At 45.5% G+C, this 68,439-nt stretch overlaps 1 protein-coding gene across 1 annotated transcript; it reads left to right on the top strand.

Moving 5' to 3' along the window:
* The first annotated feature begins 8,211 nt into the window (after window positions 1–8,211).
* On the top strand, window positions 8,212–58,804 carry LOC137538454 (cathepsin D-like). Its single transcript, XM_068260669.1, has 9 exons — window positions 8,212–8,373; window positions 20,855–21,011; window positions 25,009–25,132; window positions 30,283–30,401; window positions 32,765–32,964; window positions 33,705–33,827; window positions 36,793–36,937; window positions 42,253–42,351; window positions 53,981–58,804. The coding sequence occupies exons 1-9, from the start codon at window positions 8,306–8,308 to the stop codon at window positions 54,140–54,142; spliced, it is 1,197 nt and encodes a 398-aa protein (XP_068116770.1). The 5' UTR covers window positions 8,212–8,305; the 3' UTR covers window positions 54,143–58,804.
* The last annotated feature ends 9,635 nt before the right edge of the window (window positions 58,805–68,439 follow it).

Below are 68,439 nucleotides of genomic sequence, written 5' to 3' on the forward strand. Positions count from 1 at the left end.
AAATCCTTAAAAATCTCCGGGCGCCGCTTGTTAAAACGTTAATCTCCGGCGCCTTTTTTTCCCTGTTCGGCGCCCGATAAACGATATTTATAATGGGAGTGAATGGGGCGCCCTTTTTGTCCACTTGTCTCATGCGCCCAAATCTCCTGCTTCCGGGGAGGCTACCTATCTAACCTATACTGGAGGAAGCTGCCTATCTGATCTATTCTGGGGGAAGCTACATATCTAACCTATACTGCGGGAAGCTGCCTATCTAATCTACACTGGGGGAAGCTGCCTATCTAATCTACACTGGGGAAGCTACCTATCTAACCTACACTGGGGGAAGCTACCTATCTAACCTACGCTGGGGGCAGCTACCTATCTTACCTACGCTGGGGGAAGCTACCTATCTAACCTATACCAGCCAGCCAAAGACAAAACAGAAGCCAGGTGAGGGGCCTATATATGTGAAATGCTTCTATTGAATATGTTACACCACTGCTATGTTCATGCACATTTGGCCCCACCTTTGACCACGCCCACTTTACGCTGCATGACCATGCCCATTTTTCACCGCAGCGCACTATGCGCGCTGCACACTCATTCCCTCTTGGTGCCCAGGGTGCCCCAGATCTCACAGGAACCTAGAAATGCCCCTGGTGCTTGGGGGGCCCCATTGTAAAACTTGCTTCGGGGCCCACAGCTCATTAGCTATGCCACTGACTGCAGTATATCTACGTCCTCTGTGACTTAATCTAAGCCACGAGTCAGTAAATATACGTCTTGTAGCAGAAGCAGTGCTGTGCAGGATTGGGCTTGCTCCTGTGCACATTTCTGGCACTATCTGGTGCAGCACTAATTGGTGAATGGGAATATATGTTTCCTGAGCTAATGAGATTGATTTTTATCATTAAAAATACTTTTATTTTCTCAGCTCATAGTGAAAAATACTCTGTAGCATTATTTCAGAATTAAATAGCTTCACCATAAATTGTGACAGGAACATAATCTAAATTTTGTGATAATGGTAAAAATAGCCAAACAAAATGTGTGTTTTTTATCTACAGTAGCACTTTTTATTTTTTAAACTGGAATGGGTAAAACTGAGAAATAATGTGTTTTTTTTCTATTTTTTTCCTTGTTTTTCCATTAAAATTTATAGAAAACAGAATTGTTCGAGGGAAAAAATGGCATACAATGAAAGCCTATATATTTCATTTCTGTGTCATAAGTAGGGATAAAGTTATTTCTGATTAAATAAGGACATAGCTAAACTGTCAAAACTGCTCTGGTCCATAAGTAGGAAACAAGGTCTGGATGCGAAGTGGTTACAGACAGCTTGGGGACAGCTTGGAGGCAGACGACGATGATCACTTTACAAGTCTGTGGCAGACTGCTTCCGTTGTGAGATCACTCAGTACGTTGTCACGTGTGTACAATTGTTGCTGGTGCGAATTGTCTCTCAAAACTGCATGCTGCAATTGTCTGTCTGTAGTTCCTGCCTCACAGCTAAAGACATTTGTATGCCATGTGTATGTAACCTAAAAGACAATTGAAGCGAGAGGGATATGGAGGCTGCCATATTTATTTCCTTTTAACCACTTCCCCTCCCCTGGGATGAGTAACTACATCCCTGCATTTCCCCATATCTTCTTTCAGGGGCGTAGCTACTACGTCCCTCCCTGCCGCACACTCCTGCTAACCCCCGCGCGTGCTCCCGCAATCGTTACTAGGGATGATTGGAAGAGGTGATTTCCGATATTGCGGTAATTCCGCCTACCGCAATAACGAAATTCTGCTATCGCTACATTCCGGCGGTTTCCCTCGGCATTCCACGGTATTCAGCATTCCGGCGGTACAATTTCCGCAATGTTAAAGGGAACCTAATGGATGTTTCCTTTTAAACAAATAACAGTTCCCTGCTGATAACTTTGGCTTTAGTGGTGGTAGCTGAATCACAATCCTGAAACAGCCATGCAGCTAATCCAGTCTGACTTCAGTCAGAGCATCTGATATGCATGCTTGTTGAGGGGGTGTGGCAAAAACTATTAGAGACACAGGATCAGCAGGGGAGTCAGGCAACTGGTATTTTAAAAGGAAAAATCCATATCCTTCTCAGTTTAGGTTCCCTTTAAAAGGATTTCTGTAAATTTCCGAGTTATTACTCACAGGCTCATTTGAAACATCGTTTTTGAAACAACATAGGCCATGGGACTTAGAGGTTGCTCCACGGCGGTCATCACAATTATTTTTTGTAGCAGTCGTTGGCCATGGGACCTAGAGGTAGTTCCACGGCAGTCATTACAATTTTTGTTTGGAGCAGGAGTTGTCGTAGGCCATGGGACCTAGAGGTGGTTCCACAGCAGTCATTACATTTTTTTTGGGAGCAGCAGGAGAAGTTGTAGGCCATGGGACATAGAGGTGGTTCCACGACAGTCATTACAATTTTTTTTGGGAGCAGCAGGAGTAGTCGTTGGCCAAAAGGATAGGGTTAGGATAGAATATAACGTTGGACAGCTGCAAAAGCTGCATTTTTATGATCTTAAAATGCAAAAATATGCAATGATAGTGATAGGCAGCAGAGTTTGAGAGGGAGACCATTTGAGGCTTGAAAATCAGCAACATTTTAATTTAGTTTGTCTAATCTTCATCATGAATCAGTGAGAGGGGCTTTGTAATTATCACTGATCCATGACTCGTTCATTTTTATGAACGTTAGTATGTCCACATTGTCTGTGGACAGACGGGTCAGTTGGTCGGTGACCACCCCACCTGCAGCACTAAATACTCACTCAGAAAGAACACTGGCGGCGGGGCATGCAAGAACCTCCAGTGCATACTGAGCGAGTTCAGGCCAGGTATCCAGTTGTTTTGTCCAATACTCCATGAGGTCATCATTACTCTCCATATTATCTGGAGCACTGTCCGACCCAAGTAATCATTCACCATACGGGCCAGCCGGTGGCGGTGACTACTTTGCCCGCTGGTGGTGCTGCTGCTACAAGGAGTATTGGAAGAATCTGGCATTGGCTGGTAAAATTCCTTCTACATATTCAGCAGGTTCACAGATTGGCTATTGGTGCTGCTGCTGCTGGGAGTGGGACCACCAGACCTTTGCTGAGTATGATGAGGCTTGGTAGCTTGGGCCCGGCATACAGGTGCAGGAAACGCATCTTCTACCCAACGAACAAGGGCATCCCAGATGTGGCTCATCCTGGCGTCTGCTTGGGAGAGGGGTATGAACTGCCACATTTTCCCCTTGCACCGGGGATCTAAGATGGTGGCCACCCACATGTCGAGCCTTGATTTTAAAGTTTTAATCTGGGGGTCCTTACAGAGGCCCTGGAGCATATGCGCACCCATAGGGAAGAGATGTCTGCCATTAATCACCTCTTCCTGGCTGTCAGAACATGCTTCAGCTCCACATTAGAATCTTCTTCCCACCCCCCGACAATGGGCTCTTCCACTTCCACAAGTTCTGCCTCCTCATCCAGGACTTGAGCATGCTCACTCACTCCCCCTCTTGACTAACCACTGTTCAGTAGGGCTTCCTTCCCCTGTCCGAGCACTATGTCAAGAGCCTTGTCCAACATGAAGACAAGAAGGAGCACTTCTGATATGCTGCAGTGCTCCTCACTGACCAATTTTGTTGCGTGCTCCAACGGCTCCAAGACTTTACACACCTGTCCAATCAGCTGCTACTGGTCCCCAGTAATGTAGTCCAGTGGCCCTGTTCTGGAGGAAGATGTCTGAGACAGGTATAGCCTGACCGCCATTCACTGCTCCCACAACCTCTCCAGCATGTGAGGGGTGGAGTTCCACCACGTCGGACAATCAGAAATAAGCCAGTGCTGCGGCAGGCTATGGCGGTGCTGCAGCAGTTTCAAGGCCGCGGTTGCGGAGCGACGGATGTGGGCTGACACTTTTCGTGCTGAGGCCACAGCGTCCTTAAACCCATCAAAAGTGCGTAAGAAATTCTGGACTACAAGGTTGAAGACGTGGGCCAAGCAAGGTAAGTGAGTGTAGCCACCTTCAGAAATAGCGGCCAGCATGTTGGCACCATTATTAGACACGACTACACCTGTTTCCAGTTTTCGGGGGGGCAGCCACTGCCAAATCTGATCCTGTAAGGCTGCAAGGATTACAGATCTGGTTTGCCTGTTCTCGTCCATGGATTCAAGTTTCAGCACTGCTTGGCATCGATGGTGCTGCAGTCCAGTCTAGGAGCGGGACCACTTGCTGGGAGGCTCAGCAACGACAGACTGGCCTTGGACAGAACAGGTAGCAGAGGGAAGTAGAACAGGCCTCCCCTTCAACCCACATGGTGGCACCACCAGCTGAGATCCCCCAGATCTTGCACCCTCCTCACCACCATGGAGGGCGACCCAATGGGCGGTAAAAGTTAGATACTTTCCCTGCCCATGCCTGCTGCTCTCCAGCCATCCATAGTGAAGTGCACCTTGCCACCGACAGCGTGATCCATAGACCAGCCGACACACTCCACAGTGTGCTGGTGAAGGGCAGGGATAGCATTCCTGGCAAAATAATGGTGGCTGGGGATCCACCATTGTGGAGCAACACTGTTCATCAGTCTGCGGAAGGGGGCACAGTCCACAAACTGGTAGGGCAGCAGCTGTTGGCCCAACAGCCTTGCCAGGAGCACATTATTTTTGATAAGAAACGGATCAGTTGCAGGGAGCATCCACTTCCTCTGCAACATTACTGGCACAGAGGCCTGACGCTGGAACACTGGTGATTCAGAGGAAACCAACAAGGGTGATGATGAGGTGCTTGCCAAGGTCTGGAGCCCTCTTCCAGCATGGCATGTAGAGGGATTTGAAGTAGAATGGGACTGAGCAGGTTGGATAGGGACAGGATGACTAGAAAAAGAAGAGGGGCCTGTTGCTGCTGCTTTTCCTCCACCCATCTTATTGTAATTCTTTACATATTCAAACTCCCGTCTGTGGTGGACGCGCAGATGGCTTATCAGCCCTGAAGTGCCGAACCCGCTGCCCGATTTGCCTCTGCTCACCGATTTACGGCACACAAAACAGACTGCCCTGGATGCATCCTCTGCAGGAACAATAAAATTATTCCATGCAGGGGACGTGCGTGCATGTGGAACAGTGGTGCGACCTGTTCTAGCACGTCGATGCTCAGCATTGGACTGGTGGGTACTGACAGACGGGAAAGCACCTGCAGGCTGCTGGCCAACCGTCTGCTCTGTTTCTCCATGCTGCTCACGCCTGCTAGTGCCTAACCCAAGAGATGCCGACCACGTTGGATCAGCCACCTCATCATCCAAAACATCATCCAGTTCAACCAAAGCTCTGGAACCCATAAGTGAATCTTCTGGACCCTCCTCCCGGCCACGAAACACCTCTGTAGTTGACTAGTGGTGATGTTGATTGGTGATGACACAAGCTCGCAGCTGTGATGGATTACTGGATGAAGAAAACACAGGGGCCATTTTTGTCACCACAGAACCCACCACTTCTTGGGAGCTTGGTCCCATGGTCTCCTCCAATGCCTCCTCCCAGTCTTTCTGCACATCTCTCTCATCGACATAGGTGTGCTTTAATTCTGGAGGAGAGTACTGGGAGGAAGCATCCTCGTCAAGAGAAGCAGCTGCGGTCGGGTTCTGGTCATGAGGAACCTTGCCACTACTGGTGCTGCTGCAACTAGCTTCAAGTTCCTCAGACTGGGTAGAGGATTCCTGATCGAAATAATCAACAACTCTGTTAGCCTGCTGCTCTGTCAAAATTTTCCTGTGTGCAAACATAGGCAAGACATCTCTGATCAGGGGGGAACGCTTCCTGCTGCTGCTGCCACCCTCGACCTGATCACGTATTTGTCGTGATCCACCAACACCACCATCACTCCATTTTCTTTTAGGAGTGGCAGGAAATTGCTGCTGCTCTCGCTCCATTGTTTCGGGGCAAAAAAAGTTTATTGGGGAAGGGGTATGAGCGACAGAACCAAAGTAAAATAACTCCACCTAACTTGAACTAAAAAACAGATAAGAAAATAAGGGGGTGAAATAAAGAAAATAAATCAAAAACAAAATAAAGAAAACAAAAACAAAAAAAACGAAAAAAATGAACTTGCACTACACTCAACTAATCACCTAACTCTCTCTCTGTCAAACACTAAGGGTGGCCACTAATGATCCAATCTTTTTCATCCAATCTTACCAAATCTATGTAGTAGAGGAGTAAACTGAGTGAATATATTAAATGAATACTATAGGCTTTCCCTTATATTACATAGAAATGGTAAGATTGGTTGAAAAAGATTGGATCATTAGTGGCCACCTTAAGCCTGCTGCTTGGCTGGCTTTCTTTAACCCTCTCCACACAGCAACTACTTGTACACTACACTACAATCTATCACTCAAACTAACAGTCTACTGCCACTCTCTCACGAATACACCTAGCTACTACTACTAATAGCTCACACTCAGTCCAATTCTCTCTCGCAGTCTTTAACCACTTGCCGACCGCACACTCATACCGTGCGGCGGCAAAGTGGTAGCTGGAGGACCAGTGACGGTCACGCACATCTGCGTCACCAGGTGCCTCCCTAATTAATCAGGAAAGGCCGCTCGCGCGAGCGGCCGTTTCCTGTTAGATCACGGAGCGGGTCTCCGTGAATAGCCTGCGAGCCGCTGATCACGGCTCGCAGACTAAATGTAAACGCCGGAGACGTTTGTCTCCTTTGTTTACATTGAACGGCTCTGCTGCTACAGCAGCGCAGTAAGGCAGATCGGCGATCCCCGGCCAATCAGCGGCCGGGGATCGCCGCCATGTGACAGAGGACAGCCTGTCACAGGCTGCACAGGACGGATAGCGTCCTGTGCAGCCCCGATCACCAGGGGGGAGAGGGAGGAGAGGGAGGGGGGAATTTTGCCGCGGAGGGGGGCTTTGAGGTGGCCCCCCCCCCGCAATACCCAGGCAGGCAGGAGCAATCAGACCCCCCCCCCTGCACATCATCCCCATAGGGGGGAAAAAAGGGGGGTGATCTGATTGCTCTGCCTGCAACCTGATCTGTGCTGGGGGCTGCAGAGCCCACCCAGCACAGATCATAAAAACAGCGCTGGTCCTTAAGGGGGGGGGGGGGGTAAAGGCTGGGTCCTCAAGTGGTTAAAAAGACTATTGTTTTCTGTTGAAACAACTAATATGGGATAGCTGATGATGGGTAGCTAGAAGCTAGTTGCTAAAGTAGGATTTGTTGGTTTTTGTTAAGACTCTAATTGGTGCTGAAATTCCGATTTTAATGCAGAAATCAGCTTCTGTGATGGGTCTATCCCCTCCGATCCTTCTGATTGGCTCAAAAATTCTGCCTAACAGTAAATGCAGCTTTTACACACTTCTGATTGGCTTTTAATTTCCGATGGCTCTGATTGGCCAAAAAATTCAGACGAAATTCCGCATAGAAATTCCGCTATTTACCGATTACCTCTATAGATGTTCCGTTCTGGCTCAGCGGAATTGCCAATTTCCGTCCGGAATCGCAGAAATCTCAATTCCGCAGAATCCGACAAACAACCCTAATCGTTACCACCACCGATCGTTAGCAGGGAGATCAATAAATGGAAACACAGTTCCCACTCATTGATCTAAGTCCCTGTGTACTGAATTTGTGTGCCAGGAATCAGACTGGGATTGCACAAGTGGAAACTGGACGGTTCTGGCCCCATGAGGACCAGAAATGTCCTTTACCTCTTTTAAAGAGTGATTACTGTGATTGACTCACAATAACTACTGGGTCAGGAGACAAGACCGGCGCACATAACTCAGGCAGAGCGTGCGGGCTGCAGGGACGAGGTAGCGGTGCAAACGGCAGGAGTGGCAGGGATAACAGCGGCCAAAACGGGGCGTAGATTTCAATCACTGAAGTCCAGAACCGCATAACTAATAGCTACCTCCACTTTCTATTTACCAAAAGATTACATTTGCCAACAACAGGCAGCAGGTTCCTGTCTTTCCTTTTTAACCTTTTAGGAACTGTGGTGTTTACCTTGTTGCTGTTGTTTACTGTTGTAGTGTGTTCTGCATGAATTTGCCAACAATAAACACCTGCCTATTTGCATATACAGAGCTCAATGTAATCCTACAGGGAAGTAACTGTACAGTGCTGTGCTGCAACAAACACAAGGGTACTTGGAGGATTAGTAGGTCTCATCCTCCCTCCTTGTCACATGACTGCTGGGTCAGCTGATGCTTCTCATGAGACTTCAGAGTGCTGGGTCATTGCTGACAACAGAAGGCATAGCGGACTCGCTTATATATACAGAACAAAGCTGCTTACACGCCCAGTCACTATGGATGTAGCATTGGTGGCTGTGCTGCTGCTCTGTGCTCTGGTCCTGCCAGGATCTGCAATAATCAGGTGATGGTGAATCATATGTAGTATGTGGACTGTTACACTGTAATTGCTCAGTGTCTAGTGGTATGCTTTTCTATGTGCTGTTTTTCTCTGCTTGATACAGGTTTCCCTATAAGTACAGTAGATCTGGGCTAACCAATATTTTTGCATGTAGATCATATTTTATTTGTAATAGGTACTGTATAATCATAGATGCTTTATATGTTATTGCATTATTGATATTAAGAAATGTGGACTGTAAAAGCCTTATATACAAGTGTTATGTGAGGTTATACTGGGACCCATTATACCGTGGTAAAATGCGATTTCATAGAAGACAAGAACATCAGGGAGGCGTATGTAAAATTACGCCAGTGGTGAGCTGGGCACAGGGTGAGCCAAATGCTGCCTCTCAAATTCCTGATGGAGTTAAATACTATTCCCCCTCCGAATCGTAGCAACTCGGAGGGAGAAGTAATTCCGGGCTTGGAGGTTGCCAGACCCAGGGGAGGACTGGGACCTTTTGGCCTGGGGGAAAACACAAACTAGAGGCACATTTTCACAGAAGCCCCAGCCCAAATGACATCACATATATGCTGGTAGTCACGTGGGAAATACAGCAAGGACACGCGAGGGACAGCGTGACAGGTAAAGTATAAATGCACTTGCATCAGGGGCACATTATACATTTTGAGTTACAACGGTCAGGGTTTTCATCTCTCACACAAGTCCTGCAAGCAGCCCTTCTGGAGTCTAAGGACTGTCTGCCAGCAGCCCTCCTGGAGTCTAGGGACTGTCTTGTAAGCAGCCCTTTTGGAGTCTAGGGACTGTAAAAAACTTTTAACCTAGACAATATCTTATGTAGCTGTGCACATGCAGTTAACAATGGTGAGAGACCAGACATATTTTTTTCCCATGGACCCTGTAGACAAGCCTCTGCTCTGCATCATGCTGTGTATATTTACCAGTTTTCCCACCCTCTAATTGCTCTGTAATTGGTCGTTTATTTCCCTCAGCCAGCCTAGTGGTTCACATTGCCTTATACAAAAACCTGAATGCCCCAGGCATTGTACCAGCCCTAAGTCATTAAATGAGAGGCAGCCTGGGGGGAAATCTCCCCCCTTCCCCCCTGGCCAGTCCTCCCCTGGCCAGACCCCCAATTACCTTTACCCGCCCCACACACTACAGCAATTTTCATGAAAAGTTTTTCAAAATATCAGCCGCTCTCGTTCGACTTACATCAATAAAAAAGTGAAATTCCATCAGATTTCTTGCTTGAATAAAAAAAAATACATTTTCTGTACAACTGATCATTTTTATCAAATTGTTGTAAAACTGAATCTTTTTATTGTATCGTGTGTGTGACCACCTTAAAATGTACTTCAGACAAGAAGCATTTCAGGTTCCATACTTACCTGGAGCTTTTTTAACCCCCTTAAGGCTGCCCATCCCTCGCTGTCTCCCCTGGGTGGCTCTGGTTCCCCGCAATTCAGCCCGAAAGCCTGACCGAGTCGTACTTCATCGTGCATGCGTGACCCAGCCAGGCGTGCTCCCCATTCCACTCCCGGCTGTGGGAGCTTTCTGCACCTGCGGAGTACTACTGCACAAGCACAGAACGCTCTCAGCCATGGGATCGCTCCGGGCCACACATGCTGACGAAGCGCGACCTGGCCAGGCTTTTGGGCTGAATTGCATGGGACCGGAGCCACCTGGGGAGACGGCGAGGGACGAACGGCCTTAAGGGGGCTTAAAGGGAATGGGAACCGCATTTAAAAAAACGAGACAGATACTAACCCAAGGAGAGGGAAGGCTCTGGGTCCTATAGAGCATTCCCACTCCTCTCCTGGTCCCCTCGTTCCAGTGCTGGCTTGCCCGGTAGCAGTATTTGACTAATTTAGTCAAATACTGCTTTACCCGGCCGAAGGAGGCTTCAGAAGTCTTCAGGGAGCCCGAGTGCTCCTGAAGAAGGGCGGTCCTGTACTGCGCCTGCGCAAGCACGCTCTCTTGCACGCTCGCCTGCTCGTCTTCGGGATGACACGGCTCCCGAAGACTTCCAAATACTCTTTCGGTGGGGGATTGAAACTGGGGGGGGGGGGGGGCAGCACAGGATAGAGGGCACCGAGAGAGGAGACAGAAGGCACTATATGACCCAGAGCCTTCCCTCTCCTCGTATTTGCTTCGTTTTTTTTTTTTAAATGCGTCTCCCATTCACTAGCCCCAGGTAAGTATGGAACCTGAGCCAATTCTCGTCTCAGGTACACTTTAAGGCCTCTTTTCCATTAACTGTTGATAGGCAGTGAAATGCCTCTCAAACTCTCACAACTGCTCACTGCTGCCTGGTAACTGCTTGTTGCTATATTAGAGGGGACAGGGGGGGGGGGAGGATTGTAAGAGACACCTACCAATTTGCCTTATATTCCATTTAGTTATTCAACCCAACCTCCACAATTGTCCTACAATAATTCCATCTGTGACTTGGTTGTCGTGAAAAAGGTATTGGTTTATTGGTTAACTCTGTGACATTGCAAAACATAAAAGTGTGCCCAGACACATCATTAAAAACAACAGCGCTGTTGTAGATAGCTGCATTACCCCGCCATTCCCGAACACATCACCCAGTCATCCGTCAACCATGCACACGGGCCCAGGAGCAATAGAGCAAATCTGTCATTCCCACTTGGTTCCGGGTCTATGGAGCAAGAGAGGCTAAACAGGCCACATCGTATTGTTGTCAGCAAGTCCAGCAAGGAACATATAGCCGTCTGCAAAGCACTATAGCACAGCAAAAAGCGGCAGGCAGTCCGAAAGCACTAAGAACTTGCAGCCATCCAGCCTATTAATACTCACGCCTCCCGGCTGTATCTACTTCACCAAGGACCAGACGAGTAGCTCTATTCAGGGGCCCCTTACGTAATTGTTGGTGCATGCACTTGGTCTCTCCCATCAGCAGCGTTCCCGATTACCCTGTCTTCCAGCCGTTAATGTTACCGCCGTGCGGTGAACCACCAATCACTTGTATTCCCATAGGCAGTGCATAGTGAGAAGGTCCGGCTCCGCCCTCGCCTTCTTGGGCTGTCACGAGCACATCTCACGGGGTCACAGTTGCAGCATTGGGATACACGGCATCATCAGCTGAGACAGCCTGCGGGCCATCGCTGGGGAGAGCTAGACTAGGCGACGGTCCGGGTCGGCAGAGCGGCACAGCGTGCGTAGCCGACTAGTTTCAACCAGAGCTTCCGGTCTTCATCAGGGCGTGGCTTCCCATCAGGGGGGCTGAGCCTTAATGGGCTTCCTTCAGCTCCTCCCTCTTCACGCTAGTTGGTCCAGTGCGACCGTCAGACTCTTCCGGATGGGAAGATATTCACAGACAAACTGTTCCCCCTCAGTTCACGGTTCCCTTGACAGTCAGAGCAATTCTCAGTGGATTAACTCCTTGCCTCTCGTTTCTCTCGTCAGTGATAATCTGTAAAAAGTGCTGATCAGTGCTGATCAAAGTGTATTCCGCTATTTTTATAGCAACCTAGGAGGGAGGGGAATTCTCAATCCTTTTTCCAGGACTTTATTATATAAGTAGAAAAATTAGGAGAAATGGGAGCTAAAAATAATAATAATAACTTTGGGACTTTATTTTATAAACAGGAAACAGGACAGTTAGGGGCAATGGGAGCTAAAGATGACATTCACATATGGTTGAAAGGTTCAAATTTCTTACACTCTCCGTTATTCATCATCCATCAGCTCACAGACCACAAGAAAAACAAAATAAACCTAAACTTACGCCCTTCTCTCCCACCAGACATGGCTACTCGTCACTATCTCCACCCTTTACCCTCTACATCAGAGAAGAAGAGAACCCCTCATAAATAACTTTTAAGGGAAAAATCCACATTCAAGCCATGCGGATGCCTCGACCTCAATCGGTACATCCACATGGCTTCCCGTTGCAACAACATTGCCTCAGTCCTCTCCGTTCGTGTCGGCATCTCTAAATTATCAATACACATCGCACGAAGTCCCACAATCGACCCGCCATGCACTTCTTTAAAGTGTTCCGCCACTGGCGTTCTTTCCCCACCAGCAATGTTCCCCAAGTGCTCCAAAAGCCTTGTTTTAAATGCTCGTGTCGTCATGCCTACGTAATATTTATTGCATGGACATATAATGAGGTAGATCACCCACTCTGAGTTGCAGTTAAAGAATTTCTTCACCCTATACTCCCTGGATTGATCCTGAGAGGCAAATCTATCTGTTGTCATTATAAAGGGACAGGCCTTACAGGATCCGCATCTATGCATTCCCATTGGGGGGGGGGGGGGGAATACGGTCAAGCCACGTTCCTCCCTCCCTTCTGGGTAGCTCTGATCTAACCAAGGTATCCCGCAGATTCCTAGCTCGACGAGCTGTCATCAGTGGTCTTGGCCCAACAATTTTACTAATTCTTGGGTCTAACTGCTTGTTGCTGCCTGGTAACTGCTCACTGCTGCCTGGTAGCTGCTTGCCAAACACACAGCTCAACAGTTCATGGAAAAGAGTCCTAAGGCTCTGTTCACATCTAAAATCGAAATCCCAAACACAAGCGTTTTGTGTTTTTTTTGCGCAATTTTTTTAGCCTGCACGCTGGGTTTTTTGTAAACCGCTTTTCTAATGCGGTTTTGCAGAGCGATCTTTTTAATTCACTCTCTGATGCAAGTCAGGAAGTGAACTCTTTGACCTGGAAAATAATAAATACAATGTATTTATTTTTAAAATCACAAACGCAATCGATTTTATGAGCGTTTAGCGCTCTTCCGATACCTTCCATGCTGAGCAAAGCGGACAAAACACGCGGATATGAACCTTCTCATAGAGAATCAAAGCATTTTGTGGGCCATTTTGAAAATCTCCTGTGCTTGAAAAAAGGCAAAAAACGCCCTTAGTGTGAACAAGCCCTCAGGGCCCTTTTCCGTGAGCAGTTGATAGGCAGTGAAAAGACTGTCGAACTCTCACAACTGCTTGCTGCTGCCTGGTAACTGCTCACTGCTGCTGCCTGGTAACTGCACACTGCTGCTGCCTGGTAACTGCACCTTGCTGCTGCTTGGTAACTGGTTGCTACTGCCTGGTATCTGCTCGCTGCTGCTTGATAACTGCTCACTGAGCACACAGTTCAGCCGTCTTTGGAAATGGGCAGCTGAAATGCGCGCTCAGTGAACAGTTACCAAGCAGCAAGCAGTTACCAGGCAGCAGCAAGGATTTACCAGGCAGCAGCAGTGAGCAGTTACCAGGCAGTAGCAAGCAGTTCCCAAGGAGCAGCAAGGATTTATCAGGCAGCAGCAAGGATTTACCAGGCAGCAGCAGTGAGCAGTTACCAGGCAGTAGCAAACAGTTCCCAAGGAGCAGCAAGGATTTACCAGGCAGCAGCAGTGAGCAGTTACCAGGCAGTAGCAAACAGTTCCCAAGGAGCAGCAAGGATTTATGTGAAAGGGCCCTTACAGAGATGTTCTTTTTAAGTCACAGGTTTGCTTTAATAAGACCATTCTAAACTGTCCAATTCTGTAAAACAGATGTGTTTTTCGAAAAGAGAAGGTAAACTACATTTATGACACATTGGGTTTCTCACAGGAAAATGTACAAATGTAAAATTCACACATTGCTAAAGTCTAGACTACTGTACATTTCCCTACAGTGTCGCTCTCCCAGCTTTCAGATTGCTGGTATCGGTAACATGTTGTCTAGCTGCAGTGTGTGTTGCTCTTGCTCACTGCTGTCCAACTTCATGAGCAGGGGGCGTGGCTAGCATCAGATTTGGAGCAGAGCACCAATGTCCCGCCTTCGGGGACACATTTATTTTAATTTGCGTGCGCTTTTTGCAAAATCGTTGTTTTTTACTCATGTATTGTATTTAAATAGCATCACATTTTCAATGATTTGGATACAACACAGAAGAAAAATTGCATGTGATTTTGAAGTTAATTACATACATTTCAAGTAAATGAACTTCACTGATATGCACAGAAAATCGCAATCTAACAAAGTCTCCTACAAACCAGCACAAAAACGCGCACAAAATGTCATCCAAATAATACCCAAATAATTGCAAACACAGATGGTACATGTGGGAAGCAAGGCAGAATTCGCATTGATGAGTGTGAACGGTCCCTAAATGTGTTAGGCCTGTCACCCAGAGGCTTCTTGGTAGACTGCAGTACTCCTCCCACAGGATTTTTTTCTTTTGGTGAATAGGACAAATCTGGAGCTCAAATTACATTACTTCCATTTCAAAATTGTTTGTAAAATCTGTTTATTGTGCTCTTACACCTTTAATCAGAAAAAAAGACGTTGTTAAATGTACTGGAATTCTTGTAAGGCCCAGTTCACATTAGCATTAAACAGCCGACCAGAAGCGGAGCAGATGCTGTATAAACGGAACGGATGCGAACGGATCCAATGGAACCGTTCACATCTGTCCGCTCAAACTGATCCGTTCCGCTTAATGGAACGCAACTTTGTTGTAGCACCTATTTTTCAGGACCGCTGAGCCCAGCATCGGGGAGCAGTGGGAGAACGGAATGTTTCTTCACACTATTGAAACGGACCATTTGGAGGGCTAATCCACTGGGGGTGGGGATGTGGGGATGCTCCATTGGGGGTGTTGGTCTGGGGGAAGCTCCACTGAGGGTGGGGGTCTACGGGGACACAAGTGTCAGAGCGGGCAGGTGAGGGAGGGTTTCTTACCAGGCTTCCGTCTGTTGGCGTCCCACATCACGTCATGTGACTACCAAACTTGCTCCTTCCGGGTTGAAGGAGGAAGTGTGGTAGTCATGTGGCGCCATGTGAGACAGAAGGAGGAAGACAGAAGCCTGGTAAGTTAACCCTCTCTCACCCGCCCACTCAGGTGCATGGATCGTAGTGTAAACAGATCTGATCGACTGGTGATCAGATCCGTTTTCACAGATCCTTTAGCCAGTGTGAACGAAGCCTTACAGATCCGGTGAAGTGGAAACCGGATCCGCATTACCGGTCCGTTTGGCTTTAAAAAGACTCTGAAGTCTCAAAAAAAACTATCTTTTTATTTAATAAAAGTGTTTAACATAATAACCCTACGTAAACCCCCGCATCCCCACCACTCTAATCTAACTAAATACCCCCAAACTCCCCGGGGGGCAATCCAGGCAGTGCTTCCGTGTGAGGCAGGGCTATGAGCCGCTGGTCTGCCACTCAGCGCGTCTGTCAGCCCGGATCGCCTCCTCTCCCCAGCCCCTCTCCATCTTCCTTCACTGGCGGAGATCCACCGCTGACAGACGCATGTGAGGCAGGGCTGCAGCTCGTAGCTCTGCCTCACACGGAAGCGCTTAGGGCAGCAAAATCCACGAGCAAGAAAGTCATGGATTTTTCAGGGGAGAGGGTGGGGGGAGTTAGGGGAGATTTAGATAGTTTACAGCGTAGGGAATGCGGTGGTTTAGTTAGGGCTATTATGTTAAACACTTTTATTAAATAAAAAGATGCTTTTTTTGACACTTCAGTGTCTCTTTAAAATCCAACGTGAACCAAACCTAAGCTGGGTTTACATGGAATCTGTTGCTGTCAACTATAACACAACAGACAAGTGGTGGGAAGGTATTTTCCGTGTGTTTGTCTATGAGTCCGCATAGATGTAAACTGACCCATAGTGAGATATGGAAGATTCCTTTTTATCAGTGGTCTGTTGCGTTATAGCTGACAGCAACTGATTCAGTGTAAACCGAGCCTAAAGGTGGCCACACACCATACGATTTTTTAAATATCTGTTCAATTCAAGAATAGCAATCAATTTTTCTGACTGATTGTAACAATTCAAAAATCTGACCAATGTACCACACACCTATGTTCAATTTTCCCCCAATCATGAATGTGACGACAGTGGAACGCACGCTGGAACGCGGAAGAGGTGAGTCATTCCCGTCTACTGCCTCTTACTAATAGCGGCGGCTGCTGCTGAACTTAAGCTAGAGGGGGAGCGCAGATGGGGGACCCAGGTGAGGGTGGGTCCGACCCCCATCCCCGCCGCTGTGCCCAATACCGCCTTCCTGCCCGCTACCCCCTCCAGCTCGACGGCAAGTGTAGGACCGCCCCTGGGGGCAGGGCGCTAATTCTTCTTCTTGCTTGGACCAGCCCTGGGGGCAGGGAGCTACTTCTGCTTCTTGCTTTAAGGTTGAGGCACTTAGCCTATTATATATATACAGGATCTTCTCAAAAAATTAGCATATTGTGATAAAGTTCATTATTTTCTGTAATGTACTGATAAACATTAGATTTTCATATATTTTAGATTCAAATACACACAACTGAAGTAGTTCAAGCCTTTTATTGTTTTAATATTGATGATTTTGGCATAAAGCTCATGAAAACACAAATTTCCTATCTCAAAAAATTAGCATATTTCATCCGACCAATAAAAGAAAGGTGTTTATAAAACAAAAAAAAGTCAACCTTCAAATAATTATGTTCAGTTATGCACTCAATACTTGGTCGGGAATCCTTTTGCAGAAATGACTGCTTCAAGGCGGCGTGGCATGGAGGCAATCAGCCTGTGGCACTGCTCAGGTGTTATGGAGGCCCATGATGCTTCGATAGTGGCCTTAAGCTCATCCAGAGTGTTGGGTCTTGCGTCTCTCAACTTTCTCTTCACAATATCCCACAGATTCTCTATGGGGTTCAGGTCAGGAGAGTTGGCAGGCCAATTGAGCACAGTAATACCATGGTCAGTAAACCATTTACCAGTGGTTTTGGCACTGTGAGCAGGTGCCAGGTCGTGCTGAAAAATGAAATCTTCATCTCCATAAAGCTTTTCAGCAGATGGAAGCATGAAGTGCTCCAAAATCTCCTGATAGCTAGCTGCATTGACCCTGCCCTTGATAAAACACAGTGGACCAACACCAGCAGCTGACATGGCACCCCAGACCATCACTGACTGTGGGTACTTGACACTGGACTTCAGGCATTTTGGCATTCCCTCTCCCCAGTCTTCCTCCAGACTCTGGCACCTTGATTTCCGAATGACATGCAAAAGTTGCTTTCATCCGAAAAAAGTACTTTGGACCACTGAGCAACAGTCCAGTGCTGCTTCTCTGTAGCCCAGGTCAGGCGCTTCTGCCGCTGTTTCTGGTTCAAAAGTGGGTTCATGCTTCAACCTGCTGAAAAGCTTTATGGAGATAAGGATTTCATTTTTCAGCATGACCTGGCACCTGCTCACAGTGCCAAAACCACTGGTAAATGGTTTACTGACCATGGTATTACTGTGCTCAATTGGCCTGCCAACTCTCCTGACCTGAACACCATAGAGAATCTGTGGGATATTGTGAAGAGAAAGTTAAGAGACACAAGACCCAACACTCTGGATGAGCTTAAGGCTGCTATTGAAGCATCCTGGGCCTCCATAACACCTGAGCAGTGCCACAGGCTGATTGCCTCCATGCCACGCCGCATTTAAGCAGTCATTTCTGCAAAAGGATTCCCGACCAAGTATTGAGTGCATAACTGAACATAATTATTTGAAGGTTGACTTTTTTTGTTTTAAAAACACTTTTCTTTTATTGGTCGGATGAAATATGCTAATTTTTTGAGATAGGACTTTTGGGTTTTCATGAGCTGTATGCCAAAATCATCAATATTAAAACAATAAAAGGCTTGAACTACTTCAGTTGTGTGTATTTGAATCTAAAATATATGAAAGTCTAATGTTTATCAGTACATTACAGAAAATGATGAACTTTATCACAATATGCTAATTTTTTGAGAAGATCCTGTATATAGATTATATATATATATATATATATATATATATATATATATATATATATATAGATAATGCAGCTTACCGCACTGCAATACTAATCTTATGGGCCATTCACAGTGCGAGGTAAAGTCGCGTGGAAAAATGTTGCGTTGTGGCTACTCACTGCTTGTAATACATGATGCATTAATGCAAATGCAGATGCATTGCGACTTTAACGTTGCAATAAAACGCAACGTCCCACCGTGAATATGCCCTCAAGTAAGTTGTTCCTGATTAACTTAATTTCAATATTACTTTTCTTACCTAAATTATATTATATTTTTGCTCTTTGGAAGCATAAAAGTGTAACAGAGAAGGAGAAAACAGAGGAAAAGAGGTGAAAAAGCTTTGGGAATCGTGCCCTATATCATTTGCTCTCAGTTGCTCAACTGACATGACAACTGATTTGCAAAGTAATGTCCATGTTTTCCTATGGCTCAGTTCTCACTATACCTACTTTAACTGAAAGCTTTTTCACTATGCACTGCTATGGAAAGTTAAAACGCATCCATTTTTCAGCGTATAGTGTAAAAAGAGGCATAAAAAAATGCAATACTGAATTTACCTGGGGCTTTCTCCAGCCCCACGTAATCCATGAGGTCCCTCTGTGTCCTCTGGGTCCCCTCCGTTCTCCCCCTGGTGGCTCTGTTAACCATGCGACCCGGCCGGGATGTCTCGATTGCATGCCCGTTACCATGAGCATTTTGCGCATGCGCGGTTCCCGAAAGAATGAACCGCGCATAGGCAGAACGCTTATGGTGGCGGGTGCTGGATTTGTTTCTGCTAAGAATTGTGTTCTAGCTGACGAGAATTCTCTGGTCCTTGCTGAATTCCAGAACATGTGAATGAAATTACCTCATGAAGCACAATATGAAGCGCATTGATCTGAGCTAGCCACTCCCATTGTGTATAATGTCACAGGAGAACAGTGTAGCACTTTTCAGCAATTCTCCAATCGCTAGCATTTTGAAAAGGTCTTGGATAATATCTTCCTATGTGTTGTTTTTACACAGGAGTGATTCAATTACAGCTCTGCATGTAGCATTTCTGAAAAAATTGGGAATCTGTAGGAAAGATAGGAAAGCAAAAGCGCTGTAAAAATCACTTTAAATCACTTGCTAAAAATCTGTATAAAGGGCCTCACTGCGACCACTTTTGCAGCACTTGACATTTCCCAACGATCGGCAAAGCGCTGCAACAATTAAACCCTATGACAGTGGTTCCACAGCAGCGCTGTATGCAGCATTTTCAGAGCTATCCCTTTCAGAGCAATTCCATCCTACAAGATTGCTCTGGAAATCACTCTGAAAATCGCAGTGCTCAATCGCAAATGATAGCGTCTTGGCGACTTCTGGAAAGCGTAGTAGTGGGCCCTGGGCTTAGGTTGGATTTTATACTTACTGTTTTTCTGTATATTTTCTGCATAGCAAAACTGAGAATCAGTGTTTATCAATGGGCTAGTTCACACTTGAATGCGTTTTCACATGCAGAAGAGCAACTGGCAGCAATACAGCACTGTCAGGAAAGCACACAGAAAACTGACGTGTGAATCCAGAATGCAGAAAACTGAAGTGTGAATCCAGCCTGGGGTTCAACCGTTGCAGTCCTTGGCTGATCACTGGCGATTGCAAGCACTTGTGGGCCCCAGCCCTAAACATTACCAACATCACTAGCGCTTTTGATGTGAAACAAAGAGTGTGCAAAAGCAGCAGGAAACAATTGCATTCTTTATAAGATCAAGTAGGATACTTAGTTTGGTGCTAGAAAGGGTTATGCCCGTTGTGCAAACATCACATGCCTCATTATAAATACTTCAACAATCCCTTATTAAGGGCATTGTATTCTAAGTTCATGAGAGTGGTTACACGGACCTTCTTAGTATAATTAATACAGATATTTTATTTCTTATCTGGACTGTAACCACCCTTTTAACTTATATTTCTTGAAGACTAAAGTGCAACTAAGCCCAAAATTAATTAAGCAAATTTATAGTCATTAGGAAGATAATTGAATATGGAAACAAAGTATTTAAGCGATGTGGTGGTCAGAAAATATTTTTTTCAATGGAGAAATGAGCCTAAAACTTCAATACAACTTGCTTACTGGCCTGTCTGGGTTTAGCTAATGGGAAGGTCAATCAAGACTGACCGCGTGACTACCAAACTGAGAAGAACAATACAGGCCAGACTACATGTCCTAGCATTACAGTATATCATATTCTAAGGCCTGATACACTCGATGCAACTTTCAGGCAGATCAATGGGTTGAGTCGATAATTCTTGACATGTCCGATCGGATCATTTCTGCGCAAAATCGATCTCGTTATTGATCAGGAGCAGATCGGACATATTGGAAATTATATTGTAAATTATCAGTTCAACTCGATCTGACAGGAAGTTGCATCTTGTGTACAAGCCTTTATGTCTGTACCTGATTCTAAGGCCAATTTGGGAAAACCAACCAGCTTATCACCACTTCCTAATCTCCTCCCCTCCTTCAAATCCAGTCACCCTCTACTCCTCCACAGCCTGACCCACAACATAGATAATCTTATATCATGTTCACCCATATGTTCAGTTCTTCCGAATTTAAAGCAGTTGTAAGGTGGAAAGTACCTCACAAAATACAAACCTGCACTAAAGACTACGATTCTTAGATGAAGCTATGATAATATTATTGTTTACTGAAAATGAATATTTCTTGATCTTTTCACAGGATACCACTAACAAAATTCACCTCTATTCGATGGACTTTTACTCACGCTAGTGAGAATCTGACAAAACTGATTGGAGATGAAGGATACAACAAATATTATCCTGGATTTCCACCAAATGGGGGCCCCACACCAGAGACCCTGAAGAATTATCTGGATGTAAGTTTGATATCACGCATTATTTAAAGAGAAACTCCGGCCAAGAATTTAACTTTATCCCAATCAGTAGCTGATACCCCCTTTTACATGAGAAATCTATTCCTTTTCACAAACAGACCATCAGGGGGTGCTGTATGAGTGATATTGTGGTGAAACCCCTCCCACAAGAAACAAGAAATGTACGTACTCTTGGCAGTTTCCTGTCTGTGAACCTTGCTGCATTGTGGGAAATAGCTGTTTACAGCTGTTTCCAACTGCCAAAAAAACATGCAGCAGCTACATCACCTGCCAACAGTAAAAATGTTCACTGGAGTTCCTCTTTAAGACCCTCCCTGCCGTTTTTGTTCTGATTATATTGCTGCCTGTGATTGCTCAGGAAGTGAGGATTCTGCCTTAATGAGGAGTTTTTCAGTCAGACCAGGAAATAGCTAGCAGGAAGTCTGTCTGGAGACAATAGAATGATTCTTTACAATGCATTTCTGCAGTACAAATAACTCACTGTTCAGTAATTTGACCTAATCTTTGTGTTCCGTTGGTATCATATTGCTATCTGAACAAATACACATTCTGAATGTGCACTGCTTTGCATCCTTCATTTAGCTACAAAGCTGAATTAAAGGGGCATTTTTCCTGAGGTTATGGTGTCTTCTGGTGCTGCAAAGTGGGATGCTGCCAAGCAGAGCAGGATCATCCACCAGCAGGGCCGGCCCGCTCATGAGGCGGGGTGAAACATTTGCCTCAGGCGGCAAATCTGGGGGGGGCGGCACCCGCCTCTCCATGGACGCTGGGGCCGCCCGCTGAGCTGGAGGGGTAGCGGGCAGAAAGGGGGTATTGGGCCTAGCGGCGGGGAGGGGGTCGGACCCCCCCCTCCAACGCCTGGGTCCCCCGATCTGCGCTCCTCCTCCAGCGTAAAGTACCAGCCAGCGTGCATATGGCGAAGAGGCAACGGGCGGGGGGAATCACTCACCTCTTCCGCGTTCCATCGCGTGCTCCACTGACGTCACTTCCGGCAACGCCGCCCACTGTATTGTAAGTGGACGGCCTTGCAGGAAGTGACGTCAGTGAAGCGCACGATGGAACACGGAAAAGGTGAGTGATTCCTCCGCCCTTTGCCTCTTCAACATATGCGCGCTGGCTGGTACTTTACGCTGGAGGAGGAGCGCAGATCGGGGGACCAAGGCGAGGGAGGGGGGGGGTCCGACCCCCCTTCCCGCCGCTAGGCCCAATACCCCCTATCTGCCAGCTACCCCTCCAGCTCGGCACCCCCCCACGGCGATTTTTTCTAATTTTGCCTCAGGCGGCAAAAAGTCTAGGGCCGGCCCTGTCCACCAGGCAACCTAGGCAGGTACCTGGGGCCTAGTGGTTGTCAAGAGGCACACCTATCCTTTTTCTGACCCCTCTGTACTTCAGTGTACTGAAAGCACCAAAAGGGCGCACCAAAGCTACTACCTTGCCTAGAGCCTCACTTCAACTTACCGTAATCCATCTCTGCTGCCAAGACATAAGAATGACACTTATTCATATACTGAATACCAAATAATTAATTATGCCCACAGTCTCAGGAAACATTCCTCCAAACCTTAAGGTTCCTACCACAGTCTAGAGCATAGCTGCCAACTGCTCCTCTTTTGGAGTGACAGTCCCTCTTTGGGAGCCCTCAGTAGTGTAGGATGAAGATGCCACCTTGCTAAAGCACAATGGAAAGAGGAATCCGCACCTGCTGTTGTAGTGCGGTATAATCTTTCATCTAAAAAAAACCCTTTGCACCTGTGCAGTAGAGCGGATACGATCGGGTTTGGCTATTTCCGCCTCACCCGAACAAAGAGCCCTAGTGCGCCTACGCAGGATCGCGGAGAGTTAAATATATCATTGCTTGTCAAGCTTGTTGGGGGAGGTTTCGGTGAGCCAGCTCTGTATTCCCCGCAGCTACAGGGGACGGGAACCCTCATTGGGACCCTGAGGCTTCGCCCTTCTGACGTAAGTATCCCCCAGAGGTCTTTTTTTTTTTTTACTACAGGTTCTCTTTTTTTTAAAAAAAACAGTGCATAACAGGCAGACAAATGCCCCACTAAAGAGGAACTATAGTGATAATACCCAAATACAATTGCGTGGTTTTGTTTTAATTATCTTTATTTTAAGTTCTTCCAAGATACAAACATCATACAAATGTAATTAATATAAAAGAGAGAATCACACATTTTTTTACCACATACAGTGTTACATCTGTGTCATATAATATAAATAGAAATACCCCCCCCTCCCCCCCCCCCAATCCCAGTAATATTTCTTCAGTGTACTATTCTCCACTGTTACCCCTTATATCACGTGTAATCACTTATGCCCTTGTATATCTACCCCGTGGATTCTCCCATATCCAAAATTTCCATACACCCCAACTCACACCTCCCAACTCACTTCATCCAACTACCATTTACTCCCCTCCCCTCCGGCTCAGTCCATTACATCTTTATTTTTGCTCTCCTTTACTCAACATCTCTTATCACTTGTCGCTTCAGGGGGCTCTCATTCTCCTATATTCATCCGAGGTTTTAAATTCTTGCCATTGCCTCCATCTCTCCTCATGTCTCCCCATATCTCTGTGTACAAAGCTAGTTAATTCCGCCATCTTCCAGACCCCTTCTATTTCTACAAACCACTCCCACGCTGCTGGGCTCTGAATCAATTTCCAGTGCCTTGCTATGAGGGCCCTGGCTGCATTAACCAGAAATCTTATCAGAGACCTCTCATATTTCTTCTGTGGCCACTCATTGCAATGCAGTAGAAATAAAGCAGGGTCCTCCGGGGGTTCTTCCCCTGTTATTTGGAGAATATTTTTTTTAACTGCCTCCCAAAACGCCTGTATTTCTTTACACCCCCAAAAATATGCAGGATATCTCCCTTTCCCTCTCCACACCTCCAGCACAACGCTGAAGTGCCTGGAAACATCCTACTCAGCCTCTCAGGTGTAAGGTGCCACCTCATGAATATTTTATATCCTGCTTCCTGCCCCCTTGTGGATATAGATGACTTACTTGCCAACTTAGTTATTTTCTTCCATTGTTCTACTGTAATTGCTTTTCCGAAGTCCTTTTCCCAACCGGCCCAAATAAAGGCAGCAGGATTTTCAGTATTATTCAATGAAGCATAAATCTTTGAGAGGGTCCCTCTTCGTCGGCCCTTCCCCCTACATATCTCTTCAAATGGGGTATTTTTTCTACTTAGGGCCTCCTTAGTGCCACAACTCTTCAAGAAGGATTTAAATTGAATGTGACTCCATTTATCTAAAGTTCCCCTCTCCTCCTTTCCCTCCAACTCCTGCAAGGGAACCCACTCCCCATCTATCACTAGATCTTGGGCTATCAATCCTTTCCCTCCTCTCCAATTAGGATAACTATTTGGGTACATGCCCAGAGGGAAATTTCTATTTCCTAATATCGGCATGAGGGGGGTTGGCCATGGGGATATCTCCTCCTTTTTCCTGCATTCTTCAAAGGTCCCTACCATATTAAAATTGTGTTTTTTACAATATATTTATTTATAAATTATTTAGTCAGTGCTTGCCCATTGTAAAATCTTTCCGTCCCCTGATTTACATTCTGAAATGTATCAATGGTGGTGAGTTCCGCCAGGTGATCTGTACGGAATATTCTATGCACAGAGGGAGATACTGGTTGCTTGGTAGTTGGAAACAGCTGTTATTTCCCACAATGCAACAAGGTTAATAAACAGTATGGCCCTGACATCACACTGTGGGAGGGGTTTCACCACAATAACAGCCATGCAGACGTCCCTGATGATCTGTTTGTGAAAAAGTAAAGATTTCTCGTGGTAGTTTTCTCTACTGATTACGATGGAGTCCATTCCTCCCTATAGCAACACGTTTCAGACCGCAAGGGTCTTTATTCATGCTCCATTTGTCTCTTTATCAGATTGTGATTATATCAGCATGTTTACCAATATTTCATTTGTATCGTCTTACTTTGGTCTTCCAATCCAGGCTCAGTACTATGGTGAAATTGGAATTGGGACCCCTCCTCAGACATTCACAGTAGTGTTTGATACCGGATCATCTAATCTGTGGGTGCCCTCTGTGCACTGCTCCTGGCTGGACATCGCCTGCTGTGAGTACCACTTGCTGTCCTTGGACTTGTATAATGCTTTTCACATTCTGCTGATATATTTTTTTCTGCTGAAAAAAATAAAAAAATAAATCTTTGAAAGCCAACTTTGGGTTTAATAACCATAAAAAAAAAATCCCGAACTCCTAGTAGAGATATCGAGTAAGATGCCAATCACATTAATGTTCTGTTGAATTTGGCCCAGTTTCAAGGTCAATACAGTTTGTGGACAAGAAGGCAGACAGGAGATTAGCACACACTGAGATTGTGATCCAATGACAAATTATCTGTTAAAATAATTACAAATATGTAAAATCATACTATAAACAACCTTTAAGTGCCGAGCATGAGTTATGCTGTAGGACAGAGGTGCCCACACTTTTTCGGCTTGTGAGCTACTTTAATCTAAAAAAATTAGCAAGTCAAAATGATCTACCCATGTACAATTTTAGGAGCACACTTGTATATACAGAATGGAAAATGTAGTGGGGTCAGGATCTACCATAAAGTCCTTCCCGATCTACCGGTAGATCGCGATTTACCTAATGGGCACCCCTGCTGTAGGAAATAACACAGTGCAGCGGAGCTGCCTCCAAGTATACTTAGAATCTGTGCGATCATGTGACTTTGGACTATATATCAACTAGTAGCAGAAGTCTTCTGCTCTCTCTCTCTTTCCTGCCTCCCTACACTGCCCTGCAATGGGAGATACACACTCCTACACTGCCCCCTAGTGAGGGATACACACTCCTACACTGCCTCTGAGCCATCTACGTAGTTGTGACGTAGTGCGCCTGTGCAGAGCGCTTTCCGCCGCGGGCGCACAAGCAAGTATGCAAGTCGCCAGGCAGCACCTGCGCTGTCTGCCGTGACCATCTCGACCATGCAGTAAGTTTGGGGGACCAGTGCACAGTAAAGGAGGAGAACGGGGGAACGGTGGGCATGAGGAGAGCCTGCCTGCTCCCCCAGTTTGTTTTGGGGTTTTTTGTGCTAAAGTATCCTTTTAAAGCGGTATTGTCACCATAAAAATGAAATTTCAACAGCAACTGGTCTGAGTGTATTAAGTGATAAAGATGCTTATTCTGCATTCAAAACTTTTTTCTGCTGTTATGGTTTGGAGTTATTACATACTATAGGAGCACTGGCCCTAGTGCCAAAAAGTTGAATGCTGGGAGTTCTTTTGAATGCTGGGAGTTCTTTTGAATGCTGGGAGTTCTTTTTATCTATAATATATTCCTCCTCTTCCATTTATTTCCCTGCCTAGCTGATCACTTGTGTTTACAAGCAAGGCTGAGATGACTCAGTGATTGGATGTGTAAATAAATAAAAAAAAAAGACTTTGGGAGGAGGGCAGCTAATGAATACACAATGAGCAAGAGAAGGGAGGGGGGAAACAAGAGTCAGGGAGGATATGTCAGCATTAGCTTGGCAAGATGGCCAATGCCTAGAAAAGGATTTTCTGCTTTTCCTTTGTAAAATTCACAGGAATCATTATGTGGATAGCACAATACATCTGTTATGTAAGTAGAGGTAGTATTTATCTACTTATATATGTGGTTTTTATTTCTAGGTTAGCATGGGTGTCGCTTGTTCTTTAACCCATTCGCGTTCCGTCGTTTTCACTTGAGAAACGTTCACCTTCCATTCATTAGCCTATAACTTTATCACTACTTATCACAATGAACTGATCTATATCTTGTTTTTTCTGCCACCAATTAGGCTTTCTTTGGGGGGTACATTTTGCTAAGAGCCACTTTACTGTAAATGCATTTTAACAGCAAGAATAAGAAAAAAAACGGAAAAAATCATTATTTCTCAGTTTTCAGCCATTATAGTTTTAAAATAATACATGCCTCCATAATTAAAACTCACGTATTGTATTTGCCCATATGTCCCGGTTATTACACCTTTAAAATTATGTCCCTATCACAATGTATGGCGACAATATTTTATTTGGAAATAAAGGTGCATTTTTTCCGTTTTGCATCTATCACTATTTACAAGTTTAAAATAAAAAAATATAGAAATATTTCATCTTTACATTGATATTTAAAAAGTTTAGACCCTTAGGTAAATATTTACATGTTTTTTTTTTATTGTAATTTTTTTTTTTTTTTATATTAAACATTTTATTTGGGTAGTTTTGGGAGGGTGGGATGTAAACAATAGGTTTATAATGTAAATGTGTGTTGATTTTTATTTTTTTTTACTTTTAGTTGTAGTATTACTTTTTGGCCACAAGATGGCGGCCATGAGTTTGTTTACATGACGTCACTCTAAGCGTAACATACGCTTAGAGAGACACATGGGGGAGGTAACAGCCAGAAAAGGCACAGCTTCCGAGAGAAGCTGTCGCTTTTTCAGCGGGGGAGAGGAATCAGTGTTTGGGCACCATAGCCCGATTCACTGATTGCCTGGCTAACAAACCGCGGGGTGGGAGCGCGCGTGCGCGATCGGCCGCGGGAGCGCGCATGGTTCCTGGACGTAGTTTCTACGTCCAGGAACTAAAATACATATGTCAGAGGTTGGCGCTCACAATGCCACCTACCCTCCCACCTCAACTCAATAAAAAGCGATGTTTCCCCTTTAAAACCAAACATATGCACAATGTCCACTAGGCAGTTATAAAACCGGCTACGATTAAAATCGATTCCAATTCCAACATCAACAATCTGTGTGTGTAAGGGAGTCCTATCACAGTCAGTATTCAATCAGGATCATTTCTTAAGTTGCTGGCAGATTCATGTATCCAAAAGACAATAGACCGTCACCACACCTCTGTGAGATACACTCACCAGATGCTTAGACTGCGGGCTCTCCCCCTGGGACCAGGACGCTATAGGAGGGCAAAGCTGACCGAACGCGCGGCGGTCGGAAGTCCACCAGAGGCGAAGGGAGACCCAAGCCAGCTGGCCACCTTGGCAGGGGAGAGCCCGCAGGATAAATTACTCTGTGCGAGATATCATTGTGGAAATTGTAAGTGCAACTGATTTTAAAATTTTAATTACAGTGACAGTATTACGCTATGTGGAGTATTTTTATTGAGGTACATTGAGGAGGATAGAGAACATATTGGATTTTCAGAAGCCGGTCGGATCTTGCCAGAAGGGGTGAGGGACGACCCTGTTACTGTCCCAAAGTGCCATCTGACCTATCAGCAGGTCTAAGCATCTGGTGAGTGTATCTCACAGAGGTGTGGTGACGGGCTATTGTCTTTTGGATACATGAATCTGCCAGCAACTTAAGAAGTGATCCTGATTGAATACTGACTGTGATAGGACTCCCTTACACACACAGATTGTTGATGTTGGAATTGGAATCGATTTTAATCGTAGCCGGTTTTATAACTGCCTAGTGGACATTGTGCATATGTTTGGTTTTAAAGGGGAAACATCGCTTTTTATTGAGTTGAGGTGGGAGGGTAGGTGGCATTGTGAGCGCCAACCTCTGACATATGTGTTAATTACTATTGCAAACAGAGGGGCGAACCAGTGCGGGTTGACTAATTGTGTTCCTAGTCAGCGCGAAGTGTGTAACTTTTTGTTTTATTAGGAACTAAAATAGGTTAATTGATGCAGTCCTTGTACTGTGGCTTGAGTCTGAACACCAAACTTAACATTTTTGTTTACTTTTTTATGTGATTTTGTATTTGCAGCAATATACTATACATGGGAGGACTGTCCAGGGGGGAAAGGGGGACAATTCCCCCCAGGTTGCCTCTCATTTAATGATTTAGGGCTGGTACAGTGCCTGGTGCTTTCATGTTTTTGTATAAGGCAATGTGAACCACTAGGCTGGCTGAGAAAAATAAACGCCCAATTTCAGAGCAATTAGAGGGCAGGCAAGCTGGTAAATATACACAGCATGATGCAGAGCAGAGGCTTGCCTGCAGGGTCCATGGGAAAAATCTGTCTAGTCTCTCACCACTGTTAAAATGACTGCATGTGCACAGCTACATAAGGTATTGTCTAGGTTGAAAAGTTTTTGACAGTCATTAGACTCCAGAAGGGCTGCTTGCAGACAATCCCTAGACTCCAGAAGGGTTGCTTGCAGACAGTCCTTAGACTCCAAAAGGGCTGCTTGCAGGTGAATTCTGATCATAAATTCTAAATGCGACGGAAACCCCAGCTGTTGTCCCTCAACTGTATTTCCCATGTGACTACTGGCATACAGCACGTGGGGCACGTGTATGATGTAATTTGGGCTTGGGCTGCGGTGAAAACGGGCCTCTAGTTTGTGTTTTCCCTCCAGGCCAAAAGGTCCCAGTCCTCCCCTAATACTATAGAATTAGCAACATGCACAATATGTAGGAAAAAGCAGAAAGTTGGGGGAGAGGGGGGGGGGTTGATGCAGAGGAAACATAAAAACGGAATTGCGAACAAACAGAAAACAAGATCCCAAATTGCAAACAGCCCATTATATGTGTGGCAATGCGCATTTCACACTATGCAGCAAAACGTGCAGGAGTTCATTCACTAGACTGCAATAAGTAGACTAATGTGCGTCAAGTCTTATGTCTGATGAGTAGAGCAGAATGCAATACATTGCATACATACAATGCATTACTTATCTTTTGTAAGACTTTACACATGCTATTCTGCTTAGCACAGTTTAGTGAATATCCCCCTTATTAGTAAGGAAATATCACAAATAAAATGTTCTAAAGGCCCGTACCCACTACATTATTTCTACAAGATTTTTGACTGGCGGGTTTTTTTGAGCTACGAGTGGGTACAGGCGTGTGATTGCGTGACCCACATTTGGTGCCGCGCAGCGATACCGATCATCGAGGCAGATTGGATCTTTAAGATCCCCGAAGACTCCGCGCAAAGTACCGCAATCCCTTGACTTCCCCTTTGCACCGTTGTGTGACGATGCATGTACCTGCCAGAAGGGAGATGGATCAGGGAACAATTGTCGTCGGGGGACGTAGCTGGGATCCATCTTTCTGCCTCGTCAAGGGAGTAGTCACCTTTAGATAAATCAGCCTGGAGCACTTGCAAGCCACTAATTAAATTGGCAGTTAAAAGGGTTTAGAACAATTCATTTCTTGTGATAATTTTTAATCAAATCAGATTATTTCAATGAATGGCAAAGCCTGTAAATTTGGGTTGATGATATGTGGCTACAATGTAGAATGTGTTCTATTTCAGTAACGCACCACAAATATGACTCCTCCAAGTCCTCCACCTACGTGAAGAATGGCACAGATTTCTCCATCCAATATGGCACTGGCAGTTTGTCTGGATACCTGAGTCAGGATACTGTGACGGTAAGTGTCATAAATAGACACGGCCTGAAACTGGCAAATGTCTGTTTAGTTGTCTTCATCTTTAGAGCGTCCTTGGCTCCAAACCATTGCTCTCCTGCCCTCTCAGGTTTGTTGATATCCTCTAACATCTCCTCAGTCAGTCACTGAAGTGACTGTGACATCTCAGGAAATACAGGACCACTATCGGGAAAAATTGTAACATTTATATATCATACCTATGACATTTGAGAATAAAATGCACTATAAATGTATTTTTTCCCATGTCGCTGTCACTTACAATCAGGACCGGGCCGAGGCAGAGGCGAGAGAGGCTCCAGCCTCAGGGCGCAGTGTAGGAGGGGACGCACAACTCACTCAGCTAAAACTTCGCCTATTGTGTTTGAAGCAGAGAGAAATAAGAAAAGGGGATACATGGCAGTGACTGCGAGCCAGATAACTAGAGAATAAGGTGTTGGGGCCCTGGGGCACCTCTTTGTCTAATAGCAATCAGTGTGTGACGGCTGGGGTGGGAGAGATGGAGGGGCGCACTTTGGTGTCTCAGCCTTGGGTGCTGGAGGACCTTGTCCCGGCTCTGCTTACAATAGGTAGTTAAAATCCAGGTTCTGGACTAGTCCATCTTCTCATAGGGGATTCTCAGTGTTTTCTTTATTTTCAAAAGCACTTACTGAATGGCAGTTGCTCTGTCCAACTGCCAAAACAGTGTGCAAACGGGTAGGGAGGGTGGCTGTTATCTTTGTATAGATCCTTTACAGGGAGTGCTTTTGTAAAGAAAATGCTGAGAACCATCCATGAGGAGATGGGCCAAAACCTGTCAGATTTTTACTACTGATACTTACTGTATGTGACATTTTACTCAGGGAGAAATATGCATCTTATATTATTATTATTATTATTTATTTATAAAGAGCCAACATATTCCGTGTACAAGGATGAAAACAAAGAAGGGGTACATAAAGATGCAGACAATGATATACATCAAATATGGACTGTGGTACAAAATATAGAACTGGTGACTACAATGACAGATGTAACATGATGAATAAAATGTATAACAGAGTGCAAGCTGTGAAATGAACAACAAAATCCAAGACACAAAGGGTGAGAGAGCCCTGCCCTTGCAAGCTTACAATCATATGCTAGGTACACACAATACAATTTTCTGGCAGATTTACCTGCCAGATCTATTATTTCCAACATGTCCGATCTGAATTTTGATAGATTTTGTCCGATTTTCCGATCTTTTTTTAATTGCTTTTTGTGCAGTTCTATGAAAACTGATTGGAATTCAGATCGGACATGTTTGAAAGAATGTACCTTGCAGGTCAATCTGCCAGAAAATTGTGTGGTGTGTACCTAGTATTATATGTGTGCGTTTACAATCTTACAATTTTTTGTGATAGTGGTCCTTTAATTATAATCTTGTTTGTGTGCAAATGTACAGGCATGTCTAATTGTAAATCATTTTATAAGCCTTTCCTAACAACCAATCAGCTTTTCACCTTATTTTACTAGTTGTTGTTGCAGCATGTAAGGGGAGTGCCGACTGGTTGCTAGGACGGAAGTAAAGTTATTCTCCAGACATTACATACATGACCCATGTGTTGGTGCTTAACCGCTTCCCGACCGCGTCATGCTGATGGGCGTGGCCATTGCGGCAGCCCCAGGACCGCCTAACGCCAATCAGCGTTAGGTCCTTGGGGTGGGTATTGCAGGGAATCATGCGTGCTGATGCGCGCGCAACTCTGCATGAATGACGGAGCAGAGCTCCGCCATCAGTCTCCCAGTGGCGATCGCTGCTGGGAGACTGTTAGACGGCGAAACCGCCTAATAAACCTGTACAGTACTGTGATCTAAGGCAGCGCTGTACTGGGGACAGCCATGTGACACGGCTGTCCCCTCCATTGGCTCAGGGGTGATCAGCTGTCATAGGCTGAAGCCTATGACAGCCGATCACAGTGATAGGATTGCAGGGGGAGGGAGGGGCCACTGCAAAAAACAAAACAAAACAAAAAACAAATATTTATTTAAAAATAAAACAAATATTTATTTAAAAAACAAACAAACATTGAGGGAGCGACCAGACCCCACCAACAGAGAGCTCTGTTGGTGGGTAGAAAAGGGGGGAAGGAATCACTTGTGTGCTGTTGTGCGGCCCTGCCTCGAGGCCTTAAAGCTGCAGTGGCCCTTTTTGTGAAAAATGGCCTGGTCTTTAGGGGGGTTTGACACTGCGGTCAAGTAGTGAATATGGGCAGTGTGAAAACTCCAGTTTCTCTGCACTTTTCATAATGAATGGGGCTTTTCGTATGTAAAATAAATGTGGACTGTATTTACACCTTCTCTCTGTCCCTTAAATGTTTTCTCAGATTGGCAATTTGGCAGTAAAAGGACAGCTTTTCGGAGAAGCAGTGAAGCAGCCTGGAATTGCCTTTATAGCAGCCAAATTTGACGGGATTTTGGGTATGGCGTACCCCAGGATTTCTGTTGATGGAGTTCCGCCTGTGTTTGACAGTATGATGGCACAGAAGCTACTAGAGAAAAACATATTCTCCTTCTACCTGAATAGGTGAGGAATGTCGTCTTTTTTGTTTGTCTTTAAAGTAGTAAGATAAGGTATACACTTGCTAGTATAACTCAGCTGAGGCAGATGCAGGCTGTAGCAGCTGCCTCAGCTGAGTTATGCTAGCGAGTGTATACCTTATCTTACTGTAGAATCTCTGGTGTGTGTACGCTGACTCTGCTGTACTCTCTCACCCTCTATCATGCGCTGCTGGTCGTCCCTCCGTCCTCTTCCATAGTAATAGAACACATCACTAGCGTGCAGGTGTCTGTACAGCATCGTAACCCGAACTGTCGTCCGAGGGATCCATTCCCAATCCATGTCAGGCAGCAGTAATTGCATGTGTGTACCTAGCATTTTCATACTTGAGATTGCATGTACTTAAAACGTTCTAAAATGGAGCCCTGACCAATAATGTAATGTGCATTCATTATTTATTTTACCCCCTTTTTAAGTACTAGTATAAGCTGTTACTTTGAGTCTATACTGATAGTAAACTAGCTGCAATGTGTGCTGATCTCTTTTGTTCTCACTGCTTTGTAAGTAGTCTCTTTGCATCCCTGGTTGTGAAGTATACTCTTTATTTATTTTGTTTAGGGGTAACATTTGATTCCTCTGTCCCACATCACTCTCTAACCACTTCCTGTCATCTCCATCCTGTATATCCATTATCCCATATTTGTTCTCTCTTGATTAAGGACCAGATTGGATTGTACTGCGTCTCATTTTCCATTTTCTACCTTTAGGAATCCAGAATCACAGCCAGGTGGTGAGCTTTTACTGGGTGGCACAGATCCCAAGTATTATACAGGAGATTTTAACTATGTGAATATCACTCGCAAGGCATACTGGGAAATCCATATGGACCAGTAAGTGGCAGAAGGGAAATTGGTAGCTGTGTTACCTTCCTCTGTATGATGATATACTCATGGTGTAGTCCTCTTATAAATCCGTCACTGACTTTGTGTTTCTCACAATAAGACTTCACTCAGAGTAGACCTTTCCTGGTTAAAATCACCACCCCAGTGGAAATGTATTATGTAGGTAAGTGTTACTTCCGTGAGGCCATCATGCCAGACTCGCTCAGATTAAGTAGCATCGGTACCATTCGATTTGCAGCAGGACTACCGTCACCTTGTAAGTGAGAGTACACAGCTTCCTAGGGTCATATACAGTATATATAGCCTTCTCTATATAGATCAAGTCCAAAGCTAACTCTTTACTCTTACCTCTGCTGAAATTGGCTTGTTGCAGGAGGCGTGCCCAGCCAGCCACGGAGAGTCTGACATCATGGCAATGAGTCAGGTGACTTTTATATATACACAAAACTAATTCCTATTGGCGGGCAATTTTAGCTGTGAAACTTCCACTTTGATTCACTTACAACTAGACCTTTCACTTACAGGTCAAGTTGCTCATATCAGTACTGCTCTCATCACATTTATTTAGCAATGGTGCTATTTTACAGAGAAGTAAAGTGTTTCATTACAAAGTGACAGCAAGAACAGCCATCTTCCTGCAAGTCTTGCTAACCCTTTAGCAGCCAATTTATTTAGAGGCTAGCAAGTGTTCAAGGCCAATTTATAAGGTCATTTTTTTTTGATTTGCTACATTTCCCTGCTTCTAATTAGTACTGCTGTAATGTGTATTTATGGCCACTTGTCACTAGGGGCAGTGTAAAACAATAACAGATGACTTCTGCTTTCAGTTTCTGTATTTTCTGCTAGCAGAGAGAGATCAAAGCATTACAAGAATTTGCAGCACAACAAGTTCTGCCGACTGAGGACAAAAGCAGTGTACTTATCTCAAACTAGATAACTCTATTGAAGGTGCTAATGGGTTAATTTCTTTGTTCCTGATGAGTATCCATAACATTGACTGATTTTATTTTCTTAGTTTTTTTAACCATACTGCTTCAGCTACTTTTCAAAGTGCTGAAATACATTTTTTCTAATGATAAGACGTAAATGTTTTCCTTAGATTAGCTCATTAGTACAGTAAGAAAACATGACTACTGCTTCCATTTCAATAGTTGAGGGTATTATAGAGACATAAAGCGATGAATGCATAAATTCAGGTGTCATCTTCCCTGTGACGTAGCTACAGATCCATGGATACTGATGCCCCTGCCAGCTCATCCTTACCTTGGGGCCCCGATCACTGGGCTTCATCTCCCAAAGGACCATTTTCCTAAGGAGAGGAATGGTGAGGGTTGCCTCAGGATACAGAATAACTTAAAGAGCAACTCAGGATTGACCTTCATCCCAATCTGTAGCCGATACCCCCTTTCCCAAGAGAAATCTTTACCTTTTCTCCAATAGATCATCAGGGGGTCTGAATGGCTGATATTGTGGTGAAACCCCTACCACTGTATGATGTCATGACCATGGTCCTGACAATTTCTGTCTGTGAAATAACAGCTTTTTCCAACCGCCAAACAAGCAATATCTCCCTCTGTGCATAGAACGCTCAGTAAACAAATATTATGTACAGATCACCTGGCAGAATTAAAGATGTCACCATCAGTGATACATATTAGAATGTAAATCAGAGAGAGGAAAGATTGTACAATGGGCAAAAACTGACTAAATCATTTATAAATGAATATTGTAAAAAATAATCAATTTTATTTATTATGTTATTTTCACTACAGTTCCTCTTTAATAACGACTATCACTATGTAAGGGGCACATAGCAGTAATCACACCATATTACCATTGAGGAGCCAGTTCAGTGATTAACCTATTTTGGTTCCTGGACGTAGTTTCTACGTCCAGGAACCATGCGCGCTATCGCGCGCTCCCGTGGCCGATCGCGCGCGTGCACGCGCACTCCCGGCCGTGGATTCGGTAGCAAGGGAATCAATGTATCGGGCTACGGTGCCCGATCATTGATTCCTCTCCCCCGCTGAAAAAGCAACAGCTTCTCTCAGAAGCTGCGCCTTTTCTGGCCATTCCCTGCCCAATGCGCCACTCTAAGCGTGTGTTACGCTTAGAGTGACGTCATGTAAACAAACTCATGGCCACCATCTTGTGGCCAAAAAGTAATACTACACCTGTAAAAAAAAATAATTTAAAATTAACACACATTTACATTATAAATCTATTGTTTACCTCCCACCCTCCCAAAACTACCCAAATAAAATGTTTACAATAAAAAAAAAAAAACATTACAATAAAAAAAACAAACAAACATGTAAATATTTACCTAAGGGTCTAAACTTTTTAAATATCAATGTAAAGATGAAATATTTCTAAAAATTTTTTATTTTAAACTTGTAAATAGTGATAGATGCAAAACGGAAAAAATGCACCTTTATTTCTAAATAAAATATTGTCGCCATACATTGTGATAGGGACATAATTTTAACAGTGTTATAACCGGGACATATGGGCAAATACAATACGTAAGTTTTAATTATGGAGGCATGTATTATTTTAAAACTATAATGGCTGAAAACTGAGAAATAATGAATTTTTTCCGTTTTTTCTTATTCTTCCTGTTAAAATGCATTTACAGTAAAGTGGCTCTTAGCAAAATGTACCCCCCAAAGAAAGCCTAATTGGTGGCGGAAAAAACAAGATATAGATCAGTGCATTGTGATAAGTAGTGATAAAGTTATAGGCTAATGAATGGGAGGTGAACATTTCTCACGTGAAAACGACGGAACCTGAATGGGTTAATGTAGGGCCCTGGGCAGGTCTTCAAGAATAAGTTACATCCTTAGCTACCCCTATTGCTAGGGCTCTGCATCAATCAAAATTCCACAAAGTATGTAGATTGTGGTGTCTAAACTACATCTTCTTATCAAGCATCTGTTTCTGCTGTTTATAGGCTGGGTGTTGGAGATCAGCTTATGCTTTGTAAAGGAGGCTGTGCAGCCATTGTGGACACCGGGACTTCATTAATCACCGGCCCACAGGATGAAGTGATTGCCCTGCAGAAAGCAATTGGAGCCACACCTCTTACTCAGGGACAGGTAAGTTTATTAGAATTAAATATTTCAGTCCAGGTCCTCAGTTTTAGGTATCAGTTACAGTGACCATATTTGTCCTGGAAATGCAGGTGTAATGATTCTAGTTAATTTGAGGTCAGGTCAGACCCTTTTAGCACTAAAGCCCAGGCTCAGCAGAGAGGGAAAGGAGGGTAAGGCATTGCAGCTCATTTAATTGGGCCCGATTGAAAAGCACACCAAGTCATGTTGGCGTTCTTTTCACTTTGTACCCAGAGATGGTTTAAGCGGCGTTAAACCAATATGGGGTTCCCTCCTCGTCAGCAAAGTCAGCCTCTGGGGCCCCTCAGCCAGCTGCTACCCCCCTTCCCCATGTGGTCTCCCCCTGACTGCTCCCATGGCCTCTGCACGATGTATGGCTGGCTGCAGTGTAATAATTCAGCCCACACAGATAGTTGCACGCACCACGTATGAACACATACTACTTGGCATGTCATTCAAAGGAGAGATCAGAAAAATAACTTTTTCAACTGTAGCAATCAGTGCACATAGCGGCCAGACATTTTTAAAGGGGCAATAGGAAAAGCTTAGGGGCCTCTACAGACTTCTTCTTTGCCTTAATTATAGTGCCGACCCTGCTTGTACCAGGCACGGACTGTAATAGTATATTTTTCCAGAATGTACGTGGCACAGCTTAACTGAATTATTCAGCTCTTCAGGGTCAGTTAAAAAAAAAGGAAAGAAAAATCATTTTTGGAGGTTTTTGAAAAGAAAGCAGATTTTTTTTCTTTGGACCTTCTATAAAGCTAAATGGAAACCGAAGCCTGAAAAAGACAGATTCTAATAACAATCCAACTAATAAGTGAACTGAAGTCATGTGATGGATAGCATACTGGTTGCATGGGTTAATTGTATGTGGCATCAGTGGCGGACATACGGCCGTGCAGGCCGTGCCGCCGCACGAGGGCCCCTGAAGTTCCGTTTTCTTCAGGGGCCCATTAAGTATTTTTTTTTTTTATTTTTTTTTTATTATTTTATTCCCCGGGGGGGCCCCCGATTCCTATCCTCCCTCCCTCCCTCACCTCGGGGGGGCCCCCCTCCCGATATGCGCGGCGGGAGAGCGAGCGAGCGAGCGGCAAATGCAGGAAGTCTTCAGGGCTCTCCAGGCATCCGCTAGAGGCCCAGCCGCTTAGTCTCCAATATGTCTCCAGTTGGAGACATATTGGAGACTCAGCGGCTGGGCCTTTAGCGGATGCCTGGAGAGCCCTGAAGACTTCCTGCATTTGCCGCTCGCTCTCCCGCCGCGCATATCGGGAGGGGGCCCCCCGAGGTGAGGAAGGGAGGGAGGGAGGATAGGAGTCGGGCCCCCCACCCGGATAGCTACCCACCCGGCTACCTAACCACCTACCCACCCGGCTACCTACCTACCCACCCACCAGGCTTCCTACCTACCCACCCGACTACCTAACCACCCACCAGGCTTCCTACCTACCTACCCACCCGGCTACCTACCCACCCACCAGGCTTCCTACCTAACCACCCACCCAACTACCTAACCACCCACCCGGCTACCTACCCACCCGGCTACCTACCCACCCACCAGGCTTCCTACCTAACCACCCACCCAACTACCTAACCACCCACCCGGCTACCTACCCACCCGGCTACCTACCCACCCGGCTACCTACCTACCTACCCACCCGGCTACCTACCTACCTAACCACCTACCCGGCTACCTACCTAACTACCCACCCGGCTACCTACCGGGCTAGTTACCAACCCACCCACCAGGCTACCTACCCACCCACCAGGCTACCTACCTACCCACCCACCCACCAGGCTACCTACCCACCCACCAGGCTTCCTACCTACCCACCCGGCTACCTACCTACCCACCCGGCTACCTACCCACCCACCAGGCTTCCTACCTACCCACCCGGCTACCTACCTAACCACCCACCCGGCTACCTACCTACCCACCCACCCGGCTACCCACCCACCAGGCTTCCTACCTACCTACCCACCCGGCTACCTACCTAACCACCCACCCGGCTACCTACCTAACCACCCACCCGGCTACCTACCGGGCTAGTTACCAACCCACCCACCAGGCTACCTACCCACCCACCAGGCTACCCACCCACCCGGCTACCCACCCACCAGGCTTCCTACCTACCTACCCACCCGGCTACCTACCTAACCACCCACCCGGCTACCTACCTAACCACCCACCCGGCTACCTACCGGGCTAGTTACCAACCCACCCACCAGGCTACCCACCCACCCACCAGGCTACCTACCTAACCACCCACCCGGCTACCTACCTAACCACCCACCCGGCTACCTACCGGGCTACCTACCTACCCACCCACCAGGCTACCTACCTACCCACCCACCAGGCTACCTACCTAACCACCCACCCGGCTACCTACCGGGCTAGTTACCAACCCACCCACCAGGCTACCTACCCACCCACCAGGCTACCCACCCACCCACCAGGCTACCTACCTAACCACCCACCCGGCTACCTACCTAACCACCCACCCGGCTACCTACCTAACCACCCACCCGGCTACCTACCGGGCTAGTTACCAACCCACCCACCAGGCTACCTACCTACCCACCCACCAGGCTACCTACCTAACCACCCACCCGGCTACCTACCGGGCTAGTTACCAACCCACCCACCAGGCTACCTACCTACCCACCCACCGGGCTACCTACCTACCTACCGGGCTAGTTACCCACCCACCCACCAGGCTACCTATCCACCCACCCACCCACTCACCCACCCACTAGGCTACCTATCCACCCAACCACCCATGGGAGCTGCGCGCCGGATGGAGGCTGGGACAGGAGGTCTGCTGCTGCAGGTGAGTAAATGTTTTTGTTTTATTTATATTAGCAGGTGTATGTTCTGGGCAGGTCTGCCACATGATTGCATGTATTTTCTGGGCATATCTGCCGACATGATTGCACGTATTTTCTGGGCATATCTGCCGACTTGTTTGCACGTATTTTCTGGGCATATCTGCCGACTTGATTGCATGTATTTTCTGGGCATATCTGCCGACTTGTTTGCACGTATTTTCTGGGCATATCTGCCGACTTGATTGCATGTATTTTCTGGGCATATCTGCCGACTTGATTGCACGTATTTTCTGGGCATATCTGCCGACATGATTGCACGTATTTTCTGGGCATATCTGCCGACATGATTGCACGTATTTTCTGGGCATATATGTGTATTTTCTTGAGAAAACCTGCACAATTATGTGAATTTTCTGGGGAAAGGGTCACCAAAACTTGGGCCCACTGTCTTTGCGTTGCACTTTTCAAGGGAACCTGAGGTGAGAATAATATTGAGGCTGACATATTTCTCTCCTTTTAAGCAATACCAGTTGCCTGGCTGCCGTGCTGGTCCCCTGCCTCTTATTCTTTCAACCATAGACCCTGAACAAGCATGCAGCAGGTCAGGGGTTTCTGACAATATTGTCAGAACTGAGAAGATTAGCTGCATGCTTGTTGCTGGTGTAATTCAGTTTATTACTGCAGCCAAATAGATCAGCAGGGCCGCCAGGCAACTAGTATTGTTTAAAAGGAAATAAACCCTCACCCCGGGTTTGCTTTAAGTTACAGTTAGCTCCGCCCTCATCCGGTCATTGCCACGCCCATTTTTTTGCCGCGGCGCTACGCGCCGCAGGCTCTATCCGCTATTTTTTGCCGCGGCGCGCTTCGCGCGCCGCAGGTTGTAGCCACGCCCATATTTTATGGGGGCCCACAATTACAATTTTGCACAGGGGCCCACTGCTGGCTGTGTCCGCCACTGTGTGGCATATCACATTACAGATCATTTCCTCTGCTTTCAGGATTCAGCAATTGGACAGGACAATCAGGTGTGACATCTAAATCATAAGAACAATAGATATCAGACCTGTAGTTCACAGGAAATAGGTAGTAAGAACTAAAAGGCTAGATTCACACTGTGTGGGTTGCATAATGCACGTTATAATGTGTGTGAACTGCAATGGACACTGCATTTGTTATAGCATAAACGCTCATTCAAGGCCTGCATGCAGGGAGTTAGAATAATGCAATCCGTTACAATGCAGAGATCTGAACAGGCCCATAGTACATGTAAAAAACCACAATTAAATTTGGGCGTGAAAATAGCGGAAAATCGTGTTGAATATTGGTTATTTTACCAATATTCTTTTACCCACTATAGTTGAATATCATGAATATCCATAATTTAACCAGTATTCTATTATCCACTATAGTAGAATATTGGTAATTTTACATCTGTGGCAAAGCGACATCCCCAATCACATCTAGTGTGTTCCCTGTCTAAGGACCCCTCCCCCCCCCCCCGGTGGTGCCTAACACTAAGGTCGTCGTCCCCCCCCCCCCCCCCCCGGGTGGTGGCTAACACTAAGGACCCCCCCCCCAGGTGGTGCCTAACACTAAGGACCCTTTCAGATGGTATCTAAAGCTAAGGATTGCCCCAGGTGGTGCCTAACATTAAGGACCCCCCCAGGTGGTGCCTAACACTAAGGACCTCCAAAGTGGTGCCTAACATTAAAACTCCCCTGGTAGGTGCCTAACCTTAACCCGTCCCCTTCCCACTCCTAACTGTAGGTGGGCTCCTAACCTTTCTATCCGTTAAAATTGAACTGCTGTAGCAGATCATTTTTACTATAGCCGAGTTCTTAAAGCGGTAAACTTACCATCATGATAGCGCTGTGCCCAAATTTACCAGTTGAACTGCTGTAGCAGATAATGAACTGCAGTAGCGGATATGTTTTACTATAGTGGATATTTTTTACTATAGAGTTCATGTAGTGGTAAAGGTAACTTTATCCTGACGTTGCGCCCAAATTTAACAGTCTGTGCCGTGAAAAACAGTCTGTGCCACAATGTTCTTCCTGTCCTTCTTGACAGGAAGTACGTCACCGGGATTCCCGTCAGTCCGTGCATGCGTGCTGCATCGCACCGTGCTCCGTCTTTTACCCTTACTGCGTCGCTGTAGACTTGCAATACTGCATAATGCGTGCGGTAGGCACAGATCATGTGGTAACGCATGGATGACTTTGTAGCGGGTACGCGGTGATCTAACTACTTCCTTTGCAGCGCATTGGCTATTGGCAACTATAGCTAGATATTTACAGTCAAGCTAGTGTTTAGGTAGAGGGAGTAGGATGAAAGTTGTTCTGGCTTACATTAGTCATGTTTTGAAAATCAGTTGATGCTTCGGTCAGTCTTGTATCATAGATGCTGTTATCAGTTATGTGGTGTTTCATACAGACATGACAGCATTTTATATACACTGTTGTCTTTTACAGTACATGGTCCATTGTGATGACGTCCCCTCTCTGCCTGTGATCTCATTGTTTCTTGGAGGGAAGCAATATACTCTGACAGGGGAACAGTATACACTGAAGGTGAGAAATCATTATATAAAAGAGTTTTGGTTACCCGGTATCAGTGTGTTTTCTAGCTGCTTGAGACTCTGTGTTAAAAATAGGCCTAGCTAGTATGGTACTATACCCCACTCAATATACAGTGGCTTGCAAAAGTATTCGACCCCCTTGCAGTTTTCCACATTTTGTCACATTACTGCCACAAACATGCATCAATTTTATGGAATTCCACATGAAAGACCAATACAAAGTGGTGTATATGTGAGAAGTGGATCGAAAATCATACATCATTCCAAACATTTTTTACAAATAAATAACTGCAAAGTGGGGTGTGCGTAATTATTCGGCCCCCTGAGTCAATACTTTGTAGAACCACCTTTTGCTGCAATTACAGCTGCCAGTCTTTTAGGGTATGTCTCTACCAGCTTTGCACATCTAGAGACTGAAATCCTTGCCCTTTCTTCTTTGCAAAACAGCTCCAGCTCAGTCAGATTAGATGGACAGCGTTTGTGAACAGCAGTTTTCAGATCTTGCCACAGATTCTCGATTGGATTTAGATCTGGACTTTGACTGGGCCATTCTAACACATAGATATGTTTTGTTTTAAACCATTCCATTGTTGCCCCGGCTTTATGTTTAGGGTCATTGTCCTGCTGGAAGGTGAACCTCCGCCCCAGTCCCAAGTCTTTTGCAGTCTCCAACAGGTTTTCTTCCAAGTTTGCCCTCTATTTGGCTCCATCCATCTTCCCATCAACTCTGACCAGCTTCCCTGTCCCTGCTGAAGAGATGCACCCCCCAAGCATGATGCTGCCACCACTATATTTGACAGTGGGGATGGTGTGTTCAGAGTGATGTGCAGTGTTAGTTTTCTGCCACACATAGCGTTTTACATTTTGGCCAAAAAGTTCCATTTTGGTCTCATCTGACCAGAGCACCTTCTTCCACATGGTTGCTGTGTCCCCCACATGGCTTGTGGCAAACTGCAAACGGGACTTCTTATGCTTTCTGTTAACAATGCCTTTCTTCTTGCCACTCTTCCATAAAGGCCAACTGTGTACAGTGCATGACTAATAGTTGTTCTATGGACAGAGTCTCCCACCTGAGCTGTAGATCTCTGCAGCTCGTCCAGAGTCACCATGGGCCTCTTGACTGCATTTCTGATCAGCGCTCTCCTTGTTCGGCCTGTGAGTTTAGGTGGATGGCCTTGTCTTGGTAGGTTTACAGTTGTGCCATACTCCTTCCATTTCTGAATGATCGCTTGAACAGTGCTCCTTGGGATGTTCAAGGCTTTGGAAATCTTTTTGTAGCCTAGGCCTGCTTTAAATTTCTCAATAACTTGATCCCTGACCTGTCTTGGACCTGTCTTGTGTGTTCTTTGGACTTCACGGTGTTGTTGCTCCCAATATTCTCTTAGACAACCTCTGAGGCCCTCACAGCGCAGCTGTATTTGTACTGACATTAGATTACACACAGGTGCACTCTATTTAGTCATTAGCACTTATCAGACAATGTCTATAGGAAACTGACTGCACTCAGATCAAAGGGGGCTGAATAATTATGTACACACCACTTTGCAGTTATTTATTTGTAAAACATGTTTGGAATCATGTATGATTTTCGTTCCACTTCTCATGTGTACACCACTTTGTTTTGGTCTTTCATGTGGAATTCCAATAAAATTGATTCATGTTTATGGCAGCAATATGACAAAATGTGGAAAACTTCAAGGGGGCCGAATACTTTTGCAACCCACTGTACATACCATGAACTCCGAATTGTTAAAATACAGTCATTTAAGCACAATAGCCCCACAGACAGCCTAAGTTGGCCTTCACCACTGTGAGTACTGCTGGTGATTTGTGTTGGTTGGTTGAGACTGCTGGTAAGTTGAGTTCCGGATATGCTGTATATATTTTTTTCACAGATTCTAAGAGAGTAAACAGAACAATGGTGGTGAGTCTGCAACACAATAACATGGTTGCCTTATATTTCTGAGATTTCTTCCAACCAAACCAAACCAAAATAATGGTGCATCTTAGTTTTTAAAACAAACTTAGTTAGTCCTAAGCAGCTGCTGCAACCTGTAAGTGACTTTGGGTGAGGATGGGAAGTAGCTACTGAGAAAATAAAGATCAACTCATGACAGACACTAAACTTTCTGGCAGGAAAACGACTGCCTCTAGGGCTGCAGCTAGAAATCATGAGGCCCCATAGTGAAATTTTGTGTCTCTCTATTACCCCCCCCCCTTCCCCCAAGAAATTATAAGCACACAGACACAAATCAGTTTTAGGTAGCCAGAGTGGCCTCAAGTATTAAATAGATAACTCAGTGTAGATAGTCAGATGTGACTCCCTGACTCCCAGTATTGGGTAGCCCCTAGTATATGAAGTCAGAGGGGCCCCCACTATTGGGTAGCCAGCCGTACAACTCAGGATTAGGTAACCCCCTAGTGCAGGTAGCCAAAGTGGCCCCCAATAATAGCTAGCATCCCTCAATATAGCAAGCCTGATGTGACCCCCCCATGTAGATTAGTGTGAGGGAAACACTTATCAGTGAGGGTTATTAGCCTAACCTAGTCCTGACCTGGACAGAAACTGTTACTTGCATACCTAATTTTTAACTTTTTCAGACATAGGAAAAAAAAAAAGAGCACAGCATAGTTATTTGTGTTTGGCACTGTCCCAACTTTTTGAGATAATAGAGAGGGATACTTAAGCCCTGCCTCTGCCACACCCCTAATCATGCCCCCGACACACCCCTAGTCACACATACCACAAAGATTTCATAAGAAAAATATGTTGTTTTGTAATTCAAACCTCACTGGTCCTTTCTATCCTGGTTCATTTTCCTTCATATTAACATTTGAAAATAAGAACTATATCAATTTAAAGCATGGAAATATAGTTTAGAGTCAAACACATTTTTCAGTAGATAAAATAAATATATTTACATAGATCTGTACATCAGTCTTGAAAGAGGGACAAATGAGGAAGAAAGAGGGACAGAGGGACATGGCTCCCAAAGAGGGACTATCCCTCTAAAAGAGTGACAGTTGGGCGCTATGTATATGTCCATCTCAGCATGTCACATGTCACCTCAGTTGTCCTTCAAAGTATATAAGTGAATCCAAAGGTACTGATTTCTTTTAGTAGAAAAGGCACTAAGGGCCCTTGTCCTGTGTAAATTTCACCTCTAAAGACCTGGTCTCTGTGGTTGAAATATTGCCATAGTCACTTGAAAGTGGCTTATTTAGAACTCAAGGGCCTGTGCGCCATGTCTGTGACTGACTTAGCTCTGACTTACTGGCTGCATGCTTATATCAGGTGTGTGACCCGGAAACTATTGAAATTAGAAGATCATTTTACACCCGGGTGTTGAGAAACATGGAGGCTTCCATCTTTATTTTCTTAAAGCGGATCCGAGATGAAAAACTAACTATAACAAGTAACTTGTCTATATATCTTATCTAAAGTTTGGTTTACACAGCAAATCTAGCTGTAAACAGCTTCAATAGAATATGATTATTTCTTCCTGTGCTACAATGACAACAGCCATGTTGTTTGTAAACATTACACACAGCAAGTTTATCTGCATCTTCAGCACTTAGCCTGTGAAAAAAACCTTATCCCCCTCCTCCCCTCTGCCTCTGAAATCTCTGGCTAATAATACCTCCCCCTCCTCCTGCCCAGACTGAGCTCCCATGAGCCCTTGCTACTGTCTGAAAATGCCAAGGCTCTCTGAAATTCTGTGGGCGAGGCTTGTTTAGTTTATAGGGAATTAGAGTATTTAAACAAAAACAAAAAAGTATTTGGCTTGAAGAATGCCCTATAAACATTAGGAAAGGAACACAATTGTGCAATGAGTAAAAGTTCATCTCGGATTGACTTTAACCACTTCCCGACCGCCGTATATACAATTGGCGGCCGGGAAGTGGACGCCGCAAGGACCGCCGTATTGACAATTGGCGGCGGTCCTTGTATTGGCATGGGCGGAGCGATCGCGTCATCCGTGACGCGAACCTCCGCCTGGCGCCGCTCACCCGCCGCAACATCCCGCCGGCCATACGGAAGCGCCGGCGGGATGTTAACCCGACGATCGCCGCATACAAAGTGTATAATACACTTTGTAATGTTTACAAAGTGTATTATACAGGCTGCCTCCTGCCCTGGTGGTCCCAATGTCCGAGGGACCACCAGGGCAGGCTGCAGCAGGGGAGGACTGGCCCAGGGGGACGGGGGGCAATTGCCCCCCGGGCCACCCAAATCTTAAGTAATTAGGGCCGGCCGCTGCTATACGCAGCGGCCGCAGACATACCACAGGTGACAGGTTCGCAGTGGGGATCGCAACCTCGCGCGATATTTCCCGGCAAGTTGAAGTATCCAATCAAAGAAGGGGCTGAGGCGGCCGGCCGTGGTGTGCCCTTGCCCCTTGTGCGTGGCTGCGCCTGCGGTGGATGTGAGCGGCACAAGGACACAAATAGCTAAGGTCCTCTCCGGCCCGGTGGGTTGACCCTGCTTGACTCCGGCCCTCGCCTGGAGGCATTGCCGCCCGCAACGTGCTGCTGTGCCTGCTGTGTCATCGGAGTGAGCTGTCTCACTCTTCAGCTTTCTGTGCTGGGGGGGCTGGTGGCCTGGAGCTGTGGCTACGAGTGGCTGGCTGGAGGAGTCGGACACAGTCCTCCCCGTGCTGCGGTGCCTGAGGTGTCGAAGTGAGCTGTCTCACTCTTCAGCTTTCTGTGCTGGGGGGGGCTGGGGGCCTGGAGCTGCGGCTACAAGTGGCTGGCTGGCTGGAGGAGTCAGACACTCTGGGGGCTGGGAGTCGGAGATGCCACCTATAGCTGCTTGCTGCTGTGGAGGAGGAGGTGTAGGACTGAGGAGACAGGAGGATAGAGGAGGTCTGGTCCAGGTTGCCAGAGGAGAAGGTGGTTTTTATAAATTTTGTTTCTGTACTTCTTCTCCCTTCTTGTCACTGAGTTACTCACACTTTGCTGCCTGCCTGCTACTGCTGTCAAATTCAATTCTCTGCCCAGGCCACTGCCCTCTGAGGTTTTTTTTTGTGTGATAATCATCCCCATTCTGACCCTGGCCTGAGGGGGAACGTTTTTTCTTCTTGTGGTGTGATTGGTGGCAGGGGAGGGGGGAGGCAGGCAGTTAGGCACTGTCAAACAGAGCCGGGACAAGGTTCTTCAGCACACAAGGCTGAGACAGCAAAGTGCGCCCCTCCATCCCTCCCACCCCAGCCGTCACACACTAATTGCTATTAGACTAAGAGGCACTCTAGGGCCCCCAAAATCCCCAACACCTTAATCTCAAGTTATCTGGCTTGCAGTCACTGCTATGTATGCCCTTTTCTTATTTCTTTGTGTTTTAAACACAATTGGGAATGACAGCAGAATGAATTGTGCGCCCCCTCCTACACTGCGCCCTGAGGCTGGAGCCTCTTCAGCCTCTGCCTCGGCCCGGCTCTGCTGTCAAACACGTAGTTGGAGGGGGGGGGGGGGGGGAGTAGGTGTCAGACAAGTAGTTTGTATGGTGGGTGGGCAGGAGTGGGGTTAGGCATCACCAGGTAGGTGTGTGTGTGGGGGGGGGGGGGTTGTTTAAAGGAGTTATCAGGCATTTTTAATGAAATAAGTGCTACTTACCCAGGGCTTCCTCCAGCCCCACGCTCCCAGCATGTCCCTCGCCGCAGCTCTGCAGTCAGCCATTCGCTGCCGCTGCCTCACAGTCCCTGGCGATGGCACCAGTCTGACCTGGATGTCGGCCTGTACTGCGCCTGTGTGAGCAGCACTGTCAATCACCGCCACGTGGACCGGAGTGTACTGCGCAGGCGCAGTAGTTCTGCGTTTGCACAGTACGCTCTGGTCCATGTGGCGGTGATTGACAGCACCGCTCGCACAGGCGCAGTCGGCCTGATGTCATCGCCGGGGGCTGGGAGGCAGCGGCAGCGAACAGCTGACTGCAGAGCTGCGGCAAGGGGCATGCTGGGAGCTTGGGGCTGGACGAGCCCTGGGTAATTTTCATAAAAAAATAAAAAGCCTTTTACTCCTTTACGGTTAGGCATCAGACACAGACAGGTAGATTGTGCAGAAAAATGGGGTTAGGCATCAGGTACATAGTGTGTGTGGCTGGGGCTGTTAGTCATCACAATTTGAAGATTTGCACACAAGAAAGATATGGCTTTGGGCTGGGGATGCCGTGAAACGGGCCTCTAGTTTGTGTTGTCCCCCCAGGCCAAAAGGTCCCAGTCCTCCCCTGGGCTGCAGCCACCCTAGTCTGCACCAAGCACACTGATTTCCCCCCCCCCCCTGCCCCAGATCGCCCACAGCACCCATCAGACCCCCCCTGCCCACCCCCCAGACCCCTGTTTGCACCCAATCACCCCCCTAATCACCCATCAATCACTCCCTGTCACTATCTGTCAACGCTATTTTTTTTTATCCCCCCCCCTGCCCCCCGCTCCCTCCTGATCACCCCCCCACCCCTCAGATTCTCCCCAGACCTCCCCCCCATGTACTGTATGCATCTATCCCCCCTGATCACCTGTCAATCACCTGTCCACCTGTCAATCACCCGTCAATCACCCGTCAATCACCCCCTGTCACTGCCACCCATCAATCAGCCCCTAACCTGCCCCTTGCGGGCAATCTGATCACCCCCCCCCCCCCACACCAATAGATCGCCCGCAGATCCGACATCAGATCACCTCCCAAATCCATTGTTTACATCTATTCTCTCCTCTAAACACCCACTAATTACCCATCAATCACCCATCAATCACCCCCTATCACCACCTGTCACTTTTACCTATCAGATCAGACCCTAATCTGCCCCTTGCGGGCACTTAATCACCCGCCCACACGCTCAGATTGCCCTCTGACCCCCCCTTATCAATTCACCAGTGCATTAATTACATCTGTTCTTCCCTGTACTAACCCACTGATCACCTGTCAATCACCTGCCAATCACCTATCACCCATCAATCACCCCCTGTCACCCCCTGTCACTGCCACCCATCAATCAGCCCCTAACCTGCCCCTTGCGGGCAATCTGATCACCCACCCACACCATTAGATCGCCTGCAAACCCGCCGTCAGATTACCTCCCAAATGTATTGTTTACATCTGTTATCTTCTCTAAACACCCACTAATTACCCATCAATCACCCATCAATCACCCCCTATCACCAACCGTCACTGTTACCTATCAGATCAGACCCTAATCTGCCCCTTGCGGGCACCCAATCACCCGCCCACACGCTCAGATTGCCCTCAGACCCCCCCCCCCCCCTTATAAATTCGCCAGTGCATTAATTACATCTGGCCTTCCCTGTAATAACCCACTGATCACCTGTCAATCACCTGCCAATCTCCTATCACCCATCAATCACCCTCTGTCACTGCCACCCAACAATCAGCCCCTAACCTGCCCCTTGCGGGCAAACTGATCACCCACCCACACCAATAGATCGCCCGCAGATCCGACATCAGATCACCACCCAAGCGCAGTGTTTCCATCTATTCTCTCCTCTAAACACCCACTAATTACCCATCAATCACCCATCAATCACCCCCTATCACCACCTGTCACTGTTACCCATCAGATCAGACCCTAATCTGCCCCTTGCGGGCACCCAATCGCCCGCCTACACGCTCAGATTGCCCTCAGACCCCCCCTTATCAATTCGCCAGTGCAATATTTACATCTGTTCTCCCCTGTAATAACCCACTGATTACCTGTCAATCACCTATCAATCACCCATCAATCACCCCCTGTCACTGCCACCCATCAATCACCCCCTGTCACTGCCGCCCATCAATCACCCGCTGTCACTGCCACCCATCAATCAGCCCCTAACCTGCCCCTTGCGGCCAATCTGATCACCCACCCACACCAATAGATCGCCCGCAGATCCGACGTCCGATCACCTCCCAAGTGCAGTGTTTACATCTGTTCTCTACCCTAAACACCCACTAATTACCCATCAATCACCCCCTGTCACTGCTACCTATCAAATTAGACCCCTATCTGCCCCTAGGGCACTCAATCACCCGCCCACACCCTCAGAATGCCCTCAGACCCCAGCCCTGATCACCTCGCCAGTGCATTGCTTGCATCTATTCCCCCCTCTAATCACACCTTGAGACACCCATCAATCACCTCCTGTCACCCCCTAGCACACCTACCCATCAGATCAGGCCCTAATTTGCCCCGTGTGGGCTCCTGATCACTCGGCCAAACCCTCAGATCCCCCTCAGATCCCCCTTCCGATCACCTCCCCAGTGCATTAATTGCATCTATTTTCCCCTCTAACCACCCCCTGAGACACCCATCAATCACCTCCTGTCACCCCCCTAGCACTCCTATCCATCAGATCAGGCCCAATACAACCTGTCATCTAAAAGGCCACCCTGCTTATGACCGGTTCCACAAAATTCGCCCCCTCATAGACCACCTGTCATCAAAATTTGCAGATGCTTATACCCCTGAACAGTCATTTTGAGACATTTGGTTTCCAGACTACTCACGGTTTTGGGCCTGTAAAATGCCAGGGCGGTATAGGAACCCCACAAGTGACCCCATTTTAGAAAAAAAGACACCCCAAGGTATTCTGTTAGGTGTATGACGAGTTCATAGAAGATTTTATTTTTTGTCAAAAGTTAGCGGAAATTGATTTTTATTGTTTTTTTTTTTCACAAAGTGTCATTTTTCACTAACTTGTGACAAAAAATAAAATATTCTATGAACTCGCCATACACCTAACGGAATACCTTGGGGTGTCTTCTTTCTAAAATGGGGTCACTTGTGGGGTTCCTATACTGCCCTTGCATTTTAGGGGCCCTAAACCGCGAGGAGTAGTCTAGAAAACAAATGCCTCAAAATGACCTGTGAATAGGACGTTGGGCCCCTTAGCGCACCTAGGCTGCAAAAAAGTGTCACACATGTGGTACCGCCGTACTCAGGAAAAGTAGTATAATGTGTTTTGGGGTGTATTTTTACACATACCCATGCTGGGTGGGAGAAATTTCTATGTAAATGGACAATTGTGTGTAAAAAAATCGAACAATTGTCATTTACAGAGATATTTCTCCCACTTAGCATGGGTATGTGTAAAAATACACCCCAAAACGCATTATACTACTTCTTCTGAGTACGGCGGTACCACATGTGTGGCACTTTTTTTTACACCCTAAGTACGCTAAGGGGCCCAAAGTCCAATGAGTACCTTTAGGATTTCGCAGGTCATTTTGCGACATTTGGTTTCAAGACTACTCCTCACGGTTTAGGGCCCCTAAAATGCCAGGGCAGTATAGGAACCCCACAAATGACCCCATTCTAGAAAGAAGACACCCAAAGGTATTCCGTGCGGAGTATGGTGAGTTCATAGAAGATTTTATTTTTTGTCACAAGTTAGCGGAAAATGACACTTTGTGAAAAAAAACAATTAAAATCAATTTCCGCTAACTTGTGACAAAAAAATAAAAACTTCTATGAACTCACCATACTCCTAATGGAATACCTTGGGGTGTCTTCTTTCTAAAATGGGGTCATTAGTGGGGTTCCTATACTGCCCTGGCATTTTAGGGGCCCTAAACCGTGAGGAGTAGTCTTGAAACAAAAATGACCTGTGAAATCCTAAAGGTACTCATTGGACTTTGGGCCCCTTAGTGCAGTTAGGGTGCAAAAAAGTGCCACACATGTGGTATCGCCGTACTCGGGAGAAGTAGTATAATGTGTTTTGGGGTGTATTTTTACACATACCCATGCTGGGTGGGAGAAATACTTCTGTAAATGACAATCTTTTGATTTTTTTACACACAATTGTCCATTTACAGAGGTATTTCTCCCCCCCAGCATGGGTATGTGTAAAAATACACCCCAAAACACATTGTACTACTTCTCCCGAGTATGGCGATACCACATGTGTGGCACTTTTTTGCACCCTAACTGCGCTAAAGGGCCCAAAGTCCAATGAGTACCTTTAGGATTTCACAGGTCATTTTGAGAAATTTCGTTTCAAGACTACTCCTCACGGTTTAGGGCCCCTAAAATGCCAGGGCAGTATAGGAACCCCACAAATGACCCCATTTTAGAAAGAAGACACCCCAAGGTATTCCGTTAGTAGTATGGCGAGTTCATAGAAGATTTTATTTTTTGTCACAAGTTAGCGGAAATTGATTTTAATTGTGTTTTTTCACAAAGTGTCATTTTCCGCTAACTTTTGACAAAAAATAAAATCTTCTATGAACTCACCATACTCCTAATGGAATACCTTGGGGTGTCTTCTTTCTAAAATGGGGTCATTTGTGGGGTTCCTATACTGCCCTGGCATTTTAGGGGCCCTAAACCGTGAGGAGTAGTCTTGAAACGAAATTTCTCAAAATGACCTGTGAAATCCTAAAGGTACTCATTGGACTTTGGGCCCTTTAGCGCAGTTAGGGTGCAAAAAAGTGCCACACATGTGGTATCGCCGTACTCGGGAAAGTAGTATAATGTGTTTTGTGGTGTATTTTTACACATACCCATGCTGAGTGGGAGAAAGATCTCTGTAAATGGACAATTGTGTGTAAAAAAAATTAACAAATTGTCATTTACAGAGATATTTCTCCCACCCAGCATGGGTATGTGTAAAAATACACCCCAAAACACATTATACTACTTCTCCTGAGTACGGCAATACCACATGTGTGGCACTTTTTTGCATCCTAACTGCGCTAAGGGGTCCAAAGTCCAATGAGCACCTTTAGGCTTTACAGGGGTGCTTACAATTTAGCACCCCCCAAAATGTCAGGACAGTAAACACACCCCACAAATGACCCCATTTTGGAAAGTAGACCCTTCAAGGTATTCAGAGAGGGGCATGGTGAGTCCGTGGCAGATTTCATTTTTTTTTTTTGTCGCAAGTTAGAAGAAATGGAAACTTTTTTTTTTTTTTTTTTCTCACAAAGTGTCATTTTCCGCTTACTTGTGACAAAAAATAATATCTTCTATGAACTCACTATGCCTCTTAGTGAATACTTTGGGATGTCTTCTTTCCAAAATGGGGTAATTTGGCGGGTATTTATACTATCCTGGAATTCTAGCCCCTCATGAAACATGACAGGGGGTCAGAAAAGTCATAGATGCTTGAAAATGAGAAAATTCACTTTTTGCACCATAGTTTGTAAACGCTATAACTTTTACCCAAACCAATAAATATACACTGAATGGGTTTTTTTTTTATCAAAAACATGTTTGTCCACATTTTTCGCGCTGCATGTATACAGAAATTTTACTTTATTTGAAAAATGTCAGCACAGAAAGTTAAAAACATTTTTTTGCCAAAATTCATGTCTTTTTTGATGAATATAATAAAAAGTAAAAATCGCAGGAGCAATCAAATAGCACCAAAAGAAAGCTTTATTAGTGACAAGAAAAGGAGCCAAAATTCATTTAGGTGGTAGGTTGTATGAGCGAGCAATAAACCGTGAAAGCTGCAGTGGTCTGAATGGAAAAAAAGTGGCCGGTCCTTAAGGGGTAGAAAGCCCTAGGTCCTCAAGTGGTTAACTTCAGGATTCCTTAAAATGTACAAGTGCACGATTTGTTATCTTTCTGCAGGTTTGATGTGTATATTGTGCATTCTCAGTGCTGATTTCTGTCATTCCTCCTGCAGGTAACACAGGGGAGCCAAACTATCTGTGTGAGTGGCTTCATGGGGCTGGATATCCCCCCTCCAGCTGGACCCCTCTGGATCCTGGGAGATGTCTTTATCGGCCAGTACTATACAGTGTTTGACCGGGAAAATGATTGTGTGGGTTTCGCCAAAGCCAAGTGATGAAGCCCCCTGTGCGATCACTGAAGCCTTCCCAGGAACTCCTTGCAACCAATAGGCTCCTGGCTAACTGCCGAACCCCATATAACTGCTGGGCACTTGGGGCCTGATTTACTAAAACCTCTCCAACCATCTACAGGACCCCCAACTGGAGTACCATAAGCAGACTGGCAAAACTGAAAATCATTTTACTTTTAATTATCTGCTGTTAGGAGGGAAGCGATTGTAAACGATTGCAGCCATCCCTTGTGTCATATCAGATCCTAGTGACTGAAAAGTTATTAAAATAACTATTATTACATTGCAATGTAATGCACGATACTACAGTGAGATTTTTTTTTTTTTTTTTTACAAATTTAGACTGCCTAATATTTGTTTAAAAAAAATCCTTGTGGATGCTGCATACAATTGTAATCACAAAGTGACTAATCCTCATACTGCTCAACAACTCTCACTAAGGGCTGGTGCACACCGAGCGGCTTTTTGGGCGTTTTCAGATCCGCTTGCGGCTGCGGATCTGCTTGGTCAATGTATCTCAATGGGGTGGTGCACACCAGAGCAGCAGGCGTTTTGCAGAAACGAAAAATGCCTGGGTGAGGCATTTTTTGGATTTCGGATGCGTTTCTGCCTCAATGTTAAGTATAGGAAAAACGCAAACTGCTCTGAAAAACGGCACTTCAGAGCGGTTTTGCAGGCGTTTTTGTTACAGAAGCTGTTCAGTAACAGCTTTACTGTAACAATATATGAAATCTACTATACTGAAAACCGCAGCAGCAATCCGCAAAACGCTAGCAAAACGCCTCATAAAAATAAAAAAAAGCGTTTAAAAATCTGCTAGCATTTTGCGGATCTGCTAGCGGGTTTTGGTGTGCACCAGCCCTGAGATCTGATATAACCCAGGTGAACGTGACAAACTTTAACAGTAGGACATTTTTAATTAATCCAATCCAGGTTTGCCGGGTTACTTATGGTGTTCCCTCTGTAGATGCCTTAGTAAATCTAGAACTTAGTGGACCAGTGGTATCAAAGCAGGACTGATGTCTAAAATGGATAACTTTCAAATTCTTCAGACTTTTTTTTTTTTCTTAAGGACTAAATTAGGATTGATTGATGTCCTGCTGCATGAGGCATTAGTATATATTGAACAATAATGGTATAATACATTTATGCTGGTAAACGGAGGTGATTAAATCCTGGGCAGCACAAGCAACACTTGAGAACAAGAAATGTCGCAACTGTCAGCATTTCCTAAACGCTGGTGTGTGTGTGCTCCGTGTATAATATGCTCTAAAAATGTATGTAAGTAGTTCGAAGCAAACACTGGCAATCCAGTGCAGGAGACTTGGGCGCAGCCGGCGCCACCATAGACCGTAATAGGAATTACACCTATAGCAGCGCACAGGGAGTAACTTCAGCGCCGTCAGAAGATGGAGCTGAAGTTACTTTTAAAACACTGTAATTAGGCCACCAGCAATAGCTGGAAGCCGAATTACATCATTCCCCACCATCCACATTGACCTAGAGGGGGAATAGTAATTGATGTTGCCGGGAACTTGTGCAGCAGCAGGATAAGCAATACACCAGCTGTATCCTGCGCCCAAGTCTACCGGTGGCGAATCCTCTTGTACGCGTTGGAAGTATCGTCAATGGAGGCTTCACTACTCAACCTTTGAATATGTCCAAAAATAAATATATATATATACGTGGGTGCTGGGCAATATACAAGAAAACGTGTCCCATATATTGCTGAAATGTAGCCAGAGCTGGATAATCCTCAAGGCAACTAATGTCGTTGCCTAGGTACTGGAGAGAGACTAAGGACCCAGTTGATGCTAGTTAATACCATATCTTCCTAGGGCTCCATTTCACCTTGATTCACCTCTGAATGTAGCCGATTCACAGATACAATATACAGATGTTATCATTTACAAAGCACTGTGGTTCCCCGTGTTTGTAAATTGTAGCTGCAAATGAGCTGCGTTTCAGCCATAAATGGAATAAGTACCGTACTCCTGTGTACAGTTAATGAAGCTCAATGTTGCATGCATTTGCTTATACAATACACTGATTTTAAATTAGAAGGTGGTCAATAAGAATTGCAAGTCCATTGCAAATATTTTTTTTTTTAACTATACCCTTCTTTCCACCCAAATAAACTAATTGTGAACCCCTCTCCAACCTCACACTCCCATCCATTGACTTGCTGGACATCACAGGGAGTCCCGGCCAGTTATCTGTTTTGCATTGACCTGAGGAAGCGGGCTGAGGCCTTGAAACGCGTTGTCTACAGTATAACCGTTTTTATAACAAAAACTCCCCGTTGTTTCACCTCTGTGAGTCTTCATTAGAGGTAAGATACCTCTTTTTATTCGTATAGAGGAGATAATTTTTTATCACTATTGCACAGATTGGGCGCCACCCCAACAACTCCTATCCAATTACCCTCACACTCCCATGCTTTCCTCCAAAGGTCAATTTTAAGGGTCAGGTGACATCCAAAGAACCTGAAGCACTCCTAGATGCTGCAGCTCTAATAAGCACTGTCTCCCCCCCCCCCCCCCCCCTCCGCAGCACAAGTTCTCCAGTCACATCATGAAAACCACACGACTTGACAATCAGTATACTGGGAAGAGATAAAAGCCACGCCTCTCATCCAAACAGTGGTGAAGGGAGGAGGCTAGAGGCATGAGCACCACCCCTCCTCCTAGATGCCACTATGAAAGGCTCCACCTCTGTTACACCTCTGATATAACACATTAAAGTTTGGCCCCCTGCAACTTCTGGAAATGTGGACGCCGCTGTAGCCAATACACTCCCGCACAATTTGTTTTCCGGCCACCGAAAGTGAGTGCTAGAGATCCTCACTTCCTGCTTGGCTTTTAGCCAGATGGGGGATTACCGTGCATTGACGCGGAAATCCCAGAAGGCTGTTTTTGGATTTGCAATGCAATAATCACCTGCAACATTTAGCTAACACTGCCGTGTGAAACAGGCCTTATGTACGCCCAAAAGGAACCTGGGCAGAAGCGTGACATCATTGCTGGAAGTTCAGGCGTCTCATAAGTATAAGACGGTGGGCAGTCTGGCAGAGGGGGCTCGGGATAGAGGAAATGAAGGAACCAAAAGAAAAAAGATGTGTAGACAGGCTATACATTTCTTGGTCTCAGGCAATTAACCTTGGCTTTGCTGCCTTATCCTGTGTAGTTTGTAATTTATTAGGTTTGAGTTGGTGTGTGTGTATCCCACTGGGACAACAACCACATTTTAGTATATTGGAATGGACTATAGTGAATGTTTATGCAGGAAATAGTTTTTTAAGTAACTAAGTTTCAGTGCTGTGTTAAATATGACAACCTTTCTGCAGGTTTTCATTACGTATGTCACATTAACTATAGGGAAAAAGCAGGAAAGATAAAGAATGAGAGAGGAGTGAGAGAGACAGGCAAGTGCTCATGGGAAAATTATAGTTCATCAAGATCAAGAAACAAATTTAGGATCTGACAAGTCCTAATGACTGTATTGTCATATATCCAAATGGCTGTAGGAGGGCACATTCTTCTCTCCCCTCCCATAATCTAGATCAATGCAGAATTCTTGATTGGCAGTGCAGTCCTTTCCCTCCCAGCATGAAGGCAGAGTTTGCAGGAAATCATAACACCTAAAACTAGAATCCATTACCTGTGGAGCAGATGAAATAGGGTACAAAGACGCATCTTGTGTAAAAGGGTGCCCACTATAATAGCAGGTGTTGGGGCCACTGCTATATGAATTTCGGCTTCAAATAGCGGGCACCCTTTTAAACAAGATTAAGGTTAGGTGCATGGCGGTGGTGTTTAAGGATAGATACGGGTTTAAGGAGTGTTGCCCAGCCGGGGGTTAAGGTTGCCCAGCTGGGGGATGAAGGGTTAGGCACCACCAGGGGAGGGTTCTTTGTGAGAGTAGGAAGAGGTTAGGTCATAGTAAAATATCAGTAAATATTACCAATATGTCACTATATGAATGCAGTAGAATATTTGTAAATTTACCAATATTCTGCTACCGCTATCCTGCGCCATTTTCAACAGGCACTTAATGCTTCACGTTGAGGAATGTGTGTATGTTATAATGGGACCCTGAGCATTTTCAAAAAAAAGAAAACTGGACTTACCTGGGGCTTCCTCCAGCCCTAGATAGCCCGCAAGGTCCCCCGGCATCCTCCTGGTCCCTTCCGTGGTCCCACTGGTGGCTCCGTTAATGCGGCTTCTCCTCTGTGCACCACCACGACGGTCGCTGTAAGAGTCCTGCGCATGCACAGTTCAGTCTCTAGAGAACCGAGCATGCGCAGGACTCTTACAGCGGCTGCTGTCGCTGAAGTCGCTGCATTATGGGAGCCGCCAGTGGGACCGTGGAAGGGGCCAAGAGGATGCTGGGGAACCTCACAGGCCACCGCTAAGGGTCCCTTTAAGTGCAAAGTAAATAGTTGGATAAACTTTACTTTTGCTTTTAAGTGAAAAAAAAACAACACTTTTCTTGAGAGGAAAAACAAATTCCAGGTTAATGACACACATTTCAATGATTTTATGAAATATTATGGCATATTTTACTTTCGTTTATCTTGTAGATGAAACAGACCGCAACATGTTGTTTGCTTATAGCTGAATACTAAGTAAAAGTACAATCACTGTATCAATTTCCGTGAGTGATTTACTAATCAAGATATGCAGTGAAGGGTAGTGAATCTTTTCTAGCATCCAATCATTTGCAGTTAACTAATGTAATACATCCTGATATATAGCAGCTTGGAAGAGGAAAAAATCGGCACTAGATGCACCTGACAGCCTATGGTGGGGGGCTGGTGACCAACTCACTGTGCCTCCGGTAAGAAAGATCCACTCCAAAAAAAGAAAGGCAAATTCCGGGCACCAGATGAGTTGCAGAAGACACCACTTTATTTCATCCCACCAAACAAATAACACATCACGGTTGGTCTGACAGCCGTTTCGCAAATTACTTGCTTCCTCAGAGACCCCCCTGAGGAAGCAAGTAATTTGCGAAACGGCTGTCAGACCAACCGTGATGTGTTATTTGTGGGATGAAATAAAGTGGTGTCTTATGCAACTCATCTGGTGCCCGAAATGTGCCTTTCTTTTTTTGGAGTACATCCTGATATATAATGGGATGTTTGAAGCAAATGATGTAATGGCTCTACATTGCACAACTGCGTAGTGGGCATTGACGTGGGTGGTGGATATTAAGGTTGCCATACACTATTAGATTAGGTAAGCGTTCAGTAACTTCCTGTTATTCATCATTTACCTGCTCTGCATGGTATTAGATCAGACTCCAGAAGGAATGTAAACTAACACCAACCACACTGCTGCTGCTAACTTTGTGCAGCATCAGTGATCACATGCTGCCCCTGTCAGTGGCCCACTCCGCTTCCACCAACTCAATCACAAAAAGAACTTTGTCCAATCAGCGTTCAGTGAATTAAATGATCACACACGGTTGGGAGGGTCTCTGTTTTTTATAGATATTTGTTAGATACAGGCTGGTTTCACACATTGAGAGCCAGGGACAGGACAGTCGCACCATACCACTCCCCTGTGCCCATTACCCTGAACGGCACTGTTTTTTGCATGCATGCTGCACCGCCACTGCAACAATCTAAATAGATTGTTGAAGTGCCATAGATTCCAATCCAAATGCCTGCCGTGCGGTACAATTTGGCAACACACTGCATGGCCACTGCAACAGGGGGCATACTGCGAGGTGATGCTGTATGTGTGAAAGTAGCCTCAGTGTTTTACTGGAATCTTACATCTACTTTGTTGAATATATTGGATTGTGTATGGGTGCCTTAAAGGGAAGGTCCAAGCAAAAAAAAAAATGAGTTTAACTTACCTGGGGCTTCTACCAGCCCCATGCAGCCATCATGTGCCCTCATAGTCACTCACTGCTGCTCCAGTCCCCCGCTGGCAGCTTTCTGACCTCGGAGGTCAGGGCCGCATTGCGTACATTTTTACGCATTCCCGCTAGTGCAGGAACATTAACATATACATTTTTACGCGTTAGTGGTGCAACGCATACATTTTTGTTCCTGCACTAGCTGGAATGCGTAAAAATGTATGCAATGCGGCCCTGACCTCCGAGGTCAGAAAGCTGCCAGCGAGGGACTGGAGCAGCAGTGAGTGACTACGAGGGCACAGGATGGCTACATGGGGCTGGTAGAAGCCCCAGGTAAGTTAAACTCATTTTTTTTTTTTTGCTTGGACCTTCCCTTTAACTGCATGCACTGCCTATGGTGTTCTCCTGGCAATGTATGCCGGCTCACTGTGTGAGGGTGAATGGAGCTGCTATGGAGTTCCTGCTGGGGTGTGGCAGGGTACTATCCCTTCTACCCATCCACGTGATCGAGCGCTTAGTAAATCACCCTCATTTGCTGTAATAAGAAATGCAGCAACTCCTTACCTCTGCACGATTCTTTTGAAGAAAGAAAAAACAAAAAACGACAAAAATAAAACCACTGCTCCAGTTATACAATCCTGTTTTACTTTTTACCCTTTAGCAGCAAAAGAAAGTGAAACTTTATTTGGCTGCAGGATCGAATTTTTCCTGCCGTTAGGGAAGTGCGCCTTCCCCAGCCTGGCAGGCTCGGCAGGGTATGCAGAGGGGCGGCAGGGAGCTTTTAGTTACCTATCTGGGCGGTTTGATCGGCTTCCTCTTCCTCCAACGTGGCAATGTAATACCCGACATGTCTTCTCGGTTCCAAACACATGATGTGACGTAATCGGGATCCAGGAGACCATGTCAGCGTTATTGTGCCACCCGGTGGGGGAAGAGGGTTGATGAAAGAGTCTCTTCCACCACCGGGTGGCACTGTACCGCTGACATGGTCTCCTGGATCCCGATCACATGTCATATCATGTGATCGGATGTGATCAGACGACCTGTTGGAAGTTCAGAGCCGGTGTGGAGGAAGAGAAGCTGTCTGAAACAAGTAAGTATATAACTGCTCCGTGCCGCCTGCTTGTTTTGGCTGCACTAGGCAGCCAAACGAGATTTGCCGGCAGAGGTTTAGAATGCACTGCAGTTTGAAACAAAATATTTTGTTCAAAGCTGCTAATGGGTCATAGCCTCCTTTCAGTAATTGACCTCCCTGGCGGTATGATTATTTCCAGATTTTAGGGTCTTTTCATCACATTTCTGGCCATAAAATCAGGAAAAAATCATGCTGCCAGGAAGCCAGCAGCCCCTGCACTCACTCACCTCCCTGAGCTCCAGCGCTGCAATTTTCCCTCCATCCTCCAGGTGGCGCTGTAACTCTGTAGTGAGATCAGTGACGGCGATCTCACCAGAGAGATTTAGAGCCTCGGAGGACTGGAAGGAGAACGGCTCTGGATCCCCTGGGAGGTGAGTGAAAACGCCCGCTGTGCACCATTGCTCTGCATTGAGCTCCTGAGAGATAGCTCGAGCATAGTTCAGGGGTACCGCCAGAGAGGTTAAAGCACACCTGAACTGGGCCTTTACTTACTTGGGTCTTCTTCCAGCCGGTGCAATTCTTTAGCATGTCACACATGTGTAGGACGCCTCCGATAATGGGAGATTCTTTGATGGAGGCTTGTGGTTGGGAATGTGCATGAGCAGTAGTCCATGACTGTGCCGGGTTGGAGATTTTTCTGAAGGTGATAGCGGCACAACAGAAGGGACTCAGAAGATTTTGAGGGGCCTCAAAGTCCAATGGAGGCTGGAATCAAAAGTCCACTTTTTAGACCCAGATGTGTTTTAAGGTACTAAACCCCCTGGACATTTCTCATGCTATGCTAGATTTCCCTTCAGGTTCACTGTAAGGCAATATACTGTAAGATGGTATTTTTAATGTACAAATAACATTTATTGTAAATTGTTTTGCACTATTTACGTTACATGCACTGATTGATTTTTATGGTACATTAAAGTTTTATGATTTTAAACGTACATTCCTGTTTGAGTGTCTGTCACAGCCAATCTCAATGTGTCTGTGTACTGTAATTGCTGTCCTTTTCCCAGTAGTGGGACTGAGACTGAGTGGAAAACTCAGTCACATGACCCAGAGTTCTGTGCACAAAGTATAAAGCTAACAGTATTGTGGGAATTAATTCCTCTGCGCCTGACTATACCCATTTCCTCCCTCTGCCACCTTTTGTGGAGTCCAAGAAGGAGGTAGGCAGAATTGACTCCATGTTCACAAAAACATGCTGGCTGCTGTCAGCTAATCCTCCCTGACTACTTCCTGTGGGCGATGATAGGATAGGTGGAGAAAGAAGTGCTCATAGACTGCTGTTCAGTCCATGCAAGCTGCAACTGGCATTCACACAGGAAGTCAGCACTGCAGGGATGGCCACGACACAACTGCACTTCAGTGTGTCCACTTCCATGCCTCTGGCACACAAGGACCTGGGGGCAGAAGTTCCAGCCAAAAACATTGATGTAACTGGGTATGTAACTTCCCTCCTAGGTTTCATACTGTTTATTTAACCACCTTCTCTGCCTGCCAGAAGACACATAAGCAGGATAAGCATAGGCATTACCTGAAAGGAATATACATACCCAACCATGTGCTTGTATTAGCAGTACTCAATGAGGATTTGTGAATGTGCCACTCAGGAATACGAAAAAAAGTTACAGCAGTGAATTGTTGCAATGCCGCTGACAATAAGCATGATGGGTTTGGAAAATACAATTGTCTAATCTCAACTTTTAGCACTCACTGCTTAGCACAGCTTCTGACCTCAGTGGAGCATGATACAGTGTTGTGTTCGGTAGTCAGAGGCAGGATAACAAAAACTAAGTTTGTTTACAGGATTCACCAGCTCTCTACATAAAGCAGCATTTCACTCTGTGTTCCTAGCTAGCAAAACACAGGAACCAATGATCCACAACAGTACAGATAATCGTATGCATTTTTACCAATAGCACAATGCCACCTATAGGCCAAATGTATGAACACCACACTCTCTTCCTAAAGGAATGGTGGTACATTTTTTGTTTCTGTGTTGGGCTGCACCACTTTCAGTGTCAACAAAGATGTGTGGCTGACACACGGAGCTCGGGCAGCACCACTCTGCACCAGGTTGTGTGTGTGAACAGGCCCTTATGGTCAAGAATTGGCTTATATTTTCTACACAGGATTCAGAACAGAACATTGGTATACAGAATTCAGCACAGATGCAAGGAGAGCTCCCTGGGACTAGAAGTGCAGAGATTAAAAAAATTGAGTGAAAATATCTGATCAACTAATCAGGTTTTTTCTGTTAAAGGACATCAGAAGAGAGAAGTACGTGGAGGCTGCCATATTTATTTCCTTTTCAACAATACCAGTTGCCTGGCAGCCCTGCTGATCTTTCATGGAACAGTAGTTAGTGTCTGAATCACGCACCTGAAACAAGCATGCAGCAAATCCAGTCTTCAGTCAATCATCTGATATGCATACTTGTTCGGGGTCTATGGCTAAATGTATTAGAGGCAGAGGATAAGCAGGACAGTCAGGCAATTTAAAGAGTAACTGTCAGGCATAAAATCAATTCTTTATTTGTATCTGGTAAACAAGTAATAGGTATGCTAACTAGGCAATCCAAAAGTTAAAAATCACTCTTATTTTTCTTCTCCATAAAACCTCATTCCCCAGTTTCCGTGGCTCTTATTTGCTACATCTGCAGCACAAAGGAAGAAGCAGGGCATGCTGGGTTTTCTTTTTTTCTTCTTTACTTTTCCCCTCAGACTTAACTAATACAGCCTGATTGGCTGAAGCCTCTTTCCCTCCTGTTTTCCCCTCCCACACCTCTGTTCCTCTCTGATTGGCCAATTTTTCTCAATGCACTTTCTACTACAGAGCTGGGTGGGAGTGTCTGAAGACTGGGAGGAGGGGCAGGCAATGATACACAGACAGAGTAAGGGCCCATTCACACCAGAAAATTGCAAAACGCTAGCAATTACCGCTAGCGTTATGTGGGCATGATTTTTCCGCGATAAATGCGGAAAAATCACTGGACAAATTAGTGTTTTGGGAGCAATCGCGATTAGCAGTTCTATACATGCCAATTCATGATTACTCCAGAATCAACGGCAAACTGCTGCAGGTAACTCGTTTGCGATAATCGCAAAACGCCCGCAATTGCAGCAGTGAGAACACTGCGTTAGGTAAAATAAGAGTAGCGTTTTTTAAAAGAACGGGGCCTAAGGGAGGAAATTAAGTCAGGGTTGACTTCAAGATAGACACAGACAAAATGGAAAATCCTTAGAAGGATTTTCTCTTTTTTTTTACTTTAGAAAAATCACTAAAATCAAAATGTGGACAGTGCAATACATATGATATGTAAGGAGAGCAAGTATTTATCTACTTATTTGTATGTGGTTTTTTTTCCTGAGATAGTATGGCTGACAGCTCCTCTTTAAAGTGGATCCGAGATAAACTTTTACTCACTGCATAATTGTGTTCCTTTCATATAGTTTATAGGGCATTCCTCAAGCCAAATACTTTTTTTGTTTTGTTATAATACTCCCTATAAACTAAACAAGCCTCGCCCACAGCTTCTCTAGAGAGCCTTGGCACTCTCAGCCTTAGCAGCAAGGGCTTATGGGAGCTTAATCTGGGCAGGAGGAGGAGGTTACTAACCAGAGATTTCAGAGGCAGTAGAGACGAGGGAGTAGGAGAGGGGAGTGGGAGATACAGATCAGCTTGCCTGTGTGTAATGTGACAAACAGAACATGGCTGCCCTCATTGTATCACAGGAATAAATAACCATAAACTGTTGAAGCTGTTTGCAGCTAGATTTGCTGAGTAAACTATATAAACTTTAGATAAGTTATATAGACAAGTTACTTGGTATAGTTAGTTTTTCATCTCGGATCCACTTTAGCAGGAAATAAATATGGCAGCCTCCATACTCCTCTCACTTCAGGTGACCTCTCAATAAAACAGTAATTTGGACTATTTTCTCAGGACAACTGTTCCATTATTGCTCTGGTTTTAATTGAATTTGTCTTTATAAATCAGTGCTCTCAGTGGAATTTTACCAATCTTCCATTTATATGCTAAGTACCAATGCACTAGAGGGCCTTGAGCTGTTTTTATAATTATAACATAGATTGCTGGTGGACAACTGGAGCGTGAAGATCATGGAATATGATCATGTATACTGAAAAATGTAGAAAATAATGAACACATCTTCTAGCTATTTGTGTATTCCGAGTCATGTATTGCAGTATTGGCAGTGACTTGGTGATGTCACACCACAATCACTTCCATGCATTTTGACATGTTTATAATATAGACGGATGTATGGATATGTGAAATCCCCCCAATTTAAAGTCACATAGCAGTAAGGGACAGTGGGCAGCCTGAAGGATGCAGCAAACTTTGACTGTATTTACTGTATTAGATATTGGCCCATATCCTATTAACTTTTCTCTTGAGTTGTCTCCAAGGAGATATTTTCAAACTTTAACAATAAAATACATTTAATATTTTAGCAGCTTCAAACGAAATGCCTCGTTTGAAGCTGCTTGTGCAGTGGGAATCTTTAATGGGAGAACGTATTTGGCTGCCTAGTGCAGCCAAATGAGTGCGTGGGAGTAAGAAGCTATATATTTACCCTCCCCGGACGACTTCTCTTCCTCCACCGTCGGCTATGAGCTTCCGGCAGGTCTTCTGGGTCCCGTTCACTTTTGATCACATGATATGACGTGTCCAGGAGACCGTGTCACAGTTACAGCGCCACCCGGTGGTGGAAGAGGGGTGATGGAACAGACTCTTTCTTCACCCCTCTTCCCCCACCGGGTGGCGCTGTAATGCTGACACAGCCCCCTGGATCTGTTCACATGTTATATCGTGGTCTGAACCAAGGAGACCTGCCAGGAGTACATTGTCGCCGCTGCAGTTGAGGAAGAAGAAGCCGACCGGACAGATATGTATCATGTTTCCCTGCCGCCACTCCTACCTCACAGCCACCCCTACTTCTCTGCCACATATCCAGCCAGGCTGGGGAAGGAACACTTCCCCAGCGGCACGAAAAATTTGGCCCTGCAGCCAAATAAAATTTGACTTTATTTTATTTAGATAAGAAGAAAAATTGTCTCTTAGGGGAAAACTCAGGAGAAAATGATTTAGTCGACGGAATACAAAGTAATTTAGCCATCTTTGAGGATGATACAAAATTATGCAGAATTATCAACAGTAAGACGGATAGTGACATATTACAACAGGATCTTGACAACATGGCCACATTGGCAGACACATGGCAGATGAGATTAAATGTTGATAAATGTAAAGCACCTTGGATGTACCAATGGTAGAGCACCATATAAAATAAACAGCATACAGCTGGAAACTTCAGACTTGGAGAAGGACTTGGGAATACTAGTTGACAACAAGTTAAGTAATCGTATACAATGCCAAGCAGCGGTAGCTAAAGCAAATAAAATTCTGGGATGCATAAAAAAGGAAATACAATCTTGAGATGCTAGTATACTACTCCCTCTGTATAAATCACTTGTGAGGCCACTTCTGGAGAATGGGATACAGTTTTGGGCGACACACTATAGAAAGGACATTGACCTTCTTGAACAGGAATAAAGAGGGCAACTAAATTAATCGGAGGAATGGAAGATCTCACTTATCAAGAAAGGCTCGACAAACTGGCCTTATCTTGGAAAAAAGGTAATTGACTTGATTAACATGTATAAATACTGTACATCAGAGGGCAATACAAAAGCTTGGCAGATTAACTTTTTGTTCCGTAGGGTTGTACAACGGACAAGGGGACATGAGCTGCATATAGAAGAAAAAAGTTATTGAAAGGGGTCATTCACAGTAAGAGTGATTAAAATCTGGAATATCTTACCTCAGGATGTAGTTATAACAAACTCTGTATCTGCATTTAAAGAGGGCTTGGATGCTTTCCTTGCATTAAAGGGCATCCACGGCTATAATTACTAGGTAATTCCCAGGAAGTTGACTTAGCGATTTATCTGACTGCCATCTGGAGTCGGGAAGGAGTCTTTTCAGGCTAATTGGCCCAGGCCTTGTAAGGTTTTTTGCCTTCCCCTGGATCAACAGGGAATAGGTGCGGGTTCAGGATGGTGTCTTTCTGTTTGTTTTTTTCCTTCTGGTTGAACTTGATGGACGGATGTCTTTTTTCAACCAAACTAACTATGTTGCTAAGTTAATTGACTAAGAGCCATTTGGTCTGATGCACAACAGTGCACTAAAGTTGCTGTATGCAAGGAGAATTGTACTGTACTGGGGGTGCACCGTAAGTTAACCCTTTTGCGCTGCGGGTGTTACCAGGTTAACATGCTATGAAAATGGTGGTGAAATGTGTGTTACCATAACACATGCATTACCACAGTAATGTCCATGGCGCTAAAGGGTAAACATGGGGTGCTCCTTCTGCTTTAGTAACGGTAAAATTCCCATGTGCTCCTTGCACACCGTAACTTTACCGCACTATTGCGCATCAGAACTATTGTCTGCTATTAGGTGGCATAACACATTGGCACCCCAAATATAATCAATTCTATGTGGATAATAAAACAACCTTACCTCAGACTTAAGGTTTAGAATTTATTTTTATTGACATCAGAAAGGATGAGGCATTTTGCGGGACCTGCCCACTTCTTCAGGTCTATAGTACAGTGTTTTACTGCAGCTGCACACACAGACATGGAGGGCCTTTCTACCCAAACGGTCCCTGAGGCTCATCCACCTGATACCCTTCATTAGGCGGCATAAGTTTGCAATGACTATCTGGGTCACATTAGAAAATAATGAAAATTGCTGAAAGGTTAGTGAGCTGGTGCTATTGTAGTGGCATGCACTCATCTGCAGTGAAAATATATAAATAAAAATCCAAGGTTACAGTGACAAAAAAACAAAACAAAAAAAAAGCACTGCCAGTGTGTCCAGAGACTGCAGTCACATAACTCATTAATCTTATACAGGGTGGTACAGGAAAAACTGCCTGTAAAGAGTGTGAGTATACAGACAGATGCTGGCTCACCCGTCCCAATGTGGCCTTTTCCTATGCTGTGTGCGCTCCTTGGGTTTATTGAAGCCGGTGTCACCTGCATCTGCTGCCATAGGAATAATGCTTTCATATGGCAGCAAATGCAGCAACACAGGTTTCAGTAAACCTGGGGAGCGTGCATACAGCGCACATAGAGTAACGTAAGATGGGCACAGGCAGCCAGCATCAGCCTGTATACTCATGTCGGCTTTCTGGCAGGCACATGCGCCAGTCTTTCATGCATCACCCAGCAGCAAAATGTTCTTTGTGGTGGGG

The sequence above is a fragment of the Hyperolius riggenbachi genome, chromosome 11, assembly GCF_040937935.1.
Source record: "Hyperolius riggenbachi isolate aHypRig1 chromosome 11, aHypRig1.pri, whole genome shotgun sequence".
Lineage (NCBI taxonomy): Eukaryota > Metazoa > Chordata > Amphibia > Anura > Hyperoliidae > Hyperolius > Hyperolius riggenbachi.

What these genes read in the sequence shown, in the direction of transcription:
- LOC137538454 (XM_068260669.1), top strand. Translation starts at nt 8,306, where the DNA reads ATGGATGTAGCATTGGTGGCTGTGCTGCTGCTCTGTGCTCTGGTCCTG. An exon ending in CCCTGAAGAATTATCTGGAT is followed by an intron (nt 21,012 to 25,008) that starts GTAAGTTTGATA and finishes CTTCCAATCCAG; the next exon opens with GCTCAGTACTATGGTGAAAT. An exon ending in CACCTCTTACTCAGGGACAG is followed by an intron (nt 36,938 to 42,252) that starts GTAAGTTTATTA and finishes TGTCTTTTACAG; the next exon opens with TACATGGTCCATTGTGATGA.